The 60948-nt window shown below is 37.7% G+C and overlaps 2 protein-coding genes across 2 annotated transcripts; both read right to left on the reverse strand.

Moving 5' to 3' along the window:
• Positions 1–12135: 12135 nt before the first annotated feature.
• Positions 12136–27262, reverse strand: LOC145997462 (carboxypeptidase B-like). The gene is made up of 5 exons (XM_083134539.1): positions 27063–27262; positions 25384–25572; positions 17606–17970; positions 14626–14809; positions 12136–13291 (listed from the first exon to the last, which is right to left on the reverse strand). Exons 1-5 carry the CDS (start codon positions 27214–27216, stop codon positions 13116–13118), a joined length of 1068 nt encoding a protein of 355 aa, XP_082990665.1. The 5' UTR covers positions 27217–27262; the 3' UTR covers positions 12136–13115.
• Positions 27263–38049: 10787 nt separating this feature from the next.
• LOC145996831 (carboxypeptidase B-like) lies at positions 38050–59327 on the reverse strand. The gene is made up of 5 exons (XM_083133364.1): positions 59031–59327; positions 58089–58191; positions 55714–55863; positions 39768–40331; positions 38050–38402 (listed from the first exon to the last, which is right to left on the reverse strand). Exons 1-5 carry the CDS (start codon positions 59325–59327, stop codon positions 38233–38235), a joined length of 1284 nt encoding a protein of 427 aa, XP_082989490.1. The 3' UTR covers positions 38050–38232.
• Between the last annotated feature and the right edge of the window lie 1621 nt (positions 59328–60948).

Here is a 60948-nt window from a genome sequence, read left to right on the forward strand (position 1 = left end):
AGGTTGTCAACAGCTTGATTTGAGATTTCTTTTAATTCTTGAAGCTCTTACTGGGTCAAATAAAGTGCACGAACATTGTGATGGACAATTTGCACGGTAATACTCATGGATCCCACTGTACATAAGATCAAAAATCTAGTATCAAACCCTTATACACATGGGCGGATATAGAATATTTTTCTAGGTGGGACACAGGATATACTGTAAACACATGATAAGATGTAACACTCGAAATATAAAGATATTAAAAGAGCCTTGTGTGTGTGTGTGTGAAATATTCACATTAACATAATTACGAAGGCTCCTTTCATGTCCAATTTGTTGTTATAAACTAATCGGGAATGAACTTACAAATATAAATCATCCGAATAATTATAAAATAGTATACAAAGTGTCCAAATTAACGGGGGGGGGGGGGGGGGGGCGGGGTGCCGGGGATTTCCCCTGCACAAAAAAATGTATCCTCGGCAAAATATTTTTTTCTTGTTCATTAACCCTAGCTTACCCGAGCCGTATGAGAAACTTACTTACCTGGCGGTAGGAGCTCACAGGCCCACACTTATTATATCACTAAAATTCAAGAAACCATTTTGATATTGCTTCCTTTGTGGATCATATATGTGTAGTTATTTATTAATTATAATAATTACAAAAACTACCATCATTAATAAAATAATAATAACCAATTATTGCATGAGTGTCACACATTTTACCATTCGCTAAAACTCACAAAAACATATATTTTTTTTAATAATGCGTTTTTGTTTATTAAGGGACAGTTGATTATTAATTATCATAATTACAAAAATGAACTTAATTACCAGACAATTGTACACTGTCACTGGCACGACTGTCTCAGTGATGGCGTCTGATAGGCTGAACAAGTGAATTTTGCCTCCTAGTTACATTACATTTATATTTTTATAAAAGTAATACAGAAATATTGGTACTATTATAGTATAAGGGAAACACCTATAAATCATATTTCTTACATTGCTAACGTACTATTTTGGAATGCGGAACATTTCCTAAGGTGAAATAATGCATTTTTAACTAAGATAATGTCTATTTCTTACATTTACGAGTACTTACTGTTACTTCGATTCTGTAACACATTATGGCGGGCGATAGCGTACTGGTTCAGGGCGCGTTGTGCGAGTGTTTTGTCGATTTATGCAGTGTTCACCGTAAAATACCTACTTTCGTGCCCGGATTTGAAATTATGCTAATATGTCGCAAACCATTGACGTTAGCCTCACAAACCATTGACGTTAGCCCCACAAACCATTGACGTTAGCCCCACAAACCATTGACGTTAGCCCCAAAAACCATTCACGTTAGCCCCAAAAACCATTCACGTTAGCCCCAAAAACAATTTTCTGTAAGGTTAGGTTAGGTTAGGTTAAGTTAGGTTAGGCAAGCATAGTTAAAATTGTCATCTTCAAAATTGTTAAAAACATTCATAAATAGCCCCACGAACCATGCACGGCAAGGTTAGGTTAGGCAAACAGTTAAAATTGTCATCATCAAAATTTTTAAAAACATTCATAAATAGCCCCACGAACCATTCATAAATAGCCTCACGAACCATTCACTCGACACGTCATGTTCTAGTGAAAACACGGCGAGGCTGAAACACTGACTATGGGGTTGCGTCATCTTAACACACGGATCATTGTACTCTCGTGCAGAAAACAAATGGCGGCAGCAGAAACAGCTTGTCGGACATCGATTTTCACAGAAAACTACATGTTTTCGCATTAAAATGGATCAAAACTAGATTCACGAACTTCCACAACGCTACAGAAAATGATTTCCGTAAGTACTTTCTCCTGTAAATTTGAAGGAATCCGTTTCCCTTATACTATAATGTTACCGAAATATTGAGAACACTTTAGGGAACAATGTAATTTATTTTCAATTTGTTATAAAAATTTTCACAGTTGAAACATCGAAAAAATAGAGGTGCTGGACCTGACAGCCCCCCTCCCCCCTCGGGCTAATAGTCCAGTCATCAAAGTATGCAGGTTTTGAGGTTTAAAGAACAACACCATTCTGCAACCGGCCAACTTCACCGAGCCGAGACAACAGCAGGTTGTTTTCCACTTTCGTTTTCATGGCATAGTGCTGATATTTGACATGTATTAAGGTGTTCACGATAAACTTGTGGGTAGGTTAGGTGGGCATTAAGTTTGAACTTGGCAATAGAAATTTGGTCAAGTTTTTGGTGTTACGAGTTCGATAGCTCTTTTTGTATGTGAGTTTGGTTTTCTTTAGAATGTGAATATATTAAGTCTTTCTAAATTACGTCTAAAGGTTATCATAAGGTTTAATGACCTACATTAGAATCAATGTTCTACGGTACTTAGAACCGGAAGTCAATAGTTTAGTTTACTAGCTGGTAATATGTATACAAATTTGCATACACCCCCAAAAAATACCTTCCAAAATGAAATCACAAATACGCCACTGAGTGGTCATTTTCCCCAAAGCAAAAAAGCTTAATGATTGTAAGGTCATTGATAGCATTAGTTTTTTTGTGTGTGAAATATGAGTAGTTCTGCTTTATTTGTATTAACAGTGATTACAGAAAGCTTGAGAATTCATATCCTAAGGCGAAACTGTCAGAAACATGGGGAATATTTGACCTAGAATTCTCTAGCTTTGTGAATATCAGGCCTTGTCACCAGCAAGTTCCGGATTTGATTTCCGGTGTGGACTTCTTCAATTGTCTAGAAAATCTAGTCTCGATTAAAACGTATCTGTGCTCAACTTAGATTTATTATTTTATTGTCCCAAAATGGATTTCTCTATCATTTTTTTGGTTTGTTGTAGTATAATGCTATCAATACTTTTTGTAATACTTAGTCGCAGTGGCGAGGATTGGATCCCAAAACTAGGGAAGGGGTGGGGGAGCAAGGACAGTTTACTTTTCCTTGGTTAATAAGGTTTAGCATAGTGGCGGGGCAAAAGTGGCAAAAAGTAGGGTGGGGGTAACTGCCGAATACTGAAGCACTAACGCGTCCAGTGACAAATCAGCGTACAGCTGTGGGCCTAAATGTCGGCAGACGGGATCACATCGCCGGACACGGTAGCTGCCGCTCCGCGGCCAAATTTTCCGTGCGAATCACTGTAGAATCTGAACAACTATGTTCCTCCACTGGTATCGAACCCTAGTCCCGTAACACGATATTTTGGCGCCCTAGACAGGATCATGGTTTGGCGCCCCTTCGCCCGCACTACCAAGAAGTTGAGCATATTTAAGAATATTTTGGTTATGCCTTTGGGTCCGAAGAACATCTTTAAAAACGTACCATTACCACTACTTTCGGAAACAGCAGTGTGTTACCAAAATTAAGCGTACAAGTAAAAGAATGATAACACTGTTAAGCCTTGTTTCCATGCTTAATAACACACTAAAAATGCCGGCCAAGGCAGAAATTTATTTTAAAAAACACATTGTACACGTTACGTTTCAACCTTCGATCCAGAAGATGTGTTCAGACTCAGAACAAACTTTTCATGAAATATAGTACAAAAAGAAATATATATATATACACACACACACACACACATAGCAAAGGTCTAGACAGTAAAAGAGGAAAAAAAAGTTAAGTATAATAATTGTACCGAGTTGAATGGTGACATTTATTTTCATGTGGTGGACCCTCACCCCCCGCAAATGAAGTACAGTAAAACCTGTCTATCCCGGAACAAGATGGTTCCGAGCAAAATTTTCCGTCTTAACAGTTTTTCTTCTTATACAGGGTTGACTTTAAATACAGTATAAAGCGCTGCAGGAAATAATGGAAAGACAGTTTTACATTTTGCATTACTTATAATGTAAAGTACTAATGCATGTAAGTACATGAATAAAAATGCGATACAGTCACAATAAGCATAGCAGAGATTACAATTATGTAACTACACAACATGTTGGTACACTTTTTACAGTATTGTAAGAACGTACAGTACGTACTTACGTATCTTTTCGAACCCGGGACCCCTGTCGTCGTAGCGCGATGTGCATAGAAGGAAGAGAAAGATTGAAAGGTGGAATAAGAGAGCTGAAGGAAGATTGAGATAAAAGTGAAGAAAAAAGAAAGAAACAAAGAGAGATAACAAGAAAAATAGAAAGATGATGAAAGAACATAGGAGAAATAGACAAAGAAAGGTGGAGAAAGGGGGTAAGAGATGAAAGAAAGAAACGGAATCGTAAGAGCTATGAGTATTGTAGTGATATCGACAATGTTACCGATAAGCGAGTGGCAACAGAGGCGTGTTCCACTTACAGTATTGCATTGTTTTCTTGCGAGCGAAAAAAAATAAAGGAAGAAATTTCCGTCTTACTGAGAATAAAAACATCTAAATGGTGTTCCGTTTCCGCGTTAAGTGGGTTTTCAGCCTTAAGCAGGTCATTTTCAGGTATAAAATCGGTCCGTTCTGGGGACTTTTTTCCCGTATTTACAGGTTTCCTTCTCATAGAGGTTCCGGGATATGCAGTTTTTACTATATATAGTGAAGAGGTTTTCTCGGGAAATCAGCCAGGTGATTTCCGGAAAGGTTTCCGAGCTTTCGAGAGCTAACGTCACTCTCATCTTCAGGGAATGAAGTGCAGAGATATGGATAATAAACCTTTTCTTCGAGCAAGCCCTCATCTCCAGGAAGCTATCAACTCGTGGCAAGCCACGGCACCTAGCGACCTGTTGAGTGAGATGAGTCAAGGCAAAATGTATAGTAAACCTTTTCCTGCTCCCACAAAAATAGGCAATAATTAGGCTGGAGAGTTCAATGAACTAACCGATTTCTAACTACGCACTTGTATACGAACTCAACTTCGAGTCTGAAGTGCAGAGATGTCATGTCATGTCATGACATGTCTTGTCATGGCGGTTTTGTTTAATATTGAGTTTCAGTCTTTGTGAGACTATGCCTCAGTATATCATTTTGTCTTATGTCTTATGTCCAGTGGTGTGGTAAAATGGTAATGAGATCGTGTATAGTATGTTGCCGATGAGGCAAAGAAATATGGTGAGTGGGTGGTGATGGCTAGGTAGTGATGTTTATCAAAGTTTGTGATTGAATTTCCGGAGGATGCGGCGGGTCATTATCAAACTTCCGGAGGGTGCAGCGGGTCATTGTTTTATCGTATCCTGGGCATTTTGTGGACACGTCGTGCTGGTTGGACTTGACCTATTGGTGGGGTTGAAGTGATGAGGAAGAGAGGCCCAAACTTTAGTCCGCATTCTTTGCATAACTTCAAACAATGTTCCGATGTCCAAATCATCATGTAATTGTACATTCGTAGTGAATCTGTCAACTCCTGCGATGACTCTTAGGGCTCTGTTCTGAACGCTGTATAGTCTGCGTAAGTTGGTAGTAGCTGCGTGATCCCAAACTGCACACGCGTACGTTAACATGGAGCGGATCACTATTTTGTAGATAGAAACTCTGGTACTTAAAGGTAGCACCTGGCTTTTGAATAGACTGAATAGATTGCCTATTCGTTGCGACCCTTTATTGGCGGTGTCTAGTATGTGCTTGCGAAAAGTGAGGCCTTTATCCAGTAGACCTCCTAGGTATTTCGCAGAAGTTTGCAATGGAATGTTCCTCCGGTGGAGCCGTAATTGTGGGTGGAAGCTCTCAAATTTCTTCGTGAAAAGAACTGCCGAACTCTTCTCCGGGTTAACTTTAATCCTCCACTTGGTGGTCCAATCTTCGTATAGCTGGAGATAGAGTTGCATATATGTCTCAGCATATTGGGCTCTTATGCTCGACGCAAAGATTGCAGTGTCATCGGCGTAAACAGCTACCATGACTGATGGCGGAGCTGGCATATCATATGTATACAGAGCGTATAAGAGTGGCGATAATAGAGAGCCCTGGGGCACACCTGCCGCAATTGACCTCGCCGTGGATTTTTCTCCGTTGAATCTGACGATCAACTGCCGATTGTGAAAAAATGAGTGCAGCAACTGTATGTCGGAATCCAGAAACCCGAGGCGGTGTAGCTTATATAACAGCCCCTCAGGCCAAACACGGTCAAACGCCTTTTCAATATCTAGGAAGACTCCTAGTGTGGATGCCTTCCGGTTGAAATTTGTTGTCACCAAGTCCACAACTCTCAAGATCTGTGTTTCCGTGCTGTGGCCAGGTCGAAAGCCATGTTGGAAATCAGGCAGTAATCGATGTTGTTGAGTAAAATTTTGCAATCTCTGCAAGAAGAGACGCTCAAAAGCTTTCCTCAAGTGACTAAGAAGACTGATTGGTCTGTGGTTTACTTTTCCCTGCCTTGAGAATGGGAACAACTTCAGCCACTTTCCATTGTTGTGGGAAGTAGCTCAAGCGAATCATCGCATTGAAAATTCTGGTTACATAAACCAAAAGTTTCCTTGTGCCATGTCGCAGATCCTCTGGTTTTATTCTATCGATCCCAGCTGCCCGACGTATCTTTATCTTAGAGAAGACCTCTGCAACTTGCCGTGGTGTTATTAGCATGGGGACAATCGGCGGTGGATGCTCCGAGAAGATATCCTCAGCCCAGTTTTCCACTTGTTCAATGATGTCATCATCACATGGCCATGCGTTAGGGGACATCTGTTGTTCGTATAGGATGGCAAATTCTTCAACCTGCTGGTCCGGTTGGAATGAAAGTCCAGTTGCCGTATGCACGACTGGTGTTCGTTGTCTCTTTCTCTTCCCTTGCAATGATTCAGCTAGACACCAGAATTTGGTGGGTTTGTCCTCTAAATCTTGAAGGATGTTGTCCCGTTTGTGCACTGTTTCTCTTAACAGATGCCTTCGAACCTGTCGCTGGGATTTGTTCCAGAGGCGTTTGTACAGCGGATTCCTCGTGAGTTGAAATTTGTGTCGGGCCCATCTTTTGACACGGATGAGAAGCTAAATCTTTCCTTGCAACCGGTGTATCAATCGTGCGCATGGTGGTTGCAGCTCTCTTTGCCTCTGTGATGTGGACGGTGATGGTGTGGACCGCCTTCTCAATTTCTGCTACAGTGATGATGTGATCGTGCAGATCTATACGAGCATTTAGTTGCTGTATGTATATGTGCCAGTTAACAGCAGATTCCCTTCGAGGTTGAGGGATTCGTTGCAACAGGTTGTGCTGTACTTCAAAGCAAACTGGTTCGTGGTCCGAGTTCATGGCACTGATAACATAGGGAGCTACTGAGAGTTGTAAACCCTTGGTAAGAATGACATCTAGCACATCAGGTAGACCGCCATTCTTTTGGAAATGTGTTGGTTCTGTTGGTGCTTGAATTTGGAAGTTAACGGTTTCCAAAAGTCTTAACAGCTGTGTTCCTGCAATGTTTGAATGTCGGGAGTTCCAATGTTCATGCTTAGCGTTTAGATCTCCAGGTAGAACTACTTTAACTAATATTAGTAATCCACCTTTCGCACCTGTTGATCTGTCCTGCCTGTATTGGGTGTAGTTTGGGAAATTAATCTGCAGTTTGTTGTTCAGGCGTGTTTCGCAAATTAGCATAATATATATCTGCTGTTTTGAAGGAAGAGCCTGAGAAGCACTCTTTGCTCCCAGAGTCCATCTGCGTTCTATGTTGCCATGGTTATTTGTCTTCTGAGCAGCGTCGTGGAGTCATTTATCGCCATGAAGAAGCATTTCCAGCAATACCTCAACAGCGGCAGTGAGCTTACCCGGCCCATCAGGTGCTGCAGCCACCTTCCTAAGGCCTTCTCTGATGATAGGAACGCATTTTTGGATGAAATCACTCTTCACGAAGTTAATAATGGATGAGATGTTGTCCGACGTGGCTGACTTTTGCACAGGTCGTGCAGGAGTGCCCTCCTTCCGACTGTGCACCATCTCTTCCCTTTGTTCAGAGTTTCTTCCTGGATAACCTGGAGGCTGTTTACGCTCCTGTACTATTGAGGAATACTTCTGGATGTTCTTGGCTAATGATGGACCAGAAGGAGTTTGTCCTACAGGCGTGGCGTCCGCCTTCCCCTGCTCCTTCCTTACACATCCCTGAATCATCTTATGTTCCCTCTGTGAAAGTGGTGGCATCTTTGAGGAGTTGAACTCTGTCCGGGCTCTCTGGGTGAGGGGACGGACTGAGGCTGTGGTGGGTTTGGGACCATTGCCTGACTGTGAATTTGCTGCGTTTCTTGCAGCCTTCATGGCTTTGATCACGGGGCATCCCTGATAGCTGGCTGGGTGGTCCCCTTCACAAAGTGCACAAACTGCTGGATGGCCCGTTCCTTTCTTCTGGCATTGTGTAGACAGATGTTTCTCCGCGCATTTAATACACCGCGGGTTGGCTCTACATGTTTCAGAAGGGTGCTCCAGCTTCTGGCATCTGTAACATTGGAGAAGCACTCTTGTTCTGTAAGGTTCTACAGAAATACTGTAGTAACCTATAAATTCCAAGGTGGAGAACTCCTTCCACCTCCCTTCTCTGGCGAGTACTACAAGAAACAAGGGGATAGGTAGTCTTTTCCCTTTGTTTTGGCCTCGTCCTCGTTTGGTGAGGATGTTTATTCTTTTGACAACAAATCCCATGTTGGTAAGATCGGCTTGTAGCTCGGGGATGGGCGTGCATGTTGAAAGTCCTCTGATCACTGCCTTGATGGGACGTTCTTGTCGTGTCATACCAAAGGCCATGTCGATTTGTTGCTCTTCGAAGAAGGTTTTCACGCGTTCAAAATCTTCTCGGCTTTTGCACTGGATCTTGATGCAAGCCGCAGTGTGCTTGACAACTGGCTTGTCCTTGAGATGCTGCACCAGGTTTGCTTTGGTGACATATTTGTTTTGCACATCATACAGAAGGCCACAGCTGGCTTCGTGATTGCTGGTGGGCGAAGCGGGTTGGAGGGAATGTTGGTTAATTGCACTACCCGCAACATGTGGTGGAGGAGGTGGGTTAGCTACACTACCTACATTTGTAATCTGGCTAATAGACATATCAATAGCGTCGTTGTCAGTGTCAATGTGGCGGTAGTCATTGTCGTCTGCCCAGTTGGTAGGGGGAGGTAGTTTTTTACGTCTCGTAAACTTTTTGGGAAGTTGAAACCCGTCAGTTTGTTTGTTTGTGTCTTCGTCAGTGTCTGGTGAGAAATCGCTACTTACAGTGGTTATAGCTCGCTTCAGAGACACTGGCGGTGCTTCCTTCATCTCAACTTCCGTAGATGAAGCGTTGGATGCCTTGTCGAAAGGAGGAGGAGTTTTTTTTCGGACCTTCTGGTGCCGATTGGTTTCCATGGTTTGCAGCACTAATTGATGTCTTGTCGCTCTTCTTTTCACTCTTTTTAGGCTTCATGATTTTCCGATGACCTGGTTTCACAAACCGTCAGCGAAAGCACTCGGCCGTGAGAAGTTCGGAGAAAGATCCGCAGAGATAAGTCAGGGTGACGTTATATGTATTTGGTGTGGGAGGGGTCAAGTGTAGGTGTAGGGCCAATCAGGTGGCGTTTCTCCGACGTCCGCGCTCCCAGTCGACTATCGCTAACCACACTGGGTCCAGTTCGAGTCCTGTGTCCTGTTGAGGTTGTCCTTTTCCCCGTGTATGGCTATTGCTTCTTTGATGAAAAGTAATTTGATGATTTATTGATGATCTCGGTGGTTGTGAAATCAATTCTATGGCCCTCCTGGATTGAATATTCTGCTAACCCTGATTTTTCGGGATGAAAATTCCTTATGTAGCTGGCGTGTTCTTTGCAGCGCTGTTCGATTGTCCTCCCCGTTTGTCCAATGTAGGCTTTACCGCAGGCACAGGCGATAAGGTAAACCCCGGGTTTCTTCTGTCCTAGATCGTCTTTGGGGTTTTGAAGTCAGCTTCTGACTTTCAATGGTGGTTTGTGGGTCGTCTTGATGTTGTGTTTTGAAAGAATGCGGCTGATGACTGCAGAGAGGTTACCGGTGTATGGGACGATGGCTATCTGAAGATGAGAGTGACGTTAGGTCTCGAAAGCTCGGAAGCCTTTCCGGAAATCACCTGGCTGATTGCCCGAGAAAACATCTTCAATATTCGCCGCCAGGAAAGCTTCAAGAATTATTTAAGTATATAGGAGTCACTTCACCTCTTGGAAAAATCTTCAATGGAAACAAAGCTCGAGCAACACTTTGTATGTTTGTCTTCTCCGTCTAATATTCTGACGCTGTTGTCTATAAAAGAAAATGAATGAGGCCCTCTGTGCATGACGCCCTAGGATTCAGCCACCTAGCCTATCACTTTGTGAATTTTCTTGAAGTCTTGAGACAATTTCATGGGGGGTCGTAATGTGTAGAATGTTTTGCCTCTGTGAACATTTGTCAATTAGTCATTGGTGGGATTGGAGCTTTATGTATTACAGATGTAACATTTTGAAGTGGCTTGAATCACCTAAATTAATTAAGATACTGTATGAAGGTTACTGGCTAACATTCAATTGTGTTATCGATCGATGGTATAATATTTGCTAACACAAGAGAGGTCAAGATATATCAAGAGTGCAGATATAAAATGTAATTTTATTGCACATGCTTAATTTATTTTTAAAATTAAATTACTCTTCATGTGATAAATTTGTAATAAAATCTAGACATAAGTATACATACCTATTTTACTGTTATGGCATTTCAATTGTTCATCGTTCGGATTCAACATTTACACATTTCTGACGAATAGCTTAGTTATCAGAACCGTCTTTACTCAATATGTTTCAGTTATATTAAAGAATTAAGTTTCGTTATCTTTTAATCATTGTGCACTAGAACCAAAATCCGTATTAACTACCCATCCTTCACGAATAATGATGTACAGCATAAGCAAAACATTGATTGCTAGTGACGTAACAACAGGAAAAATTCACACTTCATTCTTGTCACTAATGCCTTTCCCATGCATTGAGTCATTTCAATGCACTAATTTTGTGCAACATGCAGGCAAGTCCAGAAATAAATTAATATTACAGATCATACTGTACAGTTTTGTACATGTTTACGTGGGTGAAGTTTCGTTATCTTTTAATCATTGTGCACTAGAACCAAAATCCGTATTAACTACCCATCCTTCACGAATAATGATGTACAGCATAAGAAAAACATTGATTGCTAGTGACGTAACAACAGGAGAAATTCACACTTCGTTCTTGTCACTAATGCCTTTCCCATGCATTGAGTCATTTCAATGCACTAATTTTGTGCCCCATGCAGGCAAGTCCAGAAATAAATTAATATGACAGATCATACTGCACAGTTTTGTACATGTTTACGTGGGTGAATACAAAAAACAAATTTTCGTGCGTGCTCTTCAATCAACGAAAATGTAAATAGGAATTTTTTTCAGTCAAAGTTTCAGTTGCTCTTTAGCACTTGGAAGAATTTTTATTGCAATCAGAAGAATATATACTGTACATATTTAAATGTAGTATTTTGCTACGAGTAACAGGATTATAAAGGTTAAGTCGATCATAAACATCTAAAAATACATTTTGTATACAATTCTACTTCCAATATCCATAAATTGTATGTAATCATCTGTACGTACTTTCGAATTTCCTTTACTCTATTACGGAACACCGAGTAAATGATATGTAGTAATTCGTTATAAGTACCAGACCATCATGAGCACACTGTACAAAAATGTAGGACTCATTTTTCAAACTAAATAGTAGTACGGTACTTGTGAAACTGACAAATTTTACATTAAAAAATATTGAATGTTTTAAGTGAATTCTTGAATACAACATTCCTAAATGTATATAATCAACATCTGCTACATGTGTTTGCAAACACAGTTCTGCGAATATGGGATTTCTCTCTCCTGTGATGTTTTGATTCTCCTATTGGAATACGTATTTTCTTAATGCAAATTATATATTTACATTACTTTCAAATTCTTCCCGGATGTCTGACTAAAATGTAGGGCATGTCCGAGAAAAAGATGGAGTCTGACAACCATATAAATGATGTCATTATATTTATTCTATGACTAGCAGATACCACTTAAGAAATATAACCGATAAATACAATACTAAGGAAATATGTAGTTACCAGTGGCGTGCCCATGATTTTCGAAAGGGGGACGCCATGGCCGTATTTAAAGGGGGGGTTTCTAGGGTTCAAACCCCCCCCGAAACTTCTGACATGTTGGATTAATGGATGTTCAGAAACCAAAATCTGTAACAAATTTTCAAATTTATTTTCGAAGCATCACAAAAATACAAGGAGACAATGTTGAAACGATCGAGCTAGAATGTTCATACATTTGGAATTCTGAAAGTTGAGTGAAACAGAATTTATTCTCAGAATCGTAGCCAACCCGCGACCCCTCCTTTTTCACTTCTGCTGTCATCTTTCCAGTGTTGTTCCTGCGTCACAAGGAATATAGACTGAAGATTCCCTTATGATTGTCCCAAAATTCCCTTTCCAACTTATAAATTCCCCGTCCGATAAAGTCGAAAATAAATCCCCCTTGATAGGAGTTCAAACCTAGTACCTCCAGATTTTTAGAGCATTACGTTCGCGATTGAGGTTACAATTCATGCACCAGGCTAAGCTTTTAAAGAGAATAACTGGTTCCATACTTTTCAAAATTCCAAAAATTTAATTTTAAAGTCAAACAACAAAAATTTTATGACTAAAATTTCCATCTAACTTTTTAAAGTTTTTTTCTTGAAGGTATCTAAAGTTTAATTACGAAGTAAAATAATTCTGCATTTCAGTACACACTGTATGAAATGTAAAAAAAAAACAAAAATAAACTTATGCTGGATATTCACTCATCTGCTGGATTGAGTAAGTCCCCTCAAGGATATAACAATAATATAATAATTATTAGTAGTATTATTATCATGGAATAAAATTGTTTTATTATTATTATGAAATTTTAATTATTATTGTACATTTATTATTATTATTATTATTATTTCTATTATTCAAATTTCTGGCGACGCCCTGGGAACAATTATGAATGAACCCCCCCCGAAATTTTTTCCTGCCTACGGCCATGGGGGACGCTACTTATATTTTTTATAGTAGTCAGTCCTCAGTTGTCATCTTTTCCTGCCTTTGATGTTGTTTTGTTAGGAATACTGGGCCAAAGAGGGGAATTATGACCTCACCAACCTTCCCTTAAACACGCCACTGACGTATCGTATTACTTTAGATTCATAACCGCCTCTGCTATTGCCTTCATTGCTACTAAACCCTCCTTTCCGGTGGGAATGATGTAGGAGCTGGGTAAAATGAAGCCATGATTTCCCTTGTCCCTTAATTCAATCGTGTAGGAATACTTAATTTTGGCCGCGCCTTTGGCCCAGTCATCGGAGCCACCTAAGGAGAAATAATGGAAAAATCATTAACAAATGGATACAGATATCCATGTAGAGAAAGTAAATTGAATTAAAAATTTATGGTCTTAGCTATCAAAACGTTCCCTTCGCAAAATATACCCGCCGACCTCCGTGGTCAAATGGTTAGCACAGCACACTACAACGATAGAGGTCCTGGGTTCGAGTCCTGGCCTTTACAAGGGTGTTCTTTGTGAGTGTCCCTTCATCATATTATCAGTCGTCCTCATCGTCACGGTTAACCGAAAGTGGCAGAAAAGCGATGTAAATTAAACTAATTCAATTAATCAATCATTCAAGCAAAATACACATCTTTGTACTTTATTTAAAGATGGATCAAGAATAAACGAAAAGCGAAGAGCAAATCTTCCCTTGTCGTCAACGAGAGAAGAGAGAGAGAGAGAGAGAGAGAGAGAGAGAGAGAGAGAGAGAGAGAGATATGAATGTCCATGTTCCTTTCTTCCTCCTCTTCAATTGTCGATTTTGGTCCAATTGATCTTGTAAATATTGATTGGTTAATTGATTTTATTGATTTGCTTTATTTTACTTCGCTTTTTTTTTGCCACTTTTGGCTAATTTACGAAGATAGGGATGAGTGATCATATGATGAAATTAATGTATAGACACTCACAAACATCCATACGCAAGACGGGATTCGAACCCGGGACCACGGGGGCCGGATCTTGTAAATATTGATGGGTTGATTTGGTTTATTTTACTTCGTTTTTCTGCTACTTTTAGCTGATTGGTGATATGATGAAACTAATGAAGGGACACTCACAAAGAACAAGGATGCCCAGACCACGATTCGAACCGGGGACCTCTGGGTCTTCAAATATTGACAGATTCTTATACATTTGATTATACTATAAGAAATTGATAGAAACCATTACATATTGATAATGTTCTATATCTATTTATTCTCTCACATATTTCAAAAGTCTGCAATCAATTCTCTATCTTTTCATTATGACGTATGATTCCTGACTCTGCTTACTTTACTAAACATATCACATTCCGAATACAGTATTTTCTTATACCTTGCTTGTTTTTTGCAAGCCTCTCACACTAGAACAAGAAAACGTTTCTTGTTGGAAATCGCAAGTAGAAAGAAAGCTAACTCAACACAATAAGGAAGTTACTATGACAAATTGTGATACAATTTCCAAATCGTTAAAGACAATATACATATGTAATCAAAAGAATTACTACACCAAACCAAAGCAAAAGTTCACTGCATGATGTCCAGTGTAAAAGCATTCCCAGCAACCTTTAAGGGGAAATTTCCCACGATAAGCACTGAACCTGTATACCTACCAGCAGCGAGATACAGGACCGATCCTGTTGAGCCCACAGTGTATTCGCGTCTGCTGAAGTTCTTGATTGCCTCGGCTACTTTTCCCCCCACCGAATACAGATCATCATAGTCTTGAGGTCGCCTTCTGGTGTACGCCCAAGGTTGCAGAATGTATTGGCCGTAACTGTGGAATGAAACGTAGGCCTGAAATAGAAAAATACCACTTCACTATTAGGGTAGCCCGGGGCTATATCGATCATTTCACATTGAACAGTATATAAAAAATTGAAAACAACTTTTCCTCCCAAAACTGTTAATTTATTCTGTAACACAATTCTTTTGGCTACAAAAGTACACAATTAAAAATTATATGTTTATTTCTGATAGTTGTAAAAATGGAAAGACTGAAACACTACACATTGCAAGATTTTCCAAAACTACGGGGTAATTCTGATCACTTGCAAAATCTTATTTCTAGATAACATTTTCCACAAATGAATTGTTTCTTCCCAAAACCCCCGACACATATTTCATGAAACCAAGTGTTGCATCGTTGACATCGTATCCAGTCACTTGTAACAGCACTTTCGTTGGAGTACTTACTACAACGGATCGCAAGGGATGTTGTCTTCATCGTTACTGACGTTCTTGGTTTGCTGTAGTTTCTATCATTTTCTTCCCTACAGGCGTATGCTCGTCAGATGTTAAATGACATGCTTCCACTTTTCTTCTACATCGTTTTGTCTTTTCTGGCTGTTTGGTGGGAGATGGGATTATTTCAGCACTGGAAATCCTATTCTGTAATAACGTATATGGCACGTTGAACACATCAGCCGCAGCACGTAAACTAACAAAAGTTATCGTAATTAATTTTTGGAGTGGATTGGCACAAAATCTGCCGATCGATATAGCCGCGGAAAAATTAACGTAAAAGCCCCAAAAGCCGATATTTCTTTCATTGGTTGGCTACACTGCGCTATACAACTTTGGCGCCACGAACGTGTATGACTAACAACTAATATACCTACCCTATTGTTACATATATACTTACTCACTTACTCATAATAATGTGGCTGGTACAGCTTACGTTCTAAAGCTTATCTCTTTAACTATGCGAAAATGTACATGCAGAGTACACATCTTCCTCCCAAAACCAATTTTTTACGGGCACAACAATTTACAAACAGCAGCAGTGTGGTGCGCGTCTCAACCATATAGGTTTTCCTTCTCCACTGATGCCATGCAGTTTGCCAACCCGAGCATTAACAATGCGCTAGGATCGAATATTCTTTCGTCGATCGGAATAGCCCCTTCGAAATAGCCCCGGGCTACCCTATTTATAATGGAGAAAATAGGAATACTGAATTTTTGTTTTAAGTTCACTTTATGCATAGAAGGGTTAAAACGAAAACTCAAGACAAGAACTCAAATTTAGCTCTCGTCGGCGCCTTGTAACCAATGGGTTCCGGGTTCGATAACCGGTGGAGGCACATAGTGGTTCGGATCCAACTTTAAATTGTATGCCCAGTTCCGGCTAGCCAATTTGTACGTAAAGGTCCAGGAACCAATAAATTCTAATGGGTTCTATTGGGTTTCGTAACAGGACCGGAACATTTTTTCTCGCACAATTTAAATTCGGTCCAAGTTGGGTATTTATTTCAATATGGAACTTGGACCGCATTTAAATTGATCCGGAAAAAAGGTTCCTGGACTTAATTTTTTTTTTCTTTAACCAAGACAATCTAAGGCAACTCCCGGGTTTCGGCACCATATAACGATAAAACTTGATTTTATCGTTATTACTATTAGTATTAGACTTAGCTTTGCTTTTTAACTACAGTTCGGTTGAGATAAACTGATTTCAACTATTATTATAGATTTCAATGTTTGAAGGAAAGAATAACCAATTACCTTTACGTTCTTTTATTACAGAAAAAAACTTCACAAAAAAATTAATTAAAGGTTCACACTGATTCGCTGGTGGTTCTTGGTTTACATGAGTAAACCCAATACAAGAGTTGACACCAGTACTTTAGATTATCTTGGTATAAGAAATATAAGAAAATATCACTCTCACATATATTTATAAAAAAGAACAAATTTAACCTTTTTACTCACGATTACATGGCCGGCCTTTAGAAAGAATTAGCGCTTTTCAAAATTTAGTGGGATTTTTTCATCAGAAGATCAAGCTTGTGGGGGTTAAAACACGAGAGCTCTCGACACTGGGGATCACTTCACTAAAATCCTCGTTGTTCCGTCTTCTTTCTCCGACGATCCTTGGTGTCTCGTCGCTGGAGAAAATCCTTCTCTGCAACCTCGGCGTCACTGACTGAAAAGCTGCTAAACTGCTGCAGAGTGAGTTCACTTCACTCTCTTTTCCGGAGAGCCTTAATGCCGATTTAACGTTTCTTGTGCCTCTGCAAACAACGGCGGACTAGCGTGGTCTTCCGACTGAAGAGACTACTTTACCACTTCGCCAAGAAAATGTCACCGGAGGTATGCAAAACTCAACAGAAAGAGCACTGAATTGCGCGACCACCTTCCAGTCAAAATCTCCGCGCCAACTCCTCGAGCGCTTCCTTCCCTTTGTGTACCGGACTCAGTCTATTATTTCAAAAAAAAAGGGGTGTTTCGATTCCTTTTGCTTCTTTCTTCCCGGAACGTTCTGCAAACAATCTGTTACAGACCGTATTTAAATTGACCGAAAAAAGGGTCCTGGACCGTGTTTGAATTGATCCGGGAAGAAAGGTCCCTGGACCGTATTTGAATTGATCCGGAATGAAGGTTCCTGGACCGTATTTAAATTGATCCGGGAAAATTGATCCTGGACCGTATTTAAATTCAACCGAAAAAGATAGGTTGCTGGACCAAATCTAAATACTTTGAAGATAAAAAGGTTCATTTGCGTTTGCTGATTTTCTGTCCTGGACCGGAATTGAATTTATTTACAATACCTGGACCTTTAGCAACCCTGTTGGAAACTCAAATTTTACTCACCTTCATAGCATCCGAATGAGTGGTGATGAAGTTCTTGATAGCTGAGCTCTCTGGCTCTGAGAAGGCCTGGCGTCCTCTGTAGATTTCCGAACAAGGGTCTCCGCTGGAACCGGCCTTCCCCCACTGGAAGCCGAAGTTCCGGTTGAGGTCGACCCCGAAGCAGCGGGAGTTGGACGTCTTGGCTCTGTTCTTCCTCCACATCCGGTCTTTGAGGCGAGAGAACTCGTACCCGTCGGGGTTCATAACCGGAAGGATATACCAGTCTATTCCGTCCACGTATCTCTTGTGCTTGGCTCGGTTTTCAGTCAGCTCCTTTGCGATGTACGTCACCACTGCTGGCGAGATCCACTCTCGCGCATGCGCACCTTGAAAGAGGATATTAATGACTAGGACTCGGAGGTTTATGATCGAAAAAACCTTTAATAAATCACCTGCAGAATGACCTTAAAATTGTTTTAAAAAAATGACCTAAAAATTAATTTCAGGAATTAAAAGCTTGATTTTTCATAAATTACGATTGATTTGCTTATTTAAATTCGCTTTTGTGCCACTTCTGGGTAATTGCGAAAATGGGGGATGAGTGATGATATGATAAAATTGATGAATGCACACTCACAAACATCCATGCCAAGGCCGGGATTGGAACCCGGAACCCCTGCCGTCGTAGCACTTTTCATACATTAGAAGAGACTAGCTGAAAAATTTGATAAAATCTGTTGTTTGATGGTTTAAACTATCGAAGCTATGGGAAAAAAGCAATTATGTGCTAATGTAATGCTTTTTTCATATTTGTTCCTTATTTTTGCTTCATTCCATGCTATCAAATACATTTTAAATTCATGAAACAACTGGGAAGGAGAAGAAAGAAACTTCAAAATGATAAAAAATGCAATAAAAACGGCAAGGAAATACTGAAAAATGACCAAAAAAGGGCGGAAAATGCAAAGAGATGCAAAATTAAACAATGTTTTCTGGTTCTAACTGAAGTGAAATTGACTTTTATGAGGTTTAGCATTATCTTCATAGCCCCGAAAAAATATGATTTGTGGGCACATAGTGTTTCGGATCACACTTAAAACTGTAGGTCCAATCCCGATTAGCCTTACTGTGCGTAAAGTGGACTGAAAACACCAAATCAATCAATCAATCCAATGTAATCTGGCAGCAACCCAACTTACTGGGTTATAATACTGACTAGTAATCCGCCTGCGGATTTGTCCACGTTGTATTCTACTTATATGTTTGCTCATCAGATGACATAATACGCCGAAATCAATAATCCAAAACCAAATCGTCAAATTCAAGCCACGTTCTCAAGAGAACGTGAATGAGTAGTGAAATAATTATGAAGCATTAGTTTAGTACAATATCAGTAAAAAAAGTAAGGTAAAGTTCCCTGCACACCTTGCACAATGCCATATGGCATATATAAAGGGATGTGGGGTGGAGGGGTGGGGGTTGGGCCCCACACATTCTTCGATCTCGGTCATTTTGGAGGTGATGTGATCAACATCATGATCCGGCTGCCATTATGGGGATTATGCCATGATCTGGGAGGAACGTGGCATTGACGCTGGGGGTTGGGGTGGAACCCTGCTCTACTCGCATGCGACAGACTATTCGTTTGCATGTGTTAATTTGCTTATTGTTTACGTTCATAATTGTTAGCAACCAGGATGAGGTTTACAGAAGAAAAAAATGTTCTTGTAATACAGTTATAAAGTCAAGGTTATATTGTAAGTTACTTGTGTATAGATGAAAATCATCGTAACTTATTTTCATCTTTACATGCTTTCATATCTATGTACTTTTTTTTGACTGCATTGCAGAGTGACAAATATCGTTATGAACTCGACGGAACGATATGTCAACACTTACGTGGTTAATCATAAACCATACAATTCGTTCTCTTGACTTAAAATATATGCATAGCTCTAGAGAATCATTCCGTACACGTAAAAGCACACAGTATTTATAGTAATTCTGCTCCTATCCATGTCTTTCAACAGCCCGTTACGATGTTTGCAACCGGGTCGCTGTGAACAATTTACATTCTACTGACAAGACTGGCGTTGAAATCCGTTGAAAGAAATAGCCTAAAATCGAGAATGATAATACGTTTTTCTACTATATCACGTTCGTTTCCTATGAATTCCCACTTATGCATGAGTAACGTTATTAATCTGTCTCGACGGGCTGGTAGTACTAAATGCTTGTCTCTAGGGTGCGACACCAGCGCCCCGCAGCGTTAATTTTTGGCAGTTGGCGCATATACTCGTGGTGGCGGCGGCTAGAAAAGTGTGTCGGTATTTACACGTCAATTTATTTTTTATTTATTTATTTATTTATTTGAGAAATCCTGAATACAGAGAGGATCCATTTTATATCAGGATATCAACAGCGAGAAAAATAGAAATTAACAAATGAGAAGCACGCACACATATGTAACAAGAATAATACAATAAAAATAATAAAAATTAAACAATAATAATAAAAAAATAACAAGGGTATAACAAGTATTAATTACTCTTCAGCTGCTTGATGCACGCATTTCTGAAAGCCTGCTTAGATAGAGGGAAGCCTGGAGGATCAACTAGTGTGTTGTACCTTGTTTGTAGCCTATAGAGAAATGACCTTTGTTCTAGGGATAGCCTTGAGGCTTTTGTGTAAAAGAACTTGTTGCATTTGCTGTTGGTACGTGGGATCCGGATGTGAAGATGTGGCAAGAGTTCGTTAGTGAAAAGTTGTCCATTCATGATTTTGAAAAGAAATGTTAGATCTGAAACTTGACGGCGAAGGGACGGATCGTGAATTTGAAGAGTGGGTAGAATTTCATGTTTGGAAAAGTTTGCAAGGGCTGGGCATCTATGTTTGACTATTCTGATAAAGAAATTTACCACTTTGTTTGTTCTCTTTATATTGCTATCACAGGCCATAGACCAAATACAGGAACCATATTCAAGAATAGGTACTACGCACGATGTAAAGTAGGTTTTGAGGGCAGAAACATGTGTCATATCTGTAAATCTGTAAATTAGCCCAAGGGTTTTCATGGCTCTCGAAGTTATGTAATCTATGTGGTGGCTGAAAGTGAGTTTGCTGTCGAAAATGACTCCAAGATCTTTGTGCTTTTGTACGAACGGGATGATTTTGTTGCATAATCTATAGGATGGTGCTGGATTTGAGGGTAAACCTCATAAAAACAGATTTCTCGGGATTTATTTTTAGATTCCTGTCTTGGCACCAGCGTTCAATGTGTGTGAGATTGTCTTGCATGGAACAAGTGTCTTCAACTGAAGCGATGTTTCTAAATAACTTACAGTCATCAGCATACAATAAAATCGAGCATTCTGGAGAAATATATTCATGAATATCGTCCATGAAAAGAGTGAAACACAGGGGCCCTAGAGAACTTCCTTGAGGCACACCGGAAACTACAGGGAGCCATGACGAAGAGCAACCAGATATGATAACCTTTTGCTTTCTATTGTGCAAGTAAGATGAGAGTAATTTAAGAAGAGGACCATGAATGTTGAATCTGTTTGAAAGTTTATGGATGAGTTGTGTATGAGGGACAGAGTCAAAGGCTTTAGAAAAATCTAAGTAAACGACATCCATGTCTTGCTTGGCACTCAGGCAGTTAACCGCGTTGGTGAGCAAACAAGCAAGGTTTGTGTCACATGAAGCATGAGGAAGAAAACCGTGTTGAGTGGGAGAGAGGAACGGAGTAGCATGCGCAAGGATACGATTGGAAATTATTTTTTCGGCTAGTAGTGCAAGTGCAGGAAGTAAGGAAATCGGACGATAAGACTTAACAAGCAAATTATACTGTAATAATATTCTCTACGCATGTATACATTATGTCTGGAACGTGGAAGAGCTTGTGTGCGTGTGTATTCATCGAGAAATGCCCATAGCTATTTCTTGTAAGTTTCTTCTGCACTCGGATTATCACTTCAGGTAAGAATTTAAGAGCATATATGTCCATTTGATGTTCTGTTTTGTTGCTTACTACAGAAAATTGTGCAATGTTTTTTTTCTTTTTTTTTTATTAATCGAAATGAATAGTTGTGGGTAATTTGTAAAGGTGTAATGTAGAAAAGTTAAATGTTCTTATAATAGTGCCTCTGAATTGGTTTACAGCAAGAAACTGTTGATTCTGATCGTGCTACATTACATAATGTCTGTTCGGTTTAATTTTGTTGTACTGTCGTAGATCTTATCATATTTTCTTGCAACATGTGTTCGAGTACACGATTATAGCACTGTAGTACTTTATACTGCAAAATACTAATGGCAGCGAAGTTAGAAACTACAGTAAGTTTAATTGGCCTAATCACCAGATTGCGTTAAAGTAAATTTTCATTGTGCACTAACACTCATTAATCACATATAACAACACATATGTAGAATGCAGCATAAATATAGGAAACAGAAAAGTGTGGTTATGTGCTCTGTGGAAGGAATAGTGTCACATCGAAGTATACATTTCTCGAAACCGATTCACAGATTTCGGAATGATTATCGGCGTTGCGTTGTATGTAACATTGTTATTCGTACACATAGAATTTCCGAGGAAAAATGTCATATCTACTAGTAAATATAATAATTTTCATGTGTACCTGGAAATTAATGTTAATGAAGGTTTCACTAACAAATGTCAATAAAGATATATGTTCAAAGTGTAAAAACTGCCCGACCCTGTGGCCGAGTGGTTAGCACATCGCGCTGCGACGCCAAGGGTCCCGGGTTCGAATCCCGGTCGGGCTTTGTTGTTTGTGAGTGTCAATTTCATCATTTCATCACTCATCCCCATCTTCGCAAATTAGCCAAGAGGTACAAAATGCGAAGTAAAATAAACTAAATCAAATCAAATCAAATCAAAGTGTAAAAACAGAGCATACAGTGTGTAACATTGTTATTCGTACACATAGAATTTCCGAGGAAAAAATGTCATATCTACTAGTAAATATAATCATTTTCATATATACCTGGAAATTAATGTTAATGAAGGTTTCACCAACAAATGTCAATAAAAATGTATGTTCATAGCGTATAAACAGAGCATATAAGTTGTGTGAAAAGAGAAAATCACGCTGTTTCATGCAACATTGTTATTCGTACAGGCAAGAGTTTCAATCTTCCTCGCATACAGCGCCACCGCTATTCTGGCGATTTCGTGCAGTTTGCAACTTCGTAACAAGTTTGAACATGCAGGCGCGCTCCCCGTCAAGCGGAATGGTGGCGTAGGTATTGTTGTAGGCCTATCGTCTATCTATGAGCGTGTTCGAAATGGACAAGGTGAAGGAACATAGTTTCGATCTGAAGGATGTTATTATAAATTTGGCCCTTAGAGGTTATTCGTTAAGAAAAATTGGACAAACAGTCAATAAATCACGCTCCACAGTTCAATACATAGTAAACAAATTTAGAGAGAATGGTTCAACACATAATGTGCCGAGAAAACCAAAAGAGAGACGGTTGAATAAACGTGATGAACGCTTTATTTTAAAAAGAGTGCGAGAAAACCCCCGACTAAGTATTCCTCAGTTACGACCGTTAGTAGAAAATGTTGCTGGCAAGATGCTGTCGTATCAAACTGTCCGACGTGCCTTGTGGAAGCATGGATATCATGGCAGAATACCACGAAAGAGGTAAATAAGGTGAATCTCATGAATAGATTTTCATTCGCGAAAGAGCACATCCACAAGGACCACGAATTTTGGGATAGTGTCATATGGTCAGACGAGTCCAACATTAATATATACGGATCAGCTGGTATAAATAGGGTCTGGAGAAAATCAAATAAAGACAATGATCACATTAACACAGTTCCAACAGTTAAACACGGTGGTGGGTCATTAATGATTTGGGGCTGTATGTCGTCAAAAGGTGTTGGTACCATCCAGTTTATTGATGGTATCATGGATGCATATGTCTATTTGGACATATTGAAGAACAATGTAAAGCAGATTGCCCAAAAAATGGACATGCCGCCTATCTACAGATTCCAACAAGACAATGACAGTAAGCATAAGGCGCGAGTTAACATGAATTGGCTAATATGGAATGTTCCCAAACTACTACAAACACCAGCTCAAAGTCCAAGCTTAAATCCCATTGAGCATTTATGGGCAATTTTGAAGAGGCGAGTCCATAAAGCAGGCGTCAAGTCCAAACAAGAGTTGAAAACTGTTGTGCAAGCCGATTGGAATAAAATAAGCTCTGAAACATGTCGGAAACTGGTTAATTCTATGAAGAACAGGTGTCAAGCAGTAATGAAAGCCAAAGGATACGCATCAAAGTATTAGTTTCATTTAATTCATTATTGTCATTGGTTATACAGAATTTGGGTAAGATTTTATGTTCCTAATGATATTAGTTATTGAATTGTAAAGAAACAATTTCAAAAGAGTATATTATCTTTCACTATTATTTCCCGAACACCTTAGATATGACAATGTAATTTCACTACAGCGTCAAAATTCAATAAAATAGAATTATGATAAAGAATGTTGCTGAACTTGACTAAAAATTGCCTATTTGATAGGTAAAATAATAGTTTAATATCGAACATACCCAGTTTTGTAATTAGGTATAATGAACGTATACATCGGAAATGAGAAGAAACACTAAATTTAGAAACTTTTATTAGCCCTTCATATTTTTTGCTTTAACCTTCAACATGTTCTGCTTATTGCTGTTAGGAAATAAAACGGCATTTAATACTTACATAAGTACACTCTGTACTTCGGACTAAAGATAAAAATAACTCACATTTTTCGAGGCGTCTGAAAAGTTTTGGTTATAGGAGTTCCGGCATATATCGTATGTCGTAGGCTCGGCACACACCTAGGGCCGGTTCTGTCAGCACGTATAAGGAATTAGCATTCATAACAATAACAGCCCGTATTCATTAGTCCGTTTACATAAATATCTACATGCTATAACAATATCGATATGTACAATGCACCCACTGCCATCTGTTGAGGGATTTTGTATATATTTTCATGTTTCTGGGTCCAGGAGTTCTGGTTGTGCGTTGATGCGTTAGTGGGAAAAGATATTTTTAATATATTAAGATGAACAGTATGAATCAGGGTGGCAACTCACCGGGAATTTCTTGAATTCCGGGAATTCTGCGTGAATTATTGGTTCCGGGCAGTCTTTTTTTCGAAATCCAAATCCCATTGAATTTATAAATATCCCGAGGCAAGTTTTTCATGGTTTAGATTTTGTTTTATCGAGGAAGGAAAATAAAGCTCCGTGGAAAAACAAACAGAATTCTCTTCATCCGTTTACTTTGTTCGTGTTCTTTGCAGAACAATCTACCTGACAGACCGAAAATTATTGCAAGATAAGATATCTTGAAGTTGATTAGTTAAATTCGAGTTTGAAATTCTTATACAATTAACATTTTGAAGATTAGTATATCCCCAAATATTTGTGACTTGTGTTTGTAGATGTATTGTATTTCGAGTCTGATGGCAAATGTAAACCCCGCATTTTAAATTAAATATTTTAAATATATAGTATATGCCGTTTAATTGAATTGAATTAGATTTTTTGGATAAATTGGAATCACACACGCTCTTTATATTGTCAATATACTTTATTTGTGTGTATGTGTGTGGTTGGTTAGAGGCGGTCATACGTAAGCTTGAAATAGAGAAAACATCTGCTTGTACCCCCTTGAATTTTTTTGAAAGTTCGCCTTGGAAACCATGAATTAAACTTGCAAAAACAAAAGTAAAAAGTGTCATAACTCAAACACATACCACCGTCTATCCAAATGGCTGGATTGCCAGTTTCACCGCCGGTAATTTTAAGCACCTTTAAAGGTCGTTTCTGCCTAGACCGTCCTATAAGTGTTACGTTGCAAAAGTCAGGGTATGTCCTTGCAAGGTAGTCCAAGTATTCATTTATATCTTTCATGCGATGATAGGAATTCCACGTCATATTGTGGCCTGAAATAGTAAGGTTTATGAGTGATTGTGATCCCACATGTCGGACATTCATTTTCAACTCGTAACAAAAGAAAAAAAAAATGTAACTATTAATGCATCTGAATTTAACCTGAGTGATTTTATTTTTAATAAGATAGTTTGAAGGCATGTTTATGAGAGAAATCATGAGTTGGGGGGTTTGCATCAAAGAGATATTAGTTCAATTACTACATTTTTATAACAATAAAAATAATAAGCAGTAGCGGCGATTTGGCGCCAAAGTTGGGGCGGTTGGCACAAAGGTAGTTTACTTTCTCTTGGTAGACAAAGCTTAGCATTAAGACGCCTTAGTGCGGAAGCAAAAAGTGGGCGTGGGGGTCAACTGCTCTCCAACGACCCCGCCCCCAATCGCCTCCACTGATAAGAAGGAATAATAACATCTAGTTCATATAAAAGCCCTGAGGTACGGAAGAAGATACAAGATAACAAAATAACATAAATAAAATAAGAAATAAATGTATTAAGATAGAGAAAGGGGAGAAGGAAAATCTGTAAGAGAATTGAGAGAGAAAAACAATTGGGAACAGGAAAGTAAGTAAATAAGCAGAGAGAACCATTAAGAGAGTAAGAGAGAGATAGGAATGTAAATCCACAAAATAAAATTGAAACCTGAAATAAAAATGAAAGGAAGAAATGAGGAGAAAATAAGTAGAAATTGGGGAAATACAAGTTTTCCTTTGTCCAAAGAGGGGCAAGTGACGCCTTCAACCCTTCTTGTGTATGTCTATGGATGTCCAGCTTCTAATTTCTGAAAATTTTGTCAACCTAACTTGGAGATCCAATAAGAGAAGGGCTACAGTAACATTTAAAAATGTCTCACCTTTTTACATCAATCTTGGCACCTCAAATCAGATGTGCCATGCGACAATTTTTATAATTTGATGTAACAGTATCATGCATGACATATTTTTAGGACACTTGGTGTAGAGCTGTTATAACAGCTAAAACCAATAAAGTATGAATGAATGAATCCTCAAATACATAGATGTGGCTGGAAAACTGCAGATGTGCATCATATAATACTGGAATGTCTAAAATATGATAGGGAAAGAAATACACATTATACAAAACTTTATATGATTTAAAAGTTCAATTTCTAATAAATAAACTTCATGAGTTTGGTGGCCAATCAAGATGTTCAAATGGGATATAATTTCTTAACATTCTTAAGAAAATGTAACATGAAATTGTAAAGGGAAATTATTTTAGGTTTGTTCTAAATAGTCTGAATACAACTTCTGTGAAATAATGGGGGGGGGAAGATATAATGATAATTACATGTAAAGTAATTGTTAGTTTAAAAAATAAATTATGTACATAAGACGGCTTAAAAGCTGTTAGTTCCAAAATAGAAGCTTGATTGATTGATCAAATACATAGTGCTAAATACAAGTGCAAACACTGCATACATTACTTTCCTCCATAGATTCCTGAATGAGAGAAAATATTACCTCTTGGCTGACTTTGTGGAGAGAATTCACTGTATGAAGATGGTGCATTCTCTTCGTTTATAGCTTGTTGTAAATCTTCTATCATCGTTTTGTAACTGATATTGGACTGTAGGAATGAATTCTCTACTTCTACAACTCTATCGTTCTTAACCATAATATCGACTGTTGTTTTCTCGTCTCTTGCGCTGTTCCATATTTCAATATCTAGAAAAGATAATTTTAAGTATATATTTTTTACAGCTAATTAACACAAATTTGTAATTATTACAAAATACATACTCTTTCTTTCGGTTACTTTACATAGCTTTTCTTCCCACTTTTTGGGTTAATCGCGACGATGAAGAGTGATGATCTGATGAAATGCCATGCCATGCCATGACCGGGATTTAAACCTTCGACCTCTGGCTTCGTAGCGTGCTACGATGATCACTTTTCACTTGATTGTGGTCTATTTTTTCAAAACAAAAAAAACGGGTTCGAATCCTGGCCTGGGCAGGGATGTTCTTTGTAAGTAGTCCCTTCAGTTTTATCATACTGTATCATCATTCATTCTCATCGTCGCGATTAGCCAAAAGTGGCAGAAAATGCGAAGTAAGATAAACCAAATCAATCAAACAAGGAATCTAAGTTACCACTACGCCATCAGGAAGGCGAATTTTTCTAAAATCGAAATTTAAAAAAAATCATTTTAGGGGTTGCAGAAAGAAAGGTAGTATATAGGCCTACGCTCTCGCAAACTTATCGAAATTTTCAAGTCCCGCCGTTCTTATATCCTGCTCGGTAACCGCCTATATGACAGTGACCCTCTGTTGCCGCACTTCCCTTAGAAGGAACTCGTGGTCAAACAACCAATTGCGCCCACAACTTGGGCAAAGATGTGACAACGTTAAAATCCCCCCTCCCCAAAGCAGCCAGTAGGGAAACAGGATTTTGTCAAAATGACCGTTATTGCACACTGGTTCCTACACCGACCCGAGAATAATTTTCTATTTTTTGTAAAATTACGGCATTAAGAAACCACATTCTTATTTACGAAAGGTAGACACTACCTTACTTACCCCCTACATCCTTCAATCCAAGTACAGTCTTCATTTGTTTTTCGTTTGCAATTGTAGTGTGAAATACCTTGACACCCTCGTACGATACAACTGATCCAAACAACGATATCGTGTCATCTCCTTCATTGCACTTGGCAATTACCACGAGGCTCACAATTAGTAACAATTTGCAGCCAGACATTACTCTCAACTCACCACAACCACCCGCTCATCTATCCATTTAACCCTATAATTGTTGATGACAACTCCAAGCAGTGAGATACACTGCCAGTCCACATAACACCCATGCGTCAAACAGATGCGTTTCTATGCATAACGTAACACACAACGTTCCTTTCAAGCATGGTATGATAGACATGCGACGTGTCGGAAGTATAACGTGTCAAGGAAGATAAAAAAAGGGTGGAAACAGGAAAAAAATACATAATTTGAAGGGAGACGGGAAGTGCAGAACAAAAGTGACTGACGTAATGCAAAAAAAAGACAGGAATGCGTTTTGGAGATTTCAAGGTTAACACGTCAAATACGTGACCGTGTATAAAGGTTACCAGAGCGGTTGTAAATTGATGATTTTGATCTTGGAATATATAAGGTGAACAGATTTTGAAAACATTAAAACAGGAAATTTTTCATATTTTCCTGAAGGAAAAACGGGATTACAAAATGTACACATTTTTATATTTATACAGTTATTCACAATGTTGTTCGTACAGATGAACGAAAGCAAAAATTACAATAAGCGTAGATATTCTCCCTACATGTAGTTATAACTAGGGGGCGGATTTTTGCTTATTTGCATGTTTTTTTCCTTAAGGAAAATTCATATGCTCTCAACAGATTTATCCATTTCACTTGATGTGGATTACTTTGGTGAACTATTATAGTGCATATAAATGCATATTTGGGACGTTAGTGCATATTTTAGCTTAACATGCATATAATATGCATATATTGGGAGTAATTTTCATGTAATTGTCCATTTCAAGTTTTTCTGCTTTATTTTCTTCGTTATTTGTGTCAGCATTAAAAAAATAGCATACTTCTGTCTGCTCATGGGTACTAGTTGGGTGAAGGACATTCCAAAACTCACAGTGTTGCGGGAAGTCTGGTTGGGAAGATAGAGAAAACCCAACCTTTCACCAACCAACGACCTTTCAGAGATGAGAGTCACATTTCCAATTATTTGAGGATTATCTGTTAATGTGACATCTTGATAAATCTGTGAGTGAGTGAGCGTGTGTGTGTGTGCTGCAGAAGTGACAATAAATGCGGAAGGAGAGAAGAAGAAACAGCATTGCTCCATGAGTAGTAGGTAGAAGGCAACAATGCGTTTACCACTGAGTAGTCGTTTATTGTCAAGTATGCTCTTAACATGTAATACATTTCAGGTATTTAGAGTAGTTTTTGGCAGCTTAAATGGAAATTTTGCGAAATACAAATTTACCATGCTTAAACAGGGAGCTTTCATTTTTGTGGTAACAGAAAATATTTGTTGCTTGTGTAGGCCTGGCCATTGTGATTTTTATAAACTTATGTTAATTTTTGCGGACAATGCTGCTGTATAATCTAGTGAAGGATCATTCTGTTCTTTGAGTACAAAATAAGAAGACAGCAGAAAATAAGGGAATGATAGTCAGATGATGAAGATATGCACTATGGGCGTATTTTATTCTTAAATTAGACATAATAAAAATACAATACCTTTTTGCGATTAAGTTTTTCGATGGATTGCAGCAAAATATTCAAACAACATACGTACTGGTGAGGATTAAACATAATTTTTGGGAGATTTTCTTCACGAAAGTAGTAGTGATTTGAAGTGCTAATTTTACTATTAAAGTAATTGGAAAGAGAAAGATGGCAGTACTATAGAAACTGAGATAGCATACGTGGGATTTGTGTACTTATTGATATATTTAAAGCTGTTTTTATGAGCGTATAACACGGTCCCTATTTTTGATATGAAAAATTGTCACAATTATATCTCGAACATAACCTTCAGCACAAAAAAATATGCTTTTCTTATTCTTTTGTCTATCGTTGTGCATTATTTTCCATTAAATCTCACGTGACAAATAGAGTTCGTTCGACTCCCATGTTACGGTAGGCGCGAACCACAGATTCATAGAGCAGACTGTTTGCTGCCTGGGTTCAAAATCTGTCTATGATACATTTATCTCTGTGCGAACTATATCGCCGCCTGAACAGTACGTTAAATGTAGGAATCCAGCATTGCTTCCTTTGAATTGGCGGTTAAGGTGATGGATTCACATTCGGAGTGTTTGCAAGTTGAATCCCTGCACTAGGCTATCCAAAACATTGTGGTATTTCTGTAGTTGTACCATGTGCAATTTATGATTTGTTGTTAATTTGAATGAAAATGGAGTTTATCTGAATCTTAAATGAAGTATTAAAAATATGGTAAAATTTCGTTGATAGTTTTGAACGGACAAAGATTAGACTTCTCTTTCTTTCTTTGTCTATCCAATTCCTTTTCGATATTGTTCAAAAGAAAACAGTACTAGGAGAAGTTGAGAGAGCTGAACTGGAGAAGCAGTGAGCAATAGCTTCCAGAAACCCAGGCTTGCAGTTCCTGCAACGGATGAATTCGGTGTTGTGGAGTAAACATGTCCAGGATTTGCACAACTGAAATTTATTGATTTATTTGAAAATTCTGAACACAGAAAAATCCATTATATATGAGGATATCAACACAAGAAATGAAACGAGCAAATACTGTCCAGTGGCATCTTGTGAAATGGAAAGAACATTTTCAAAGTACAAAGACTTAATTTCTGACAATCGCAAGAGTCTGCTCTGAAAACATCGATAAATAACGTCTAGTGTATTGGAATGCTAATGTAAAATAATAATATATTGATGAAACAACTAAAAGAGCACAGTGTTTCCAACAAGATATATAGCGAGCCTGCAGACAAAGGAATGCGTGTAATATAATCATTTTGTTATATGAAACTAAAAACATTTGTAAATTAGTATTTTTGGGTGATCCTAAATAGCACAATTTATCACACTTTCATTTCTATAATTACGTTCAGTGAGTTACTGATACATTTACTTCCCATGTAAGGTCCACAGAACCTTAAAATATGTTATTTTGAAAATTTTTAGTCCATAATTTAAGTGCATATTTTGGCCTTTTTAGTGCATATTTTGGATTTTGTTAGTACATATAAATCCGCCTTCTAGTTATAACATACATGGCTATTTATTTACAACCGTAAATTTATTTACACCCCACGAACTTTTATTTTGTACGTCGCGGCGAGTTTGTAATCGCGCGCTTGAAAAGTTTTTCGTTCAGAGAGGTTAGACCACTAAAGGATATTACACATCTCGTCTGGCAAAGATGGATGTGGGCGGATCGTTAGTAAGTAAATACGAAAATAAAATGAAAGCAACATGTACACTATGTTAAGCTTGGAAATGTTTGTCTGGTATATGGCTGGAAATGGACCGGACCGGAGCGGACCGACGTTCCGTTTCGTGAAAATTTCAGTTTAGAGACCTGGTCTGGTTATTCAAACCAGGATTGTTAAAGGTTCAGGAATTTTAAATAAATCCAATTCCGGTCCAGGAGAGAAAATCAGAAAGCGCAAATGGGTTCTGGACCGTAAAAACCTTTTTATATGTAAAGTACTTAAATTCGGTCCAGGAACATTTTTCAGGGTCAATTTAAATTCGGTCCAGGAACCATTTTCAGGATCAATTTAAATTCGCTCTAGGAACCTTTTTCAGGGTCATTTTAAATTCGGTCCAGGAACTTTTTCCGGCTCAATTTAAATACGGTTAGGGAACCTTTTTTCCGGATCCGTTTAAATAGGGTCCAAGTTCCGTATTGAAATGAAATAAAACGCAACTTGGACCTAGCATCAGACAGCCAGCAGCGCGTCTCTTGGTGAGGACGTCTCACAGCACAGGGCAGGGCAGCTATCCACCAAAGGGAGAGACGGAAGCCTGAAGGATGACCCAATCGAGAGCCGGAGTAAGGTAGGTGAAGAATTTTCGTTTACCCCGTTTATATACGTGTATGTCTTTTGATATATTCATAGGAAGTTCCTGCTATGTATTAGAAGACTGGGAATTATTTGCTTGTTTGATGTGTTGCTTCATATGGATGTTGAAGAGCAAGCAACTGGGAAAATGATGGACTTTCATCGATACTTCATGGTGAATGGCTGAGCGGTGAGTTCAAACCACATAGAGGTGAGGTTTGTGAATGTTCATATTTGTTTTCTATGCACTTGACGTTATCCTGCGTAAAGTGCGTTATTTATTTTGTAAGACCTTTCTCGTTGCTTTGTTGGAGGTTGAAACCCACAATTAAAAATTATAAATTTAACTACATCTACAATAATACTACAATCATATTGAATAAGTACCATTCATTTTAGCAATTTATATACAAGTGTTACTTATAATTAATTATATGATATATCTCTGTGTACTACACATAATTTTACAATATTCTTGAATCCGTAGAAAGTGTTTGATATGCGTAGAGGTGACACCGTCGAAGTGACTTCTTAACAATCAAGGCTATTTAACCAAGTTCACGATGAGATTACCGCCACAGGACATTCAGGACAGTTCTGCAGTAAAGACGCATCAAGGATTATTCCAGTGAGTACTCTAGAAACTAATTACTCTAATACCATCCATGGTTCGTTTAACTTTTTCATGTTTGTTGCTTAATGTTTCATATGTTTTTTTCTGAGTTCTATTCAGAGGAGGACCCTAATTCGTCTGTGTTGACGTTCCTCTGCATAGCTCTATTGCCAGTAGTAGGCAGTGTGACCAATGTAGAGCTTCAGCTTGCCGAAGAAGTAGAAGACAACTATATCCCTGGCATTAGGACAAAACAACAGCTGACCACGTGGACGTAGAAGTGGATAACCATTTGGTGGAGAATTTCTTCAGAAACTTGGCGAAGGAAACAATGGAGAACACCGATACATCAAGGAACGATTTCATCGACGTGTGAAGAAGAATGTCAAGAAGAGTGGATACATTAAGAATGAAGATGAAGAACAGTGGTGCAGGAACGGGGGGCACAGGGGTACATTGCACCCCCTCAAATTTTTGAAGGGGGGTACTGTACCCCCCTAAATCGTAGATTCGAGTCGTACCCCTTGTACCCCCCTCAGATAATTTGACAGACGCGAGGTGCTACTGTTAAAAGAACCTAGTATTTTCTATTCGCTCAATACAAAAAGTGTATATTGTTTATAAGCATTATAATTCCTTACCACAGGAATTCAAGCTATTGTGAACTTCTACTACTACAATGTGCTACTAGTTAGTTCATTGACCTGTGTTCTTGGAAATCTTTCTAAGATGAAAATTGTTTAAAATGTGTCTGAAACCATGTAATCAGTTAAAGTTTACTTTCATAAAATCATGCTTTAGACGAATGCCCCTTCGTGTAAGGGGAGTACACGTTTGTAAAGAAGTGGTGACGTCGATTCGAAGATATAAATCTGCATCAGAAGAGTATATGACTGAGTTTCATTCTTTTTGAATTTTTCAAATGGAATTTTCTGAAACGAAATACTTTCACAATTCCTGCCTCGTCTTGTTTCACAGATGCGACACGACAGACCAGTTATGTGGGGGTACAATGTACTCCTGTGACTCACCGATTACTTTCTTTTATTATTAACTTTGTCCGGGGACATTCGGAAAACTTTTTTTTTCTTTTGAAGATAGAGATGGTACGGAGACAAAAGAAGTCTCAAATTTCGAGACGAAACTGAAATAAATCTCTGCAAAATTAAAACGATACTATCTCTTTTGAAACTTTCGTATGATATTTGAGGAATTTACTTAAAATAAATTGTGCCTTATTCAGATATACCAAGCGTATGTCTTGTTCATATTTCAAATAAGTCGTATATTTTGTTTATTGTAATTGCAAAGTTAATCCATTAGTGACAATTGTGAACCTATGCTGCACGATTTCATCTAGTCGGGATAAAATTCCGTATTTCGACTGTTTGCAGCATCGAACGAAATGTAAAGCCGAAAAAACGTTATTAGGATTTTTTTGCTTTAATGACATACTATGTACGTTGTGGAAGTTTGAGTGGTGACACATTCGTCTCACCTCGATACCATTCCTAGTTGAAATGAAGCAGCGAGGTTTCCTAGACATTAAAGCAGGTTGCGATTTGTGATTTTATCAGAAGGGAGAGGACTTATTTTACCTATGCATTGGGTATGCTTAGAATTGCACATAAATTGCTAAGAATCTAATTCAAGTTCTAAGGTCTCCTATTTTTTTCTTCATTACTAGAAGCAGTTATAGACGTGAGAGTTGTTTGAGAAGAAGCATCCATTCTTGAAGGTTGATGAGGCCAGATGACATCACGATACGACCCATAGGAAGTTAGTGGCGCTATCTAACGCCATGATACTGGGAATGACATAATTTACATCGAAAGAACAGTGTGTTGTTATACATTTTCTTCACCTGCGTGGAGTAACACCCATCGATATTCATCTTAAATTGACTCAGACATGCTGTGGTGGTGTCATGGATGTGACCAATGTGCGTTCGTGGGTCCCATAGTTCAAGGAATGTCGAACGTCGTATGAAAATAAACCAAAGGAGCCTCGCCTACGAACCAGCCGCCAGTTACTTCATTGCTGAGAAAAGGGATGTTATGGTACAGCGAAGGCGTTATACTCACACACTGCTATTCTAAGGGTACCACAATGATGGGTACAAGCTATGGAACTGATTTGAGGTTGCGAAAGAAACCGCCGAAAAGAGCTGCAGCTGTGTTCTTTCATCAGGACAACGCACCTCCTCATCGGGCGACCATTGTTCAGACGCTCTTCATGGAAAACAAATTTGAAGTGAATCACATGCTCCGTCCATACTCACCTGACCTCGCACATAGCAATTTTTGGCTCTCTTCAACCCTCAAGGACAGTCTCCGTGGTCGCAAATTTTCCAGCTGTTCCCCTCTTGCATCAGCGATTATTCAGTATACGGTACAAAACAGACTTTTAAAAAATCGTTTGCAGAGGCCATGCTATGGTGACATCAGCATTGTGGAAATCTAGACAGTGATTATGCTGAGAAATGATGGCAGTTTCAGCTTTCTGAGGTGAGAATATTTTTCAAAATAAATTAGGAGACCTTAGAACTTGAATGCATCTCATATCGAGTACAACACAAACATAACACCATTTATGGTTAAATTCTAAAGTCAAATTGTAAGAAAATTACATTAGTAAGTTGAATGCACGAAATAAATGACTCACTGCAGGTTCGATGATTTGCCAGTTGGCTTGTCAAGGACACTGTAATGCTTAGTCTTGATCAAATTTGTTACAAATTTTTCTGCATCAAAGCTATGCACTGAGGGTCATTTGAAATGAAAAGCAGATTTAAAACTTCTAAATGATTTCTCTAATCTTTTAGGGTGAGGTTCTTGGCACTGAACTCGTTTTCAGATTCAACTGTAGATATTGGTACAATTTGGATTGGATTTACAAAGTCTTTGATTGAGGTGGGAATGTGTTTTTGGATTTTCTTTGTAGATACGAATACATTCGACTGACGATGCGCAAATGCTCTCTCTTACATTAAAGTTCACGTTTTCATATAAACGAGAAATTAACATGGCACCACAAAACACATGTCTGTATCTGAATTTAATGTGACAACAACCGAAAAATAATCTAAACTTTTCAGACCGGTTCTTCATATTGTCCACCAAAGATTGAAACATCATATTTCGAACGTGTGATTTTCAACTTTGCTTGCTATGAGATCTGAAGGATTTAGCATTTGCATGTGCAATGGTAGTACTTTCAGTGTTTGAAGAGCATCATAAGCTACAGCTTATTACATTACAAATAATTACTATGTCAAATGTTTTACAAATACTTCAAAATTAGATCTCTTGCTAGTTGATCGGGTATCATCTCGACTCAGTATTTTTTTTTTAAAAGACAACACAACGCTATAGCTGTTAACAAAGGTTTTATAAGTGTTAAGGACGAAGTGGTCCAATATAGGGTCAAAGACAGGGCACAGTTTTCGTTCGAAAGAAAGTACTTTTGAAACACCCTTTGCAAGTCTGAGAAAATACCGAATACATTGCTTCTAAAAGGCAATGTCCAGGGTACATATCTGCAATAAATTAGTTTAATGATATTTTATATATAGCTTTAAAATGAACTGAACTGAAGTGAAATTCTATAAGTATGATATATTTTATAATATGATTTTAATATTCAGTGGGTGGGAAATGATTATAATTGATTTGGAATTGCACAGGTTGGAATTGCACTCCCTTTAAATCGCAACATGCATTAAAATGAATAGATGTATCTTTGTTCGGAATTTTCACATTACAAAATCCTGATTTTCCCATTCCATTAAATTCAAAATGAGCTCAGAACAAGGTCCAGAGCTTTATATGTTTTGGAATTGTTATCTGGTCTTGAAATCTGTTTTTAAGACAGCCATCAATTCTTTTTTTTTTTTAAAAAAAAAAAGAAAATGGTATATAAAATATTAATGCAAATATTGAATTAAAAACTGAATATTTGCATCTGAAATGGAATTTCCCATGCCCTCACATTCTACTCAGATATACATATGTGTGTGAAGTACACAATATACACACACACACACACACACACACACACACACACACACACACACACATGGAAGGTTGAAATTTTGTACCCCCCAAATGAAAAACGTTCCTGCGCCACTGATGAAGAACGAAATGGACGCGGGATGCTTGAAGAACTGGAAAAATTGCTAAGCAAGGTATAGTCATATTCATTAAAACAACTAGGAAAATTAGATGAATTTCAGTCGGGTGTCTCACCTCACCGAGAATAAATTCTGAGCTACGCTTGCACTATTTTATGTAAGCAACATCAAGCATCAAGTGCTGTGTACAGGAACTAAGCCGACTTCCATGTTCTAGAGATTAGAGTACAGTTTTGCAATAGTATGGTCCAGGTCTGGGTTAGAAGGTTACTATTGTATGTCGTTTTCATACTTTCTCCCATTACCACCGTCAACTGAACCATCAGGTATGAGGAGAAAATCGAATAAAGAAAACAAACAAACAAAAAAGTATTGTCTCGAGGGAACTCGGATTTGATTACTTTTTGAGACATATTGCACAGTTTTTTGGATCCAAATTTGAATTATAGGTTATTTCGATTAGCCTATTATGAGGGTAAAGTGGAATTAGATTAAACTTTAAAACCAATTTTCTAAAGCCTGTTAAACTTGGCGGTAAAAGACAGAACATTAGACTTCAAAAATATTAGATATAAGTATATCCAAAGCTTGGCAGTTGGGAAGGGCGATCGGCCCTACCGCCTTTCCCATGGATCATTGCTTGATTCAGAATGAACTATTGAACTGTGGTGAGCAGTGGATATAATACCAAATATTCCATTAATATCTAGCAATGGAGATTCTGTGGATATCCAGGACGGGATATCACATGAACGTTCATTAGATATCCAGGACGGGATATCCCATGAACGTTTAGTAAATATCCAGGATGGGATATCAAATGAACATTTGATAGATATCCAGGACTACCTATCCCTATGTTTAATCAATATCCATAATATTGATGGATCTGATCTGAACAGTGTGTGTGTGTGTGTATATCTTATGGGTATTCCATGGAGATATGTGCTGTGTGGGTAGTTGTTCCTAAAATGCTGGGTTATCACTACAATTTTGTTTTTCTTGTCAGAGATCAAATCTGAAGAACAAACGCAAGAACATTAGGAACTAGGTTATGTGGGAATTCACAGAACTTCTACATTTGCATTGTAAAATATTATTTAAGATTATTTATTCATTTGTCAACAATTGACAAAAGCAGAACATTGAATCAGTTTACTAATACTCTTTCATAAAACATTCTCACCTCTTATCATTTCTAAGTACAAAAAATTACTTTCCAATACACACTACTTAACTACATGTATCAACCACATAAAAAGTCACTTAAGTGAAATGCAATATCAAATAAGACGTTTGTGAAGATGCATATCCTTATTCAAGTTATAATTCAGTTCATTTGGTTGTTTATTCATTTTGCAAAGTGCTCAGCGAGGACTTGTATAGCTTTCCAAGTTTCTTGTCCAGTAGATTCAATTTTTGACGCTGGTAGTACAAATCCATGTTTCCCTGTATCTGGGAGCTCGATTGTGTATGCATACTTGACTCCAGCAACACCCTTGGCCCAGTCGTCAGAACCACCTACAGGAGATAATATGTGTTTTAATAACAATGTTATATGAAATGCAGCCTATGTAATATGCATGTAAAAAAAATGAACAGTCGTTGGATTAGAAATGTTAGAAATGATATTGTTGTTCATGCATTTCCCAAGAATACAAAATGTACATGTGTGTGTGAGAGAGATTGTTGTGCTAATTGCGTTTCTCCATCAATACATGCATTTCTTAATATTAATTAATCAAAATTAATTAATAATGCACACACATTCATACACACAAACACAAAACCAATTTCAACATCAATGAAAATGTGAAGATAAAAATAGAATTCATTCTCACTAATGAGTTCAATTAATGCAATATATTGTTGGGAGGATCATGCAAAAAATTAATAAACTAAACTATTTTTTATGTTGTATAATTGTGGAATTCTTCCCAGTGTTAATTTATTAATTTTCATTTTAATATAATTGAAGGGCTTGAGGGTAAAACATGGTAAGTGACATTCTGGTCATTATTGAGTTTACTAAGCATCAAGGTTATTAGAAGCCATACTGTAGATGGGTCAATAAGTCTAATGCAAATTTCATGAGATGTCAGTTAAGCCCCTATCACACGGAACTGGATTTTTAGTAGGAATGCCCTAGTTGGCGCTGAACTAACTTTCTAGGTAGCAATCATGGGCGCCTGGCTGACTGCTTGACTGGTGTGGAGGAATAGGACATGTTCTAATTGCTACTAGCTTTCCTCGACTGGATTCTGTGGAACAGCCAATCAGAGCGAAGTTTCGCCATGTGAAGATAATCTGTGAGTGTGCAAAGGAGCGCTTTTGTCTGTGGTTTCCGAGTGTTACTCCAGCAATGTATAACGTATACAACATGAAAGGCACGTTGAGTTACACCATCTATGCTGAGTGCAGGGTGTTTACGTTTGAAACAACTGAAATATTATTCCATACGTGTGCAGTAAACGCTGTAAAGTATGTATTTAATCAGCGCCATTGTTTTGTACCTAATAACGTTTTATACGAAACGTTATTCCTCTCGGTTGAATAGTTATCGGCTTTTAAAAATGTGAAGCGATATATTGTTTACTTCTCACGCGGCCGCCATTACAACTTCCCTCGCATGGGAAAAAAAGTCTATCGACAAGTACACTGATAAGTATCGTGTGAGGCGAAAACTAGCAAATTGGTAGCCAGTCCAGCGCCAACTAGGGCATACCTACTGGAAATCCAGTTCCGTGTGATGCGGGCTTTATACGCGAAAATTGAAGAATAGCTATTTTCACTTTGTAACTCAATAATTACCAAAATGTGAATTACCATTTCTTACCCCCGAGACCTTCAATTATCCGATGGGATAGGAATTTTCAGTAAACATACCAGATGATGTGTACAAAAGCTCCCCAGCCGTTCCAAGAAGGTAGTCTGTCCCGTGTACTTTTTCTAGAGCATCGACAGCCTTCTCTGCCAGAATATACATGTCATAATAATCTTCTGGTTTGTCCTTTGTCCAACCCCATGGAATGAGCCACATTTGTGAATATGAATGCAGTGTTAGGTACAGTTTAATATCGTTCTTGTGCTGAAGAATGAAGTCAGCCATTGCTTTGGTTTCAGGCTCCGAAAATGGTTGCACGCCTGCAAAATTGTCATCGCATGGATTGCTGGAGGATCCAGTCTCCTTCCAGTGAAAGTCCCAATTTCGGTTAGGGTCTACTCCAGAACATCGTCCCCAAAACAATCCACTGCTTCCTTGCAAGGATCTTGTTTTCCTCCAGAGACGGTCTTTTGTGTGAGAAAATTCATAGCCGTCTGGGTTTGCTACGGGCATGATGTACCAGTCAACTGATTCCAGGAGTCGTGAGTGCTTTTCACGGAACTCCACCAGTTGAAGTAAAATATAGGTGACAGTTGCTGGAGAAATCCACTCCCTAGCATGGAGACCTGTAAACACAAATCTTTTCATGATTAAAATGCACTATCTTATTTAATAGGCAATACACATTTGTATCTTCACAAATACCAGTAGTTGTATTGGTACTATTATAAACCCAATTTTAAGTGTAGAAAAGAAGAGGCTATTTGATTGAACAATCAGATTTGCTTACACTTAAAACAAAGCCAAGAGGGGCCTATACCCCAATTTTTCAGGTGTGATATGCTCTGATTTTTAAGAAATTCTGAATTTCTAGTGTAGAAAAGACGAGGGCTCAACAGATAGATTTACCCATACTTAAAACAATGGCAAGAGGGGCTTATACCCTAATTCTTCAGGTATGGAGGTTCGGGTTTAAGTCCTCATAAAATGTGAAGCCTCCCCTGATGGCAAAATGTTAATATTGTTGTCTTGTAAATAAGGGACTCTGGGTTCGAGTCCTGATAAAATATTTAAGATTGAAAACATGTGGCAAAATAATATGTCCACAAGTGAGATTTTGAGAATAATTACTGCTAGTTGATAGCCCCGAGATCTGAAAACCTCCTCCCTCCTCTGCTCAGACAGATTCGGCCATGTGTGTAAAAGCTATATCTGTGTGATTGTTGTTTATAAACTTGTCAAAAATATGGCTTTTTGTATGAAAACATGCAATCCTGAATACAATTCTGGTTTTGTCTTGTTCTGTTAATATAAACACAAGTGAGACTTACAGAATATTTATTGCACAGTTCAAAATCCAATTTTGAATTGTATTTAGTTGATATAGAGATGAGGTTTTAAACCTGGTGAAGTGTGTTGTACATCAACATAATAGAGCAAAACTATCACCAAAACCTAGTTACTGCTGTTGTTTGGGTATAAAAGCACCAGCTCAGCCACTAACTGCTGAACCCAACTGATATTTTTATTAAGTATAAAGTTTTGAATTGAAGCCCAGAAAATCTTATATAATAAACAACAAGAAAAAATGCCAAAACAAAAATATTGCAATCAGTGTAATAAAAATATATCTAGTTCTAATTGGGCTAGGCATTGCCGTATTTGTGACCGTAAGAAATGCAGAAAAACCACAAAAATGTGTCCAAGATGCCATAAAATATTAAGCAAGGCATATTACAAATGGCATAAGTGTAATTCTTATGCACAGTCATCAATATTGCCCTCACAACCATCTACATCTGGTCTGAAAAGAAAGCATGAAGCACCTGTTAATGCTAGACCGGCAAAACAGCCACGCTATGCACCACCTATCCATAGCAGTTTTAATGGCCAATTAAGGGATTATCGGTTTGTATCAGAGCCAAGATGTGGCATTAAGAATTTTTTGAACAGTAAAAAACCTGATGTACAGGCAATTCTAAATGCACAAAATGGCTCTAATAAGCTGTCCCTCAAATTGTATACTCAATATAAGAAACCAAATGGCACAAAATTTACACAGCCCCACATAACAGAAACTGTACCTGTATATTCAAATGCAAATTCAGACAGAATAATAAACAGTTTGATGGATCAATTGAATATTAAACACTCTGAATTTGCAGCAAAAGAGTCTGGATGGAGCCTATGCGGATCTCCACACAAGTTATATGTTAATATTTCTGAATTCAGCCCATTACAAGGATCTACATATTTGCCATTACCTGAAAATATTAAAAACAAAAGAGCCGTGGTTAATATAGAAAATACCGACCAGAAATGCTTTTTGTGGTGTATATTAGCTGCTTTGTATCCAGTTTCAAGGCATCCTGAGAGAATAACTTATTACAAACAACATGAACATCTTTTTGACGATGCAATGAAGGGCTTAGAATATCCAATATCTGTTCAGAATATTGATAAATTTGAAAAAAGAGCCAGGGATATGAATGGTAGACAATTATCTATTAATGTATTTATTTGTTCCACTGGCCATTGCCCGATAGAACCTCTCAGAATCAGTACAATTGATGATGAATCTGCTGTTCCGATTGATTTGCTCTTAATTGAAGGGGATGGCACATATCATTACACTCTGATACACAGTCTTGAAGCTTTAGTGAGAACACAACTAGATAAATCCAATACAATATTCAAGTTGTGCAGAAGATGTTTATGTGTATTTGATGGCAGGAAAATGGTAAATGGGGTTCGGGAAGTGAATGCAGAAATTGCCAAAAACAAGTTAATTGAACATTTAAAATACTGTAAAAACCATAAACCTGTTCATATGGTGATGCCCAATCCAAGTGAAAATTGCAAATTCAAAAAGTTTGAAGCCTTGTTGGAACACCCAGTATATATTGTCTGTGATTTTGAATCAATCCTCAAATCTTTTTCATTCTGCAATCCAGATCCTGAAGAATCTTCAATTACACCATACCAGCTACATGAACCTTCCAGTTTTTATTATGTGGTTGTACAGGATGGTGTTGTTACCAAAAAAGATTCATACATAGGGTCAGATGCCATCAAAATATTTGAACATAGAATAGAAAATGAGTGCCGTGACATAGCATCTAATATTTTATTAAAATCAAAACCTATGTTGCCTTTAACAGAGAAACAGATTGAAGATTTCAACAATGCAGAAAAATGCCCGGTATGTGATTCTGAATTTTCAGACACAAATATCAAGGTGAAACACCATTCTCATACAGATGGTAAATTCTTAATGGCCCTGTGTAATAGCTGTAATATTAAGATCAAGAGACCAAAATTTGTCCCCATATTTTGCCATGGAGCATCCAATTATGATTTCCATCATTTGATCAGATATGAGGGGTTTGACAAGCAGAATTTAAATATTTTAGCTGAAAATGATGAGAAATATATATCTATTAGCAAAATAATTAAAGTAAATGGTGTTCCTATTCACATAAGATTTCTTGATTCTTACAGAATTTTATCTGCTAGCCTGGCTACACTGGCCACTCAATTATCTGATGATCAATTCAAAATTACATGTGCATTGTTTCCAAATCAGGACCTGAAATTAATTAGGCGGAAGGGTGTATATCCATATGATTATGTTACAGATTTTCTAAATTTGATGAGTGTTCCCTGCCACCACAAGAACAGTTTTACAGCAAAATCAGAGGATCTGGAATCAGTGATGATGATTATCACCATGCCCAATTGATGTGGAACAATTTAAAATGCCAGACATTTGGTGATTATCACATGGCATATTTAAAACTTGATGTGACCCTCTTAGCTGATATAATGCAGGCATTCAGAAAATCTTCGATGCAAAATTATAAACTGGACCCAGTGTATTTTTACAGTGCCCCGGGCCTAGCATGGGCTGCAATGTTTTTAAACACCAAAAAGCCATTGGATCTGATTCAGGATCAAGACATGTATCTGTTTATGGAGGAAGATATAAGAGGAGGGATGGTGCAATGTTCCCAGAGATATGCCAGAGCAAATAACAAATATATTCGTGGTTATGATCCAGAATTGCCATCAAATTATATAGTGTATGTAGATGCCAACAGCCTCTATGGTCATGCCATGATGCAAAAACTGCCATATGCAGGGCTTGAATGGGTTGAAGATTTCAATATTGAGGATCTTCAGAACTATGATGACCGTGAATATGGCCTCTTCTTAGAGGTTGATCTGATAATTCCTAATCATTTACATAAGAAATTTTCTGATTTGCCCCCAATTCCTGAGGTTCAGTGCTCACCTGGCTCTAAACAGAAGAAGCTCATGATGACACTGGATCCAAAACAAGGCTATGTCATATATTACAAGAACCTCCAGTTCCTGATGAAACATGGTGTTCAAGTGACCAAACTTAGAAAAGTTTTGAGGTTCAGGCACTCAAGATGGTTGAAACCATACATTGATACAAACACGGAGCTTCGAACATCTGCAAAGAGCCAATTTGATAAGGCCTTGTTTAAATTGATGGTTAATTCTGTGTATGGCAAAACTATTGAAAATGTCAGAAAACATACCGATGTTAAAATAATTACTGACCCCAGCCTGAGCAAAAAATTGGTTGCAAAGCCTAATTTCAATTATAGAAGAATTTATGATGAAAATATGGCACTTTTCAACATGAAAAAAACAAAGATTAAGTTTGATAAACCTATTTATGTAGGGGCTGCAATATTGGATTTGGCCAAATTACATATGTTAATATTGTATTATGATGTGTTGAAACCTTTTTATAAGGATCGTGTAAAATTGATGTACATGGACACGGATAGTTTTGTTCTTGATATTCAAACAGAAGATGTTTATCAAGATATGGCACAGCCTGAATTGTTTAAATATTTTGACACCAGTGAATTGCCAGGCCATTTGAATATTCAACCCCACAACAAAAAAGTGCCTGGCAAGTTAAAAGATGAGACACTTGGTGATGTTATTGTGGAATTTGCTGGGTTAAGTGCCAAGATGTACAGTTTTAAAACATGTAGTGGTGTTGCTGCTAAAAAGGCCAAGGGTATTGGCAAAGTAGCTGTGGAAAAAGAGCTTGAATTTGAAGATTATAAAAATTGCATCAAATCCCAGAATTTAATCAAAACATCAGAATCCAGAATCCAGAGTGTGGATCACTTATTGACTAGCAATATTGTAAGAAAAGTGGCTCTGGACCCACATGATGATAAGAGATGCATTTTATCATGTGGAATACATACTCTACCATGGGGTCATTGTGATTTGAAAAATGGCAATCAATGCCCAATTACAGAGCATGATTTGAAATAAATAAACATGCCTATGAACTTATTTGGGTTTAAAAAACAAGGTATTATGGACCTGCCAACACCACAACCCTCTTCTGATATGCTGTCTAAACTGAGTGGCTTGTTAATTATTCACCTGAACAGCATATTTACAGATGTTGATGATGAAACAGGCAAAATATTGTACATATTTAACAATAATTTAAATCATTACCAATTACCTGTAGGTGGGCAATTGCAATTTATTACAACCCCTGAGGGTGATGTTAAAATTTCAGTAGGGAGAAATATTTATAGAATTAAGCACTCAAACATGGTTTCTGGCACTGTTTATACTGTTTCTGCTGGTGACTGCTTATATATTGAGGTCCCTGGATCTTATGATAAGCTTATACCTTTTTTTATAGAATTAAGAATCAGATACTCTATAATAAATAACTACTAAACAAAATGCCTAATGATATTTTTGGCCATACAAGACATGAAGATCACAGTGATGAGATTCTGATGCTTGATGTCAGAGTCAAGAAATTAAGAAGTGATTTACAAGCTTTACAAACAACACTCAATGCCAGTCTTCAATTAGAAATTACAAATTTGCAATCACAATGCATGGACCCTCTTCTTAAAATTGATTCTGAACTCAAATTGTTGCTTCAGAAATATACTGACCTGGCGACATTGGATAATTTTCAAAGTTTGGAAGAAGCTGTTGCAGCTCTTCAAGCCAAATTTAAGACCCAGGCTAACAACTCTGAGCAATTGAAACAGCAATTAGAAGAGCAAATAAATAATGTCCAGGCACAGCTCCAAACAATTGTCAAAAGCATAAAATCACAAGAAGATTTTGATCTAGTGATTTCCACTCTAAAAGAACAGATTCAGTCACTCCAAATACCTAATCTGGACCCTCTGAACAATGCCATAGCCGAGGTTAAAGAAAAAATTGAGACACTTGAAAATTTTATGAACAATTTGCCATCTTCTGATGCTTTGAATGCAATAACTCGGAGTGTAGCAAATATTAATCTGCAACTTGAAACATATGAAGATTTTGGAAAAATTCAAAGTTCCATAACCCATCTTGAAGGTACAATAGCAGCAGTGCAAAGTGATTTGGCAAATGTACTAGAATCCCGATTGCCTGGGATTGTAGATACCCTTGTTAGTGTCCAGCAACAAATTACAAAGCTTGAAAACCTCAACACTGAATCTGAACTATCTCATTTTCATCACTTGATAGATGATATCCAAACAAAACTTGAAATTTTACAACAATCCACACCCTCTCAGGCAGATATAGCCCTGCTCCAAAATGCTATGCAAAATGTGGCTCATGCTTCTGAATTAAATGATGTGAAATTGGCACTTGAATCTTTGCAAAATACAGTATCAAATCTTCCTACATCACAGGAACTTAAAAATATTAAGAGAGCAGTGAATAGGATATTGAAATCAGAAGATATCAAGAATATCCAAGCAGAGATCAAACATCTCACACAGACAGTGGCCACTCTACCAACAAATCAACATATTAATGAATTGCATGCCCTGTTTGAGGATATCAGAAGACAGGTCCATGATCTTACAGCTCAAAATTCAAAATTGGCAATTGTTGAAAATTTGCAACAAATTGTAGCTAATATCAAGCAACAGCTAGGGACCATGGAATCCAATAAAGCAAATGCTCTGTCTGTTTTTGCCACCCAGCTACAAGAAATTGTGCAGCAATACAAGAGACTTGCTGTGGACATAAAAATCAAGCCGGGCCATGATGATGTTGTTAGGACCACCAATGAGCACCTTGAATCTGTAACAAGCAGATTGCTCACAGCAGAAAAAGAAATAACAGGCATAATTGAAAATCCTAAACATACAGTAATTCTTGAATTGTACAGCATCCCCAACAAAGAATATGATTCTCCATTTACACCAGGTGGCAAAATATATATATGCTGTCCCCTGCACAATTTTATTATCAATTTTTTGTTGGGGGCACATTGAGACCAATCAAGATCAAATATTGGCTTCAACCACAGGCACACCACTACCCCACCTTATCAATAACACATGCTGATAACAAAGTGAAAATCACCAGTGTGGAATTGGAGGATTTTACAGATCCCAATACATTGGAAACAGCCTATGTTGAAGATGATGGCTCTTTGGAATTTAAAATACAAATTGGAGACAAATTATATTTAGAAAATCCTGCAGTTTCAGCTGCTGAACACCCCATAGTTGCAATATTCTTGTTTACATATTATGTCTAGAAAAATTATTGTTGATGAATTACACAGACAAGCCCGACATAATTTTAAGAGACTCCCAGTAGTCACAAAAAGCATAGATGATTTATGGCAAAGCGACTTGATTGAAATGGCAAGTGGACAGTTGAAAAACTTAGACAAAATCAACAAGGGCTACAAGTATCTACTCACTGTAATAGACACATTTTCAAAATTTGCCTGGGCTGTGCCACTCAAATCCAAGACTGGGGCATGTGTTACAGAAGCCATCAAAACAATTATCAATCAGAGTGGAAGATCCCCGCGCTATTTGCAAACAGATAATGGCAAAGAATTTTATAATTCAGTGTTTCAACAATTTATTAAAAGCCAGGCAATAAAACATTATTCGAGTTACAGTGATCTCAAAGCCTCAATTGTAGAGAGATTCAACAGAACCTTAAAAAATCTTATGTATAAACAATTTACACTTCAAGGTAATTATAAATGGATTAATATTCTTCCAGAACTTCTACGTACATAAATATAACAATTCTGTCCATTCCACAATCAACATGAAACCCTCTGAAGTAACTTCATCTGATGAGCAAAAATTGATCAGAACTGTTTATTATCCTAAATATCGGCCAACAACAAGAAAGGCCAAATACAAGATTGGGGATCAAGTAAGAATCAGCAAATATAAGCACTTATTCAAGAGAGGCTTTACAAGAAACTGGAGCACTGAATTATTTACAGTGGTTCAAATTAAACCTGGGACCCTTAACACTTATATAATAAAGGATCACCGAGGAGAAATTCTCAAAGGCAGGTTCTATGAACAAGAGCTCAGCAAAACTAAACAGCCTGACACATATCTCATAGAAAAAATTATCCGCAGAAAAGGCAACAAGTTACTTGTCAAATGGCTAGGACTTCCAGAACACAGCTGGATCGATGCAAACAAAATAATAATATGAGCACCTGGGATGTTATAAAAAGGCTGCCAGAACCTGAACAACAGAATAAGAGAAATGGCAAATTGCTACCTGATAATATTAGGTGTCTTATTGTTGGGCCATCTGCTTGTGGTAAAACTACACTAATGGTTGATAATTTTTTATTGGCACCCAACTGGTTAGACTGGAAAAACAGGCACTTGTATATCTTCTCTAAGAGCTTGGAACAATTAAAATATCAGCAGCTGATGAAGCTATATGATGGATTGGATATTGCCACTTTTGAACCAGATGTTAAGCCACTTCATGAATGTCTCGATAATTCTGTTGTTGTGTTTGATGACATTATATTGGATAATCAAAACAAGGTTAGAAATTTTTTTACACAGGGCCGGCACAAAAACATTGATTGCTTCTACCTGGCACAGACTTTTTCAAAAATACCCAAGCAGCTGATCCGGGACAACAGCAATTTTATATGTGTATTTCATCAAGACCATACCAACCTCAAACACATACATGATGAATATGTAGGTGGGGACTTGAGCTACAATGATTTTTCTAAATTTTGCAGCAAGTGCTGGAACCAGGACAGTTATGGGTTTGTCACAATTGATATGACAAGAACACCCAATAGTGGCAAATACAGAAATAAAATCAACAATTTTCTAGACATTGAAACATATATAAATAAACATGAAAAGGCCAATAATTGATGATCTTAAATTAAGAGATTATCTTGTAAAAAGATTTAAGGGATGGAAATCAGAGAACCGTGGAATTTATGAAAAACACAAACAAACAGAACAGCCTGTAATTGATGCTATTAATAATTTAGGTAAAAATATCAAAACTGTTACAGAGCAAAATCAAAATTTGCTCACAGAGCTTGTACCTGTAGCTGCTAGGAACATATTAGATTATCCATTCACCCCACTTTCAAGTATTCATACACCTAGTCCTATTGCTCCTAGAAGAATTGAGGCTAGTCAGGATCCTATTGAATTGGGTCTTCTTGCTCAAAAATATTTAACAACACCTAAAGACAATAAAGATGAGGTTTTTGGCTTATATGCTGACACAGAGCTTGATGGCAGCATCATACATAGAATTGGCAATTTCAGAGTAACATTTATGGGAGATGATATAATTGTATATTCAGAATCTCGTCTCGGAGAAAAAGGTGCTTTTGTTAAATATGCCGGAACACCTGGATTGTGGGAATTGATGACTAGGAAAAGGCCTGGCAGCTATACAGATCAAGATTATGAGGATTACAAAGAAATATTAATAAAATCAGATGCTCTATACCAGAACAATGATCCCACACAAAAAAGAGTCAAGTCAAGCAGTGGGGCAAAATACAACAATTTAATCAAGCCCATATGGTCACAGATCAAGACTGGCAGTGGAATCAAACAATACAACACCCTGCCTAAAGAATTTGTGTGGGTTGATGATGTCAGGAAACTTGTAGATAGGTTATTGGTGATAGCTGGGGAGGAAAATGCTGGGAACAACAATTTTTACAATGAAAAGGTTGGAATTATGGACATGATAAGCACAAAATTGTCTAATTTTATAGTGAATGACACTAAGGGGATTGGATATCTCATAAAAATTATTAATACTCTACCACCTAAATTTTGGAATATTTCTGAGGGTCGGGGCCTTGTTAATGACATTATAAACAAGCTGCCATTTGAACTACATATTCCAGGCTATCAGTATTGTGGTCCAGGCACAAAACTGGATCATAGATTAAACAGAGGGGATCCTGGTGTTAATCCTTTAGATGCTGCTTGTAGAGACCATGATATTGCATACAACACACATTCTGATCTTGACAAGAGACATGTTGCAGACAAGAAATTAGAAGAGGCTGCATTTGGTAGATTTGTAAGCAAAGATGCTTCTTTGAGTGAAAAAATAGCAGCATTGGGAACCACCATAGCTATGAGTACCAAACAAAAATTGGGGTGGGGGTTGTGAATATGTATATAATAAACCTACAATGAAGGCCAAGGGTGTTATGTATCAAATACCTTATGCAGGTCTCAAATCTCTTGGGCCTATTGATAGCCTTTTGACCAAAAAGCAGCGCAAGAAGAAAAATTCTTGTATTGCCAAGGGCCATGGAATGAAATTGTTACTTAGCACCTCCCAATTAAAAAAATTACAGCAATCAAGAAAAAAATCACATGTGGGGGATTCATATTTACCATACCTGCCATCTTAGCTGCTCTCGGGGCTGTGGGGAGCTTGGCTGGGGGATCAGCCGCCATAGCAAAAACAGTAATAGATGCCAAGAAGAATAGGGCAGAATTAGATGAGCAGAGGCGCCATAACCTGGCTATTGAGAAACAAGGGAAAGGTGTTAAGAGAGCCATGAATAAGTTTAAAAAAAACAAGAGCCGCTTACAAACCAAGATATTGAAGCTTTAATCAAGCCACTGGGCATCAAACATTTTAGAGGTGTGTACATGTCTGATTCTTTACCAGAGCAACCACTCAACAAAGAGTGTGGCATTGTTAATTTGGATAAGTACAAAAATCAGGGCACTTACTGGATTTGTTATCTTAAATATTTAAAAAATGAGGCATTTGTGTTTGATTCATTTGGGGGTGTTCCACCTGAAAATTTAATAAAATATCTAAAATCACCTAATCTTTATTACAATAATGCCCGTGTTCAAAATTTCAAAGATGTTAATTGCGGACATTTGTGTTTATCTGTTCTTAGATATATGTCTCAAATAAATAAACCATCAATTGAAGATTTTCAAAAAGCCTTGTGGTATCTGAAACATCATGGGGGTATTCCATCTCACCAGCCAAAATTCAATATTGAAACTCAAATTGCATGATGACATAGTGTATCCCAAAACAATAGCTCTCAGAGCATTTTATGGCATGTACCTAATCCCCAATATTACACACCACAACAACACAATTGCAGTAGGGGATGAAAAAATTGTCATCACTCCAGGGCAATATAATATCTCCACTCTAAATGCTCAATTACCCAGAGGTATTGTATTAACTCAAAATTCTGTCACTCACAGAGTGGAAATTGTATCTGCCACAGAAACAGTGGATCTGGGCACTATAGGAGAGCTGCTAGGCTTTGAGAACAACACAAAACTTGAACCAGGCATCAAACACACTGCTATGAATATACCTAAATTCTTAGCCATAGAAACTCTGAATATTCACTGTAATGTAGCAGAGGGTATGATCACCAAATCAAATGGCATAGGCACTCACAAACAAACTGGGATCATTGCAACATTCAAACCTAATTCTGAATTCATGGAGCCTATTATCTACAATCCATCCCCAACATTATATTTTCCTGTGTGCCATAATAGAATAGATTATATTGAATTGATGGTCACTAATGAAAAAGAAGAATTAGTTGATTTTGCTGGAGCCACAACAACTGCAATCATAGAGATTAACATTTAAATAAAAATACATACAAGAAGAAAATGGAAAATATTGAGAGTTATGAGCTACAATCATTCCCCCCAAACAGGAGGACATTTGCAAATTTAAATCAACCCAACACAGAGATTGAGGTTGATCTTGATGTAGGGGATGGATTTATACACCCCCACAGAGCAGATCTATACATCAAATTTGATGTTGTAAAGCTCGATGGTACCGATTATCCGGCAAATTCTAATATAAGACTTGTAGACAACTTTGTGCCACATCTATTCTCTGAAATTGAGATCAGAAAGCATGGCGTTGTTATAAACAGAGTGGATTATCCCGGCATTACCTCCACAGCTTTGGCCACATTAAAATTATCCAAAACCGAGGCTTCATACTACAAAATCGGGGGATTTGAGGCTGGTGATAAGATATTATCTAAAAACCACACAGTGCTGTTCCCCATGCGCCTGTTGCCAGGATTCTTCTCGGATTACAAAGATATTATGTGGAAGGGTGGGTTAAGAATTACATTTAGAAGAGCTGCCAATGATAATAATGCTTTGATGAGGTACAGTGCAATAAACTCTACAGGGGAAGCTCTGCCCAATACCCTACCAGATGCAGGCAAATGCATTATTCAGACTATGGAGTTAAGAATCCCTGTTGTTGAATACGAGGCCAGTTATGCTCTTAAATACAAAGCTGATATAATAAAAAATCCACAGATTCCTCTGCAATTTTATACATATCAATGTGTACAGAAGCCCGCAACTGGTACATATTATGAGTTTGATGCTACAAATTCATTCTCCAGTATTCAATACGACATGCCTGATTTTGTAGTGGTACTGTTTCAGACTGGAAGACACAATAATCAGGAAAAAAATTCAAGTAAATTTGATAGCTGCAACATCAAGAACATATATCTTAAAAATGGCAGAAATGAGGTCTTTCCCAGAGAAAATTACAATTTAGACATGTCCAAGAATGATTTCCTCAAATTATATGAGGCCTTTTCGGCTTTCAAGAGGGTCACTACTGGCAATACTGATATGTATTACACACCAGATGAATTCAAAGCACAGAGACCCATGTTTGTAATTAACACTTCAAAAAGAAAACAGGTTGTGGTGAATGACAGAACAAATATTAAAATTATCTGTGAATTTCATGAGGCATTACCTGATGACACCATATGTAGTGTTATTCCCATAGGTGAAAAATCATATGTTTATGATGTAAGAAATGAGAGGGTCACAGAGCAATTCTAGAAGATATTTGTTCTATTATCCTGTTGTACAACACACAAACCTCAACTGTTTATCAGCTAGCAGTTAATATCTTATGTGTGGGCAGTTGTATATATTTCAATCTTATACAGAACTCAAACCCAAAGCCCCTGATTACAATGCCACAATATTAGCACGTCTCCAAATGGAATATGCCCACATTTTACTGGGTTCTGAAGACCTTGATACAGACAAAATTGGATTTTGTTTCTGTCATAATATTTTCCAAGTCTTTGCCTAGGCTTATATTATCAGAATAGAATTGCTTTCAGCATGAAGAGGGGCAGTTCATTGCCACTGGGTCAGAAAATATGTATCTTTATCTCAATCTTTGTTACATTTTCCTTGTTACATTTTCCCCTGTTGCACAGAAAGATTAATGGCCCCTTCAGTGAATCGCACAGAAAAATCCATTAATGTTCCGTTCTAGCGTGTAGATTTTATCTTTTGCGTGCCGGCAAGGCATGGAGGCAATTAATTATGCCTACCCGCTCTTCTTCTATTGTATTGAGCGGGTAGGCATAAAACATGAGAAAATAAGAAAATTGAGAAATTCAGTTTTTGTACAATATATTGTTGTAAAACATTTTTTACCAGGTTTTCAGATCTCGGGGCTATCAACTAGCAGTAATTATTCTCAAAATCTCACTTGTGGACATATTATTTTGCCACATGTTTTCAATCTTAAATATTTTATCAGGACTCGAACCCAGAGTCCCTTATTTACAAGACAACAATATTAACATTTTGCCATCAGGGGAGGCTTCACATTTTATGAGGACTTATACCCGAACCTCCATACCTGAAGAATTAGGGTATAAGCCCCTCTTGCCATTGTTTTAAGTATGGGTAAATCTATCTGTTGAGCCCTCGTCTTTTCTACACTAGAAATTCAGAATTTCTTAAAAATCAGAGCATATCACACCTGAAAAATTGGGGTATAGGCCCCTCTTGGCTTTGTTTTAAGTGTAAGCAAATCTGATTGTTCAATCAAATAGCCTCTTCTTTTCTACACTTAAAATTGGGTTTATAATAGTACCAATACAACTACTAATACCATTTTTTTTGTTTTCCTGTGTCTATCCCAAACACATCCTTGCTTCCATAGTCAATAACTATCGAAGCAAATCAAAGATCAATTATGATTTATTTCTTATGTACAGTGTAACCTTGCCTACTATTAAGCCAATATTTGTTCTTCTCGAGAGCATCCTGATTTTTGAGTTGGGTAATGGATAACAGATCTTAGTTTTAAGCAATAATCGCAGAATATTCTAGCAATAGGTTACTGTGAATGAACATGTTATGTCGTTAGGAACATGTTGATTCAGTTTCTTCGAGAAACCTGGGCAAAATGGCAACCCTGATGTATTGTGACAAAAATAATAATCCATATTTGGCATACATTACTTCACCGTAAACACTATTTCTTAATATTAAGATTTTGGCCTTACAGTATTTTCAGATGCATTACTTGTGGAATTGATATATTCTGTGTGCTATTTGGAAAATTTCCAGAAACTTCATTTGAAGCAACAGGATATTATTATAAATTATACATATATTCCCCCTCCTAAGAGTGATAAATTAGCAACCAGAATGGGACTTCCCTCTCATCCTCCCCCTGCATATACAGTATGTATCATACTTGTTCGTACAGGCTGTATACATTGTATGAAACCCCCCTGTACATGTTCAGTTGGCGAAATATGATAACGAAAGGTGTCCAGTAATCAGGGAGGACCTTCGAAAAGGTAATTTGTACAAAAGGTGCGAGATGCAGTAATTGTACTGGATGGAGAGTATTATAAATCGTTTGAGGTTGTATGATGTATGTACCTTTATTGTTCGTACGCACAAGCCACTTAATGACCAAGTCACGTCTTTGTGTGCAGCACACTGGGTTTTTGTACTTACAGCTTTAGTTGCAGGTCTGTGTAATCACTCTGTCACCGTTGAACCACCCTGCCAGCGTGGGCAGTTCGTAATGAAGAAGAGAGAGGAGCTCAGCTCTGACCTTAAAGGTGTGATAGTGAATCTTGCTCTTAAAGGACATTCTTTGAGGGAAATGGGGTCATTAGTGAACATATCGCATTCTACTGTGCAGTATATAGTAAATAAATTCAAATATGAGAGTTCAACAAAGAATCGGGCAAGAAGAAGTAGGAAAATAAGACTAACCGAAAGAGAGGAGTGTTTCTTGGTGAGACAAAATAAGTCATATCCAAAATTAAGTGATTCCGAAATTGAGATCACGGGTAGAAAATGCAACAGGAGAGACAGAGCAATTCAACCGTTCGTCGTGCATTGTACAGATAGGGATATAATGGAAGAATGCAAAAAACCATGTGCATAAAGACCAGGAGTTCTGGGACAACGAACGTCATCTGCTCCGATGAAATCAAAATAAACCTTTTCGGATCGGTGTCCTCAGGGTGTGGAGGCAGGCGAAGGAAGATAGCAATGTACCATTCTTGTGAACATCATTTGAGCAAGACTTTTTTTCTTTTTTTGTTTTCTAGCGGTGTATTTTATCATTTTACTTTCCAACTATCTCTGTACGGATAAGACTGGTACATACTGTATTGGAAGATATCTTAGCTACATATTGATAATCACAGAATGTGCTTGTGCTTTTATATTAAGCTATCCAAAATATTGAAAATATCTCTAATGATACAGCAATCTTAGGAAAGAGAAGCAGTTTCAATTATGCTGTTTCACAGCACTGAAAACTAGATTAGTAATTGCAAATTGAAGTATTACATTTCAAAAGTATACGTACCACCATCAATCCAAATTGCAGGCTTATTATGCCCACCTGTCGATATTTTCATGACTTTCAAATCACGTCCTTCAGTTGATTTGCCAATGACCAAAGTTTGACAAATTCCTGGATATGTGTTTGAAAGGTAGTCTATATAGCTTTCAATATCTGTAACAAAATAAAACATTAATTATTTTTTTACATAAAAATCACGTTGTATACATATAGGATAAAATTATGACCTTTGAGGACTCGTAGCATTGAAAGTAGCAAATCATAATTGAGAAAAGTTGATCGAATTAATACCCTGCATACGCTGTTAAAGTTTTTAGTTATTGCACGCACTGCATGCCTCTTTTGCTTTCCTAGAAGGGGTGCAAGGGGTGACTGAAAAGACATCCAAATTTAAAAGTACAGGTAATCATGGACTCCCTTGTATGATAACTGGTCCATAACGTGAAGGATCTGTAAGAACACATATGAAAACTTGCAATCTGGAAGATGATGTCTCAGTAATTTGTTAGGTATACGTCCGATGGCTTCCGTCACTGAGGTGAATGTATGACTATAGGGGTAATAAAACGAGGGGGAGTAAGCGAGACGGGGCTTTTTGGACAGAGGAATTTGAGAGAGAAAGAAGTCGATAGACGGTGGAGGAGGAACTAGATCTTCGTGTCGAGACTGGGGAAGCTCTACCTTTCGCTCTGCCATTCTCAGTCAGAAGGTATTGGTTAAATGTAATCTCTCGTGTCATTTCCCTAAGTCAGGTTTAGTATTCCTATGAGCCTCTCAGGGGAGTTTGTGCTAAGCGAGTGGCGAACCTGAAGGTAACGTTACGTGGTGGAGATGCGAGGCAGGGAGGGTTACGTTACGATAACAAGAATCTGACAATTCAATGTGGGTGAGTTTGTGATTGTCGCTTAATTCATTTACCCGGCCTTCATGACAGAGTGGTTAGCACAGCTTGCTACTTCGTCAGGTGTTCCGGCTTCGAATCTGGGCCTGGGCATGAGTGTTATTTGTGAGTGTCCCTTCGTCAATTTCATCCTGTCATCACTCATTCTCATCTTCGCGATTAGTCGAAAATTGCAGAAATCAAAGAAAAATTAAACCAAATCAATCAACTCAGCCTTCCTTCCACGTAGTACGTACACCCTGGACTGCATTTTGCAGACTAACTAGGATATGGCGTATGGACTCTCGGCCAATATAATCCTCTGTGAAGCTTGGTTCTCTCCATGTGATTGTCCCTTCTCATCTCCATGCATCCTCATCTTCATGATTAACCAAAAGTGGCAGGAAAGCAAAGTAAAATATAACAAATCAATGAACCATTGCTCGCCCAGAGCAAGAAAGGATCCACCTATGCGTCTTCATATTATTTTGATTGACATAGTTGATAGATTAGTGATGGAGAAAGCATGTCTTTGGCAGGCTAATTCTATAAACATTTAAACTTCAGTTAATATAATTGTATTCTGTTGTTATATGAAAAGTAATACTGAAAGAATCCATGAAACAAGGGCCATTTTGTAGAATTTCTCCTCCATGATCCCGTAAATAAATGAAAGGATATCAATGATTTTCATTATCAGTCATGAAGGTACAAGTTTACCAGCTAATTTAACTTTGCTATTGTAGCATGTCCGTTCAAAACGCCATTAGATGAGCAGCTTGAAGCCTGCCTGGCTGTGCTTAAAAATGAGAAAAGAAATGTCTGATATAAACTGTCTAGAACATGAAAATAAATATCATGCTTTGGAAATAATTAGATATTCACTACGGAGTTGAAATTAAATGAAATGCCGTAACTTTATTCTATCTTGTGAGTCAACAATCTAGAATTGTCGTTCAGATATTATTGTATATAATTAAGTTAGAAGGTAGAATGTATTTTACATATTGTTCGTTTATTTTAACTTTTTGATTTAGTTTTGTATACCTAGTGTCCTATCCGTTGACACCAAAAAATAATTAATTTCTGCTTTAACTGTTAAATTTCCCCCTCAACTCCACTAGATATTCTAAGGTGCTTTCTCTAATTGTCTTAAATCATTTATTTTTCATCATTTGAAGATTCACAGAAATTAAAATAAATGTCTTACTTAGTAAAGAGGAAATCTTTTATCTGTCCCAACCGTGACATAAAAGTGTTCACTTATAGCTATAAATCTGGGAAAGTATTTTAAGGGTAGTAATGTTTAATCAACGGTATTTAGTTTCATAATTCATTGCACAGAAACTGTAAGAAAAATGTTGCTTAACTATCAGTAGAATAGTTACTTTAATGTCAAGAATGTAGTTTTGGCGCTCCACCCGTGATAATCCCAGTTACGTTATTTTGCTAGATTAATTATCACATCAATGGTAGTATCTACTTCAATGAGTATCACCTTTATAACGATGATATCTTCTCCAGGTTAATCTATGGCCTCCCCTATGTTCCCAATCTTGTTCATCAGGGTCCAATGGTGGGTTTTCCGCATCAATTGCTTCCTGAAAATTATAAATGATTGAAAAAAAAACAAGAAGCAAGAATGACTGAAAAAATAATGAAGGTGAGGGATGTATGGCACAGAAGAGAAAGGTCAAAGCAGAGGTGTGGATGGCAAGTTATCCAGGACCTGGAACGGATGGGAATTAGAGGCTGGAATAATGAAACAAAATATTTCAAAAAGGTAATGTTTTTTTTCTAAAGTGCATATTTAGTTGCATATTTTGCGTCTTTTTTAAGTGCATACTTGCATGCATATTTTAGATTTTTTTACGTGCATGACTATCCGGACCCTTCTTATTATCATAGATGCCTACTAAAAGTTGTTGATATTTGATGTAAGCTCTAACCTTGATATTTGATGTAGGGGGCTAACCATACATGTTTCATTTTTTCTTTATTTTCAACATCACACCCCCTAAAATTTCGTTTCGCATCCCTTCAGCACCCCTAGATGATTACTCCTAGAGACGAGATGAGACCGGGAATGAGACAGGCATTTAGAGCCTCCCGGATGGCGTAGTGGTAATGTCGTCGCCTTGTAATCAAGGGGTCCCGGGTTCGATTACCGGTGAGCCACATTGCACAGTGGTTCGGATCCCACTTTAAACTGTAGGTCGAGTCCCGATTAGCCTATCTGTGCACAAAGTGGACTTAAAGCAATAAATCAATCAATATATCAATAGAGACAGGGATTTACAATTTGGGACGACACCAAAATTGACAAATCTCGCCTCGATAATACTTCAGCATTGGCTCAAAGAAAAAAAAATAGTAAAATTGGCCTTATCAATCCAACCCAAAAGTGAAAAATATAATATATGATCAACAGTAAATGTACCTGCATATCATGAACGATGACGTCATATGTAATACCATGCCTTTGTAGGTAGCTGCCGACTTTTGCCGTAAGTTCCGGTGCACTGAGCAGATCAACCGAACCATTAACCCTTGGTTCCGCCATCAGTTCAACCCCATCCACGTCTCGAGCTAACGCCACCACTTTCTGCATCTTCCCTGTGGACGGTGCATGCGCCCTCATCACCTGGTACCCTGAGTACGTCTTCCCTTCATACTTGTCCGTTGGCGTCGCGGTGCACAAAGCAACACAACAGAAGAAAACAACGGATGCCAGCATCTTGACACTATATAAAACCGAGAAAACAATCGCCCTTTTTATAATGTGTGTCAGATCATTGTGAAATTAGAATTCGGGAAGAGATCAGTGTTGCCACATAAAATAGCTAAGTTGCACCTTAAATGGAGCCAAAAGCACAATGCGAAATCATTGAAGATTGTTGGGGAGATCTTACTTGACACATACACTCAAATATATGAATCACTTGTTAATTTTATATATCAAATACTAATTATTTTACCAACTGATTACAAATATCAATAAATTAGAAAAGAATTGAAATTGTTAATTTTGTTTAACTATTTGCTTTCCATTAATATAAATGAATTAAATTTCATACTTAATTAGTCTTGCATTCTTGTTTTACTTTTATTGTGCATATATTGTTACTGATGAAGTTCTTTAAATGGTCTATTGGACCATAAACACACACAGAGGCAGAAGAGATTATCCTTCGTTTTTGTTGTGTTTTTGATATATCCTTATCAAATTACATTTGAAACAATACCAATAGTTTAACTTTGTAACAAAAATTTCCCCTCCCTGAAAACGTCTGGTAGGAGATTTTTTAGGACAAGATTGTTGTTGGAGGGGGGTGAATTCCCTTCTGTTCCTCCGAGGATTTTGCACTCTGGCTAAAAATGACTTTCAATGTGCTAGATTTTTGAAGGCGCGATGAACTGACTCTAGCGTAATTTTATGTATCAGGAGAGAGGGGGGGGACTGGCTTACCATTAAGATTAGTGACGACAATTTATTCTTACTCTTTCACGCCTGTTGCCCCAATAAGCAACATCTGAAGCCTGATCCCGTCTGACACATTTATGATCCTTGCTTCATTAAGCTCGCACCATAATGAACAGTGTTATATATCATTATATAAGAATTTATTGACATTATAATACTAAAAGGGCTATATAAATTTTGAGCCAAATTTACTCTCGTAGAGCTAAAGAGCTCCTTGGAGCATTTCGAAATTTTAGAAGCGAAGTGAGTGTGCAAAAGAACCAGATCTGGCTCCAATAGGGCTAAATTGGCAACACTGGAGGAGATTGTTTGCTTATGCCTGAATCATGGGGGTAGTAATTTCTTGGAAGGTCACGGTCTTCGCAGTGCAACCGCTCTAGATTCCACTAAAACAGTCTTGGGACTTGGGCAATGTTAACAGCCTATAAATCGCCCAGATTGAATGCTGGGTAAAATGGGGAAGGAATCGAAACTATGAATGATGTGGGTTTTTATCTCCTGATACGTCATCAGGTGCTTATTTTGTAATACGTTACGAAACAAACTACACCTTGAACTTGATACGAAAAACAACAATTTTAATTGTGTGCCCACAGGGCATTGAATATTTGGATCAAGTGTGAAATGAAATAGAAATAATTATTTTGTGTTGTCTTAATATATGAAAATAGATCTACCCTATTCATAGCAATAACGTAAAAAGCTGAATGTTTGAACAAAAATAATACAAGGATAATTCATAAGTCCACGTCGTTGTCTTGCAATCAAGGAGTCCCGTGTTCGAATCCCGCCCTTGGCATGGGTGTTCTTTGCCAGTGCCTGCTCATTAATTTCATCATGTCATATCCCCATAATTAGCCAAAAGTGGCAGAAA

The sequence above is a fragment of the Lepisma saccharinum genome, chromosome 13, assembly GCF_977018435.1.
Source record: "Lepisma saccharinum chromosome 13, izLepSacc3.1, whole genome shotgun sequence".
NCBI classification, from domain to species: Eukaryota; Metazoa; Arthropoda; class Insecta; order Zygentoma; family Lepismatidae; genus Lepisma; species Lepisma saccharinum.

Excerpts from the sequence above, each read along its gene's own strand:
- LOC145997462 (XM_083134539.1), bottom strand. The coding sequence starts at position 27,216 with ATGGTTAAGAACGATAGAGTTGTAGAAGTAGAGAATTCATTCCTACAG. Across the intron at positions 17,971-25,383 it reads AGCCATTTGGATAGACGGTG|GTGCGCATGCGCGAGAGTGG; the intron begins GTATGTGTTTGA and ends TCCTCTTTCAAG. Across the intron at positions 13,292-14,625 it reads GGTCCTGTATCTCGCTGCTG|GTGGCTCCGATGACTGGGCC; the intron begins GTAGGTATACAG and ends ATTTCTCCTTAG.
- LOC145996831 (XM_083133364.1), bottom strand. The coding sequence starts at position 59,327 with ATGCTGGCATCCGTTGTTTTCTTCTGTTGTGTTGCTTTGTGCACCGCG. Across the intron at positions 58,192-59,030 it reads TCATCGTTCATGATATGCAG|GAAGCAATTGATGCGGAAAA; the intron begins GTACATTTACTG and ends TATAATTTTCAG. Across the intron at positions 38,403-39,767 it reads GCTTTTGTACACATCATCTG|GTGGTTCTGACGACTGGGCC; the intron begins GTATGTTTACTG and ends TATCTCCTGTAG.